At 42.0% G+C, this 66,159-nt stretch overlaps 2 protein-coding genes across 2 annotated transcripts; both read left to right on the top strand.

Annotated features, from left to right (window-relative positions):
• Positions 1 to 15,148: 15,148 nt before the first annotated feature.
• Positions 15,149 to 18,080, top strand: cldn15la (claudin 15-like a; the record flags this gene model as incomplete). Its single annotated transcript, XM_079529302.1, has 5 exons — positions 15,149 to 15,365; positions 16,502 to 16,666; positions 17,398 to 17,479; positions 17,619 to 17,732; positions 17,984 to 18,080. 5 exons carry the CDS (start codon positions 15,149 to 15,151, stop codon positions 18,078 to 18,080), a joined length of 675 nt encoding a protein of 224 aa, XP_079385428.1.
• Positions 18,081 to 23,723: 5,643 nt separating this feature from the next.
• Positions 23,724 to 43,061, top strand: saga (S-antigen; retina and pineal gland (arrestin) a). The gene is made up of 15 exons (XM_079488579.1): positions 23,724 to 23,933; positions 27,166 to 27,229; positions 30,062 to 30,122; positions 31,318 to 31,362; positions 32,177 to 32,376; positions 33,095 to 33,154; positions 34,590 to 34,657; positions 34,800 to 34,917; positions 37,029 to 37,113; positions 37,527 to 37,599; positions 38,004 to 38,141; positions 38,338 to 38,415; positions 38,861 to 38,881; positions 40,379 to 40,431; positions 42,790 to 43,061. The coding sequence occupies exons 2-15, from the start codon at positions 27,191 to 27,193 to the stop codon at positions 43,050 to 43,052; spliced, it is 1,302 nt and encodes a 433-aa protein (XP_079344705.1). The 5' UTR covers positions 23,724 to 23,933; positions 27,166 to 27,190; the 3' UTR covers positions 43,053 to 43,061.
• Positions 43,062 to 66,159: the final 23,098 nt, after the last annotated feature.

Below are 66,159 nucleotides of genomic sequence, written 5' to 3'. Positions count from 1 at the left end.
ACATAATATATTTAAATATTTGACCAGTCGTAAGACCTCAGAATGTCATTATTCTGCTACATTTTCGCTTGAGAATGATTCTGATGGACATCAAAGGCACTTGAGTGATATCCATTCAGGCGACAGATGTATAGATCTTCACATTTACATTACTTATATGCTGTTATCTCAGTCAGAAGTGTACATCTGTGTACGGTCTGAATTAGGGGTCTGAGTCTATTAATTGTATTGTATTTAGCATCTACTAAGTTAATGGAGACAGGATTTAAGAGAATATTGATTCACATTGATTCTGGACAATGTGTATTTGTATTAGTTTATTGGGGAATTGTTTATCTGACATCAATATTTAATTACCTGTATGACTGTGACAAATGGCAGAAAATAACACAATTGCCTTTGTGTCTCAGTGAATCTTTATAGTCTGGAGCATGGTTAGTAGACTTGGTAGACAATCCTATTTTCTGAAGATTTGTAGAGAGTTGATACAGTATGAACAGGCTAGGCAAGGCTTAACATAAACATGCTTCACACTGTCCCTCCTCTCTCTCGGGCTGTACGAGCTACAGGCACATTTTAGCCTTCTCTAGCTGCAGTCCCTACGGGCTCCCATAGCCCGAAGGGACAGGAGCTGGCAATCTCCAGCCCCAGGTGAAGGCTGGCTATGCGAGGATAGGGGATTCGAGTGGTTAACAAAAGTGGCTTTAGAGTTATACTATATTTCTTCGGCTTAGACTGTGATTGGTCGAGACAAAAACAGGTTTCCATTTCAGACTGAAACTAGAAAAAGTGCCCTTCTGGGCACAGGTCTCCACCAGGAGGATAGGAGTGTGTGTGATGTTTGGCAAAATGTTTAGGAGTGATATAAACATGTTTGTTTGTTTTTTGCAACAATTTTCTTCATTGGGTTGAGGAAATGCAGAGTCAGATCACTCATAGCATCTCTGAGGATAGAATTCTGGATGAGCAGGACATGTGCAGCATTTTGTACAAAACGGGCCACTCCTGAAGACTTTGGAAGGCAATCTTAGCCAATCAGTGTAGAATCTGAGAAATCAAAAAGACTCGTCTTGATCACATGACTACAGAGATCATGTATACCGATTTGCATGAGATTTGGATGAAATCTGTGCGACTAATATAAACAATGTGTTTTGCAGAAATCGGCCTCATGGTGGCGCTATAACCGGCAGATGTGGAGGGATGCAGGGAAAATGTTTTTCCATGCCTCTAGGGAGTGCGCATACAAAGTTGTACACAGAACAATGCAGTTATAGGTAAAAACAGGAATTGCCCTGTTATAGCACCACCATGAGGCTGGTTTGGAAAATAAATTGTGTCATGTCGTCCTCAGCCTAGTGGAAATGTGCGTGTATAATTTCACGGAAATTGCACACTGTGTTTGTGATTTGTGGCATTTTGTTCGAAACGGACCAATCATGTGAGCTTTGGAAACAAATCTTAGCCAATCAGGAAGGAAGATGGGAAATGGTGCAGATCCGTGTTGATCACATGACTATGGAGATAGTGTATACCGAATTTTGTGATGTATGGATAAAATGATACGAGTAATCTACAGAAATGTGTTTTGCCTAAATCGGCCTCATGGTGGCGCTATAACAGGCCGTTGAGGAATATTTGGGGCAGAGGTTTGTCGTTGGCATCCAGGGAGTGTGTGTGCAAAGTTTGGCATGGATCGGGCCAGCGGTGCCGGAGATTAGCTGGTAACAGACGGACGGAAGGAAGGAAGGACGGACGGACGCACACACACACACACACACACACACGGACGGAGTGCAAAACATACTCTCTCCCCATGCCTTCGGCCTGGTGGAGACAAAAATAAGTAAGTTACTGACAAAAGCTACACATTTGAATAGCTGCCAGACATGAACCAACACATAATTTAAAAAATCTGTTTGTTTTAATGAACAAAATATGCTTTACTAATGTAAATAATAATAATAATATAAGTGCAATAGTTTCTTTTTTCTCATTACATTTTTTATTTGTTTTCTGATCAAGCAAAAACAGCATAATCATTTTACAGTATACAAAATTGAACTCAAAACACTCACTCACACGCACGCGCGCACGCACGCACGCACGCACGCACGCACACGCGCACATGCACACACACACACACACACACACACACACACACACAAAACACTCCCTCCCTCCCCCCATCCTATTCACAGAATAATCAACTCACAACACATCCATTACATCACCGGGTCAGTAAGTCTTTCAGGTCTGATATTAGGTCTGTCCACATTGAAATTGTGCCCTCTTGGGCCTGATTAATCCTTGCCGACGACATTCCAGATAAGCAATGTCCAGAAAGCTTCGCAGCCAAAGTGTTTTTGAAACATCATGTGGGGGATTCCAGCGTTGGGCTATGATCTTTTTGGCTGCCGTAAGCCCAGCCAACCAGACCTTCCGTGTCTTTGCCGTAAGAGGTAACATAGAATCATCGTTTAACAGATGTACATATGGATCCATCGGAAATTGTACTCCCAACAGATCTGTCAAAGTCCTTGTAACCCCAAAATCCCCGGACATTCCCACACCATATGAACAAATGAGCCCAGGGTTCCTGGGGATAAGTGCAATAGTTTCAAAGTGAATAGATAACAAGGAACAGTTTACTCAGCAGCAGTGATCTGCAGTACCTCAATAAAGTTCTCAGCAACAACAAACATTATTTACTAATAACACATGTGTAATTAATGTACAGTAAAGCAAAACAATAAGCAAGCACCAGAAAAAAGGGGGTGGGGGGACTATCAAATACACATTCTAACCACCTCCAACAAACAGTAGCAACATGTAATATAATTACATCACAAGAAAAATAGCAAAGCTACCAAAATGATCTTCAAAAAACAGAGTTTTGGTTCCACTGTATTGAGTTCAGAGATCCAAAACATTTTACTTCACATTCTCACGTCACATTGTGCGCTTGTAGATCTGCTACACTAGATTCATGTTGAAGATGGAAAGGCTGCGTTTCGCTTTCTGAAGGCCTTTTCAGACGGGGAGTGAGTGACGCAAGGCATCGTCGCCTGGATCAGTCTGCTCATCTGGGGCACGGGACTCATAGCGTGGAAAAGAATCTCACCACAATCCAGGTCTAATCGCCCACTTACGTAATCGCCCCTCAACTTCTCTGCAGGTTCAAAATAAACGCACGCCTCTCATTGAAAATGAATTACTAAGGCATGTCAGTCGCTCCCCGTCTGAAAAGGCCTTTAGTCATTATTATAATTATTTTTGATGAAGACATCAACAACAACAGCCCCATCAAATCTAGTTTAACAGTTTGACTGCTGAACCCGACCGACTTTCCCGACTTTTGTTTTATTCGTTTTTTTCGCCAATTTTGATAACTTTTAAGACATACATGGTTTCCCTCAGACACAACGTGATACGTCACACATTTGGATCACATGACCGGAGGAAAGAATCCCAAAACAAATTCTCAGGACTTCTGGGAAATCAAGGTTCAATGCACAACGGTGAATCTTGACAGCCTCCATGTTGCTCTGGTCGCTTCTTTGTTTTGGATGGCGGTTTTGGAATATGTTACGTCCAGCCTCCTTTATGATGAATTCCTGTCCTGTTCTGTCCTTTGTCTATATAGAAGTGTCTATTTGTACGTCTCTAAATGTTTTTGATGATTTGAACATGGTGGACCCTATTGGAAACAAGTGTAATGCTTAATTGGGTCGTCCACTCACAGTTAACAGCCTTTGTATTGAGTTTGTGCTTGAAATGTACTGTAATTCTGCAAACTGTTAATACATTTTTCAATCAATCAATCAATCAAGCCTCTGCCCCTAAACTTAATTCCCCCTGCACCTCCCTGACTTCTTTCCTGCAGACAAAGCTAAAAATGTGTTTTGGGTAACATGGGTCTGATCTTTCCAGATGAGTTCATACTGGCTTCTTCAGTGAGCTCAGCTGTTTGTTGAGGAGGTTCAAAAGGAATGATCCTGTGGATGGGTTCGTAAAGCTCCTCCTCCACATGGTACACCAGTCTTTGCATGTGACAATCAGTTTGCTGCAGGAGGTAGATGAAGAGGCATTGCTGATTGCTGATTATTATGCTGATTATTATGCTGAACATACAGATACTGTACTGTACATACGTAATTTAATCTGGAAAGAAAGCACGGAGAGTCTCACCAGTGAGCTGGGCAGTGGCTCTTTTCTGAAATAAGACTGGCAGGCCTCCGGGTTACAGTGAACAAGTGACCAGAACACAGCCAACAGCAGACCTGCCATCAGCACCACTGTGACTGACACCGTTATGTGTGTCACCCATGATACACCAGGACCTGAGGGAGCAACAGCAAACATTACAGAGTATAATACAAATAGACCCTTCAGAAAAACGCATCCTTGATTATGCCGGTTAAGATCCTTGATTATATGCAGGCTAATATTCATACACTGTATATTTGTTCCCATCACCTTCACTGACATCCCTTTTGCTTTTCTTTCCATAATTTCAGTTCAACAGTTTCCATCTGATGATGAATGCATGTGCCTTGTGTGTGTTGTGTGCTTGCGCGTGTGCGTGCGTGCAATGCATGTGTGTGTGTGTGCGTTTCAGAACATGTGTGTGCAACTGTGCGTGCACGTACTAGTGATGGTGACACACTGCAGGTCATTGCTGCTGTGCTTTAAGTAAAGGTGGATGCTGGCTTGGATGCAGTACACAGCTCCCTCCTGTAGGGAGGCGATGTGGAGCGGGCTGTGGTTCACGGTGATGACCTGCGGTGCAGCTTCTGCTTCCTGTAGGAGGAGGTGATACATGGTCTGCGTATTTTCTACCTTTTAGTTAACCTTTTTATTTTTCATTTATCAAATATTCATTTTAATTTCAAATGGCCGAAAAATACAGGGACTGTACACTTCATCTGATCTGACTATCCTACAGACTATTTTATCCCATTGTAGCATCAAAAAAGGAAAGCTCAAATGATCATCTCTGTATAGCGTAACTCATGTCAAGGTTTGTCAAATACATACAAGTTCAATATTATGCAAGATACATGAAATCACTGTAAATCACAAATAGACTACTCTACAGAATTGAAGCTCCTCTCAGCAGCTCCTCTCTCCTGATTGGATGAAACCATGGTGACCCACCAGGAAATAAATATCTGTTTCTAATACACTTTTAGTGTAAAAAATATCACTTTACAGCACCATGTTCCAAAACATATACCGTGGCCGTTCATTCAGGTCATGTCTTAATTTATTTTGAAAACTTTCCATAGGAACTATGAACAAGATATCAAATGGCAATAGTGTATCTTTAGCATACAGAATTACACAAAAAAAAAATATGTGAACGTGTGGTATGATGTCTTGAATTGGTATCTTGTGGTGTTTGATCTTGGCCTGTTTTAAACTCTATACCACAGTCAAGGTCAACGCAAGGAATGCTTGGAATGTAAAATGTTGTGGGTCATTTAAGTCATTTAAGTAATTCCCTCGCCTAATACTGTTTGTTGTACACAATTTGTATGAGTTTTATGAGTTTTATAAAACTCATGGGGAAATTTGATATCCAAATGAAAAAGGTCTGTCTGTCTGTCCGTCCGTCCGTCCATCCGTCCGTCCGTCCGTCCGTCCGTCCGTCCGTCCATCCTGAGACATAGCAGAAAGGGCTTTAGCTCTCACCTGGAGCTTCCAGATGCTGATGCTCATGTTCAGTGCAACAAGATGGGGCAGCTCTGTGAAGCTCACCTGGAGGCCACCTCCCATCACTGTCACACTCATCTCTGGTACAGTCAGGGTCGCTGTGTCGCACGCACGCACGCACGCACGCACGCACGCACACACACACACACACACACACACACACAGAGAAGAGGGCAGTGCTGGTGAGCTTTAGCAGGAGTGCAAATCCAGCTAGGCCTGAAACTGTATGCCTCCCAACCTTCTTCCTTGCTGCGAGTTGTGTTCAAATTAAGGTTGGTGGGTCTCACCTCTTCAGACTCCACCGTAGCCCGTAAGACTTGCCGTAGCACTTGCCCTTTTATGCAAAGGCTAAATGTAATTTTGATTGGTTAGACATGGGTTAAGGTTAGGTTTAGGTGTGCTGCCCCGTGGGAGGTTAGGGTTAGGGTGAGGGTTTGAGATAGGTTGTAGTTGTAGGACTAATGACTGGTCTAACCAATGACTAGTCTAAACCAAGTACTGTCTAAACCAGGGGTTCTCAACGTTTTTGGCCGGGGACCCCCGGAAATGCTTTGGCAATGTCTCGGGACCCCCGCCCCGCCCCCTCCCGACCCCCAATATAAATTGACTGCTACAATAACCTTAAACCATTTTGGGCGGGAACCCCTTTTGGTGTTTTAAGCATTGTTATAATTTAGCTATTGAAAAATAGCAGATCTACAAGCTCATAGCGCGCCACCGAGTGGCGCGCTACGAGCTTGTAGGTCTGCTATTTTTGAAAAATCGTGAAAATAAAATTTTAAAAAAAATCTTTTTTTTTTTAAATAATTTGGGGACCCCCTAAAATAATTTGGCGACCCCCCGAGGGGTCGCGACCCACGGGTTGAGAACCCCTGGTCTAAACTATAAGTAGGCCTACTGCACCCATTTTGATAACATGTTATGTAGGCCTCCCTAGACAGATGCCAGGTCATTATTGACCTGGCATTGATAGTTTCATGTTATGTAGGCCTAGACAGATGCCAGGTCATTATTGACCTGGCATTGATAGTTTCAGTGTACAGATAATTGATTTTCTTTGGATATTCTATACTGTTAGATTGATGATAGGTTATTGCTTTACTTATGATACTAGATGACTATTTCTATGCATTTGATGTATTACCTTGTGTTGTCCTTGTTTACTATAAGTCGCTGTGGATTAAGAGCGTCTGCTAAATGCCTGAATTGTAAATTGTAGGCCTAATTGTAAACTATCGGTTGGTGGGTCTGCAGTACTGTGTAATGAAAATTCCCCTTGAAGAGTGATTTACATCCTGGCATAAAACAATACACGATTACACGTGTGTACTACAGTTTAATTAAAATGATAGAAAACTATACATCTTTGAAATGCTGAGGAAGGCCTATGTGCCAGTTAAACTTCAAGAGACCACACCTAAAGACTTTGGGTTGAGCGTGCCTTTCCCTAGAAGTGAGTTGCTTTCACAAAATGATACAGAAACATAATCTTACTGTCTCGTCTGTTGAAGGGCCCACTGACCGTGGCCCAGGGTGAGACCAGTCTTCCACAGTGTCCTCTGACACGGATGTTATAGTCTGCGTCTGAGCCCAGGTCGTGGGTGAGGTCACACTCAGTGCGTGGGATACGCTGGCATTCAGGCGCGTCTTCCCAACTCCCGTTCAAGAGCTCAAACTCCCTGGAGGACACGAAGGAGAAGGACAAGAGGACAGACAAGAAGAGAGGAAAGAGTATTTCTTTCATTTTTGAGGGGCGCTAGGCCCTCTATATTCAGCTATTAGTGTAGATTTTTGATTTACACAAACATTACATTCCCATTGACAATGATTGGAGAATTTTACGTCATAGTGTGAACAAATCTGCTTAGTGTCTTTTTTTGTCCTACACAATTAAAGATTACATTCCCATTGACAATTAATGGAGAATTTTACTAGTGTCCGAGCAAATAGTCACATTACATGACGTAACATGTCTATTTGCTCAGACACTATGATCGGATGATGTATGATGATAAGAGCGCCCCTCAATTCACACAGGTGTGATTTTTAGGATTCAAAATGCACCATGCATCATGGTGTCTTGTGAGATTGTGCATTGGCTAGTTTCACTACACATTAAGACATTTTTTGATTCATATTTATTTCATTTATGTTATGTTAAGTGCCTAAAATGACATTCCCAAAATAGGGATGCCAAATGTTAAGCACCCAATGGCGGCCCATGGTTTGTGGGGCGCCAAAACAAAAAGTGTATTTGTGGATACAAGTAGCACACAATATTAAAATATGTTACAATATTTTAATCGACTATTTTAACTACTCTTAAAAACCTTTAAAACATTTTAGAACATTCTAGGCTATTTACAGGGGTGACCTGAGCCAAAAACAGTTTGAGAACCAGTGATTGAAGTATATAGGCGCTTTATTTGAAAGTCCAATAGAGGAAGAAAGAGTAATATATATATATATGTATATATATATACATACACAGACTGGTACTGCACTACTACTAATCCCAAACCCATCACTCAGTAGTCAGTACTCACCCCTGAAACTGAATGGAGTAGAGGAGTGCTGTACTGCAGCGGGCCTGCAGAGGGCTCCATTTCACTATGTGTCTCATGTTCATAGAGTCAATGGAAAGTCCAATGGGTGATGGCAACAACCAGGCATCTAACAAAAATCACATCCGTGTGAACTAAGTGGTGCAAGGTCTTATATAGCCTGATCAGCTGTGGTCTGACGTAATGTCAGTGACCATAGCAACCATGCTCGTTCTTTTGGTACGAACAAACACGGGTACAAAGCCAGTTGTTGGAGTGGTTTGCACCACTCAAAAACAAAGAAACAGATACGCACGCGTTCATGGCCAATGTGCACGTGCTCTGAAGCTCTTATTCTGAGGAATAATAATGATTTGAATAGAATAATAATTGTCTGGATATACTGTATACTGATATGGTGTTTTATAGTTAATAGTAAAGCTTTGCAGGTAGTAGGCCTAGTGCAATATGATAGGTCTGCATATTTGTGTTTTGTCAATATTTTTTTTTCCAAAAACATATTTTTTTTTATTGAAAAACACGGCCCCTCACGCATTAAAAAGACAATAGCCTATCATACTTTGACCCTGATATTTATTTTAACACCCAAGTCACCAAAGTAGTCCAGTGCTGCTACTACTACCATAGGAACATCCCCAATTTTATTTTTGTCATATGCAGACCTGGAAACCCGAAACCATTATACACACTGTAACTCCCTATATTCAGGTATGAGCAAAAAGAATCGTCTCGATGGTGCAGAACTTACATGCTTAGCCTACTTACAAACACAAGGAAACATGAGCATATATACATCCACCCTGGCTAGCCTGTGCTCCTACTGTACTACAGTACTGTAGATCCTCCCACAACTTGCCTTGTCTCTGGAACAACATGCCCTTGGCTCTTATAGGCTAGCAGAGTCAGTATTTCAGCTTTTAAAAACACATTTGTATATGTCAAGTGTTTGTCCTAACTTTGTAATATGTTTGGAAAGGTGCTATATAAATAAGATTCATTCATTAATTTATTCATTAATTCAATATGGACGGGTGTTTTCAATGAATAGAGGGGGTCACGCACTAATATTTTAGAAATAGGTCAACAATACAAATGACGTTAGTTTTGTGGATTAATTTACTTTTACTGCGTGGCCCCAGTGCCCCCACAAAATGACCGGAACTACTTAATATTGACCAAAACCAGAGCAGAACTCCCACCACGGAACTCGGGCAATCAATTAATACAGTTGCAACCACTATATTAATGGCAAGTATTTCATACAGCTTAAGTAAAACAAATCTGAACTATCCCTTTAAAGGAGAATTTCGGACTAGAGGGCTTTCTTACCTTTATTTGTAGTTGTTACGTCCCCACCAAAGAGGTCCAGGTGTTATTTTGTTATTTTGCTTATTTCCATCGCTCAAAAATGCATTTTGTTTAATATATCCTCTCTTCATAATGTAAATAGTATCCCAAGTGGCACACTTGCTTATTTCGATGGAAATAAGTGAATTAGCACTAAAACCCAACGCCCCAATGAGGGCTTATGGTAGGGGAAATAGCCAATAATGGGCTTTTGTACAAAATAACACCTGGACCTCTTTGGTGGGGACATAACAACTACAAATAAAGGTAAGAAAGCCTTCTAGTCCGAAATTCTCAATGTTACAATGAGCTCAAATTATGTTTGAACGTGAAATATTCATTTAAGTAATTCTAGATATCCTAATAGAAGTGTGTAATAATGTACTTACAGTTAGTTAATATGATGAGGAACAGGAGAACAGTGTGGGAGGAAGATCTTCTCATAGCCTCAGGGTTGCACGCTGTGTGTGTGTGTGTGTGTGTGTGTGTGTGTGTGTGTGTGTGTGTGTGTGTGTGTGTGTGTGTGTGTGTGTGTGTGTGTGTGTGTGTGTGTGTGTGTGTGTGTGTGTGTGTGTGTCAGCACATACTGACAATGATATTTCATCTAAGCACAAATTGTCTGTTTTCAGCCCTCACATGACGATAAAACCTGGTTTCCCAGAGTCGCTGTCCCATTTGTTTCCACCGAACAGAAGTCCTCTCCAAAAAGACTATAAGGAACGGCACATTATCCGAAAGTGTATCCTTTCCTACCCGTCGTGCAATATTGCTAACCTATTGTTAACCTATCCTGTGTACGATGCTCAGCTTCTCCAGTTTCAGAATCATCTCACACTATGACTGTTATAGCTTTTAAACGAGAAAAAAACAAAGTATTATGAAGGATTGGTCCTCAGTACGCCTAGCTCTCCTGGAATGTGTGAATGAAGAGCTGTATGTGACATGCTGATGGCTTTAGGTTGCAAAGCCAGTAGGACCAGTAAACAAACATTTTCTGTACAGAAGCCCCCTAGGCTCAGGAACTGTCCTCCCCGGAGTCACTTTAGCTGTATCATATTTCTACTGGTTGTACGCAATAATTGCAGGCCTCGATCTGGTGAATAGAATATTATTGTATTTCATGCCCATGCAGATCACAACAAATATTTAGCAATGAAATGGAAATCAGATCTTCTACTGCTAATTGGATTGTGGCGTTCAGAGGTGAACAGCTCCATATACCCCTGGAAAAGATAAGCTATATAACCTACTTGTTTAGAAACAATATTATATGGCAGCCCTTTCTCACTCCCATCCCACATGATTGACTGAAATATCTGGTGTAACGAATTAGTGCCTTAACATTTTGTCAAGCTAAAACAATACTCACTCAAAACTTTATTTTCTCTTGAGAATAAATACACTGTTGCCATCGGCCCATCGCACTACCATCCTGACCCCGTGCTGTAACCCACTTATAACTGTAACCCACAGTTTGAAAACCACTGCTATGCCATTGAGCAAGCACTGACTTCCCAACGGATCAGATACAGCTCCCAGAATACTGTGGCTGTACTGGTCAGCTCCCATGCAGTGACCAACAAAGTTTTCAAATAATTGTATTAGTGTAAAAAGTACAATATTGGCTTCTGAGATGATCATAAATTGGAAGCACTCAAGTAAAAGTAACTCAAAATTGTGCTTGAGAAAATGTACCTCTTTCTACCGATGTGTATACACAGACTTATTTGCCTTTGATTATGATGGCAATAGACATATTTGATTCAGGTGAGTCAGTCATTGCATTGTTCTCGTTTGTATTATTTCTCATCAATCAGTGAAACCCCTAAAAAAAGCAGGTTTGCAGAAAAACAAGTCTAAAAATAATAATAATAAAATAATAAATAAAATAATAATAATAATAAAATAATAAATACATTAATTAATGAATTTTAAAAAATGGATCCAGGCCAGGACAACAAAAAGTGAAAACATTTACAACTTGAAAATGCAACTAAAAACTAATTAGAGAGGCAAAGTGTCAATCTCTCCTCATGGCAGCCTACACTAATGAGCTGTTCTAAAAAACTACAACATGATGTCACTGAGCTGCGGTTAAGAGCAAACCCCCACTCTCCCCAGCCCTTCTCTCTGTTTTTACTCACCACCAAAACGGTGGTCACCGCAACTCGTTCCAGGCAATGTGATTGGTCTAGAAGTTGGGTGGGCGGCCCCCATGGTTTTGTAAGCTCCCGACATAAAAACAGGTGACCTCTTCACCTAAAACTGGAGTCTGAATAGGCCTTTACTCTGCATACTCTAGGACCTGGCTAAGATATGTATGCGCTTCATTTAGCGGAGAATATCTCAACTGTTCTTGGCTAATATGACCGCTGCGAACAATGTGGGAACTGTGAAAAATTCTCTATCCGGGGGAAAATACCCTGAAATGACCACACCAGACAGCTACTTCAAACATGGCTCTATCTTCTAAACTGTTTGTGCGACATATTTCCTGAGATGCTCAAAATGTTCAGAATACTCATGTTTGAATACTCAATAGACCATATGCACACAGCGGTCATCTTTCCACAAGTTAATGGCAGGGTGGAAACTAGTCGCAATTTGCCAATGACTGCCCATACATCTAAACAGACAAAGTCCTATGTAATTGTATTAAATTATGTAAAAATTGCAGCTGTACGAAAAGCTTGAATGATGCTCTTTCTATCTGCAAAGTGTTTGTTAAATCCACCTTAGACATGTTATGAGGCAGATAATATACTGTTAATATACTAGTATACTGTTTAACAAATTCAAAATGTTAAAAATGACACTGCTTTGTCACAATTGCATTATACCACAACCACATGAACCCTATCGTTCCTACACTGGGCATGTCATAGGCGAGCATTCCAAAAGGTGAACATTTTATTGTATATATTTAAACTATTTGACAAGGTTTTCTTTATTTGTGCCTGTGTGAACTTAACTCCAAGTGGGGTTGCGAGGAGATAATGTTGGGAATCACGATTTCATTAGCTTACCATGCAATTGGCAACCACAGAACTGGTGTGTACTGTGCACGGGCACACAACACACACACACACACACACACACACACACACACACACACACACACACACACACACACACACACGCATGCACGCACACACACACACACACACACACACACACACACACACACACACGCATGCATGCACGCATGCGTGTATGCATCCACGCATGCATGCACGCACCCTTGTTTGTCTTCCATGCTTGTCATAAACGGGGAACACACAGGAGGAAGTGTTCTCCTTCTGCAATAGGCTACTGTTTCAACTAAGCCTATCCTTTTAAAATAATATTGTAATTGTATTCAACAGTGCTTTCAATAATGTGTAATTATAATTGCACTATAATTGCTCTCAATGTGTTGTGTAAAGCACTTTAATTTGAGTCGACTCATTGTTGAACTGTGCTAAATATTACACTTGCCAAAGGTTCATACTGCATGAGGATATGACATGTAGAGCAGAAATATGAACTGGATGAAGAAATATGATCATGTAAGCTTTACACGAGCACAATGTGTATTCACAGGCTGATAGATTGAATGTCAAGACTTCATCATTACATGTCATGTAAGAGCACTCCAATATCTGTAGATTCAACTGACAGTGTGGGTCATTCAAAAATAACATCTTATATTTTAATCTAATTTCTTTTACATTTTCCAACAGCGTTTCTTTTTGCAGTTCAGTGACGGTTTGTAATTGTTGTGTTTCGTGTGACTCCACATGAGACAGAAACTGGGCTAGTGGTGAAGTTGAACTTTAGACTTCCATGATCATCAACCATTAACTAGCCACACCATAAAGACATCAAGCCATAAAAAGTAACATTGACCCACTCACCATCTGTATACTGGTATCCTTTATTCCTTGTTTTACAAACCAGTCGAAGGGAAACGCACAAAATACACAAACACATTCAGACAGGAGACAAGCGCTGTACTCTATTTTGGACACAACATCCATTATAAGACAGTATAACGTGCATTATGTCAGTAGACTTACAACTATAGACTATACATTTGACATTCATTCAGAGATTCACTGGACAGTAACCTATAGTGTTGGATCTGGTAATCTGATATTATGTTGGACTCATTATTGTCATTAAATAGACACATGCATGCAGTACATGTATAATAATCCCCTGTGCAGTGTGATTCATATCTAGTTCTCTGTCTCATCGTCATAAAATCCTTATCTTGGTTTCACAGCAACTGCATATACTCCATTTCATTTTCGGTTTTCTGACATAGGCCTATATACATAGTGATCATTGTGTGTCCATTTTGTATTATTACTAATATGATTGCTCATTCATTTCCACTCATTTCCATACCCTGTGTTAGTCTTGCAGTGGTCAAACTGTAAAAACACACTATACCAGTAAGACGCCCTAAGGGCGAGGTCGCTTCTCGCCCTAAGGGCGAGAAGCGACCTCGCCCGACCTCGACCTCGGGCGAGAAGAAGAATCCGCCTGGGTGACGACAGACTGCATGCTGGGCGAGTGCTGGCGCTTTGGCATGGGGAGTCAGATCAACATATGGAATGAATTATGTACTGGCCATATATGGAGCCTGTCTTGAGTGTACAGGGTTTGCTGAGGTCAGATCAACATATGGAATGTCAGAACAGGAATTACGGGTGGGGAATGATCAACAAATGGAATGTCAGAACATATAGCTCCATATATGGACATCTAAGGGTTTGAGGTCAGATGTAGTGTTGCTGGCCGGCTCCATATATGTACATCTAGGTGATGATCCAGTCTAACCATGTATGGTTATCCAGGGTTAGATGAGGTCAGTGTTGTGATCTTCATATATGGAGATGGCCATATATGGTGGCGTGACGTGTCACGAGGCGTGACCTCCCCACCAACCTTCATGAAAATCATAACAATTACAAAACAAACTATCGCGTTGCCCCAATGTTATGGCTATTTGTATGTACTCGAAGCATTAATCATCATGTCTGTTCAACACCACAGGAGAAAACTCTGGGAAATTGCAAATGTGGTTGTACAATTACTACAATCTGACGCGAGTCGCGAGGAATCACGTATACTCCGTTGACTGGGGTCCCCCAGGGATCTGTTCTTGGCCTCTTTTTGCTGAATGTTCCAACAATTTCACCCACTTTTGACCTATTATTACATGCCCAGAATAGGTATATTATGGTTAAGGTGTGGCCATGAAATTCTTATGTCACTGCCACTGTCATCGTCATGGCAATCAATACTGGGACAGAGGGGTGTACGTAGGGAGCGGCTCCCAGCGTTTTATGGCCCTCGCAAGGTGTAAAGTCCTCAACACCGAACCATAAACCTCATTTACAAGATACAACGGCAGGGAAGAGACACACTTCTAATACTAAAGCCTAGCGTGTGCCTGTAGACGAGCAGTTTGGGATTTGTTGTGGACAGATATTTGAGCTGTTGACCCTTGGATTTGTTTGGGAGCCATCATGTCTACGGCCGTGGAAGCCACTGGGTTCTTCCTGGTAATCGCCAGCTGGCTGGTGACCGGGGCCTCGCTGTCCAACGACTACTGGAAGATGTCGACAGTGTCGGGCAGCGTCATCATCTCCCAAAGACAGTTTGAGAACCTCTGGCACTCCTGTGCCGAGAACAGCGGTGGTATCGCCGAGTGTCGGGACTTTGAGTCCATGCTTGCACTCCCAGGTGAGAAATACCGATTACCTCAAAGCTGAGCTCCTTGGTTTAATTCCTGTTACGCTGATGTGTCTTTGAGCAAGGCACTGATGATATGAGCTACTATATGACCACTGGCTGACAGTGCAGTTTCAACAGTGGCACTTGTTGAACTTGGTAATTGGCGACACATTTTCCAGTGATTGTGCTATAGGTCTCAGGCTTAATAATAACAATAATATGAATAATACCACGATCAGGACTTGTTTGAGGACCTGACCAGAAAGGGTAGACTACTACTGCATGTCATGGGTTTTCAATCAGATAAAGACACAGGTTTTATGACCAGTGTTTTCCCGCCTATGTTACTGGTTATTCTCTAACTTATATGGTACCAAAGATACAGCATGAATGTACAACTTTATATCCAACGTTATTATTAATGATGTCTCATGTTTTAATATTTTTAGTTTAACTTGAGCATTGTAGTTGAAAAGTTCAGATTTTGTGAACGTCACGATGTGTGATGTTGCTTAATTGTCTTAAATCCTGCATGGGCGCCATTTTGATTAATCCTCCTCTGACAACAAAATGGGGGAAAAGCTGAGCCATTTATAGAAGCCGTCCATTACTATAGTTTGACTAAAACAGGTCGATGACTTAAAGTATAAAATACTTATAGTATTAAATGTATTCAAAATTATAAGAAGACATTTTCAGGATGTGAAACATAATAAAATGCAATGATATAGTTTGACTTACAAATGTCCTTGATAACATCTGTCTTTTAGTATAATACATTGTTCCATAAACTGTTTTGCTGTAAAGCACTGTATAAACGTTTTTGGCTTTTGGGTGTGGCAGCTTTTGTGATAGCACTCTTCTTTACCATACAGCTTGAAATGTTTGTTTGATTGATTACTTTATTGACTATTATTAAAGTTGTATGCATTACATGCATTACACGCGCGCGTGCGCACACACACACACACACACACACACACACACACACACACACACACACACACACACACACACACACACACACACACACACACACACACACACACACACACACACACACACACACACACACACACACACACACACACACACACACACACACACACACTTGAGTAAAAGGTGATTTGTGTTGGTGTGTGTAGGTCATGTGCAGGCATGCAGGGCCCTGATGATCATCTCTCTACTGATGGGGTTGGCCTGTATGATCGTGTCCCTGCTGGGACTGAAGTGCATCAAGATCGGCTCCGCCACAGACCAGTCCAAGGCCAAGATCGCTGTGACCGGCGGCATCCTGGCCATTCTCTCTGGTGAGTTCGGACTGTTAACTAGGGTTTGCCCTAAAAATAACATTATCCCCACACTTCTGGAACCAGCATTCACACTACCGCTCACCACATAATCCAAGAAGCCAAAAGCTTTGTTCGCTCTACTGCTCACCACATAATCCAAGAAGACAAAAGCTTCCCCTGCCATTTACTGAGTTTGGATGACTGACTGACAGATTACGAGTCATTGGCGCAAATTTGGGAGCATTTATAAAATTAGCTACCTTTACAACATGTTTTGTTCAGCTTTTATTTTATCATACTAGAAATGTAGACACTTTTGCACGCCTATACTTACAAGGATATAGGACAGGAGACTAGCAGCCAACGTGGATAAAAACAGAAATGGCCCTGCAGTCTCTTCACTTACAAAAATGCATTTATTGATAAACAATATCCCCCTCCCCCCCATCATGTTCACAGACAAACGTTTTGAGAATATTCACTGATAGGTCACCCGTTGGAAACCCAGCACAGACAACATGGTCCAGGAAATTACATGAGAAACACACTCCCTTCTTACTGCCTTGCTCAAAAGCACCAACTGCTGAGGTCTCCTAGCAATGTACTTGATCCATAATGTCTCCAAGGGGCTTGTAATAAAACCGAACAAACCAACGGAAAATGTATGAATGAATAGGAATATCTCTGTGACAATGATGACACAATAATATTTGTCTTTTAAACACTTTAAACGTATATGTCTCCTGCAGGTCTGTGTACGATGATAGCAGTGTCCTGGTACGCCTTCCAAGTGGTGGAGGATTTCAACAACCCTTTCTATGCTGGTGTGAAGTAAGTCAAGAACACTGAGAAACAATAGTTTTATGGCATGTATTATATGCTGGAGGGCTTTTAGTTTGATGTTTGAAACAATAAATACAGGAAGTGGACTTTTTTATTACCCACTCTATGTCAAATTTTCTGTCTGCAGGTTTGAACTGGGCACTGGTTTGTATTTAGGATGGGGCGGGGCTTGTATGGCATTTCTGGGTGGAAGTATGCTGTGCTGTGCCTGCAAGAGAGTGTCCAGTGGACAGAAGAAAGGGTAAGTGACTATATCTGACCACCTGCATCACACGGCAGCACGTTTTAGTTCAAATGATGTATGTAAACACAGTTCTGATAATATTACAGTTACTCTGCCGTTCCAAGGTGGAGGTTTTAGGAATACAAACAGTTACCTAGTTCTAGTAGCCAGGGTCATTGTAGTAGTTGTAAAAGTTACCTCAGCTGCAGTACAATACCAGTAGTATTAGTCACAGTATATCCGCTGACCTATGCCACCTCTTTCTCCAGGGGTTACTATGGTGGCAATGGCAACCAGTCACATAAAATCTACACGGCAACATCCAGGTCAGAGCCTGAAACAACCAAGAGCCAGGCCTACGTCTGATTCCCATGACGTCTGTTTCCCACTTCCTCCTTCCTGCCAGGGACACCACCGTCCGCCTAGCCAGACAACTATTCCACGATCTCCGAATGCTATATAGAGTCTGAAAATACACATCCCGAAAGCTGAGAAAGGCAGCTGTCATCTGATCGTCGATTCAGTTCAAGAAAATGTATTTTGAAAATATCTTTATATTTTATTTTTGAATTTCCATTTCAGATAAGCAGCATATAGGCTTCGGCCATTTGTCATTTATATTGGGACAAAACGGAAGCGCTTTATCCCCGGATCATTTTCAGAGCTTCTGTTGCTCCAGACTGTATGACGGAAGCATTTCAAAATTGTGGGAGCCAACAGTCTGGCTTGTGAGACTACTGTCTATATTCCCTTCCTCTGCATTGTTTTTTTTAGAAAGTATTAGAAAGTATTGTTCATTTCTTTTTAGGTTTTCATGTTTAATGCTGAATCAAAAATAATTATAGAAATATATAAAATGATATTTGTAATTGCAATAATTGGAAGTGTAAACCAGATTAGATGCAGTACAGTATGCAAACTTTGTTTTCTAAATAAAACTGTTTTCCTATGAGGGCACATGTATTGTTGTTCAACACATGCATTGCATTGCTCCACAATCTTTTCATATTAAGATCACTTTGCTTAATAATACATAGAATGTATTCATATAATAATATGTTTACACATAATTCAACACATAATTTGAAAGTAGGCATATAGTATCTTCCTCCATAATACTGAATTAGTACATGACAATGGCACATTATGTGTCATATAGCTGATTATGACTGTAGAAAGTATGTATTAGCATACATTTACATCAGTATTGTCTGTGAACATTTTCAATACATTATGTATAACATAAAAGCTTATAGAATACTTGCGTAAGGGTGGGTGAGACTGGGTAGGTCGTCTTTATGCACTCGGCTGGCTGAATGGTAAAGTATCTGCCCACCACAACAGAGTTTAGGGGAGCCTGCTTTGTACCTGAACCAAAATGAGTTCTCCCTATTAGCAAGAGAGTTATTTGTCTGTTCTCATAGACTCTATAATAGTGTGGCGTGCAACGAACCATGTACAACCATAATAGAGTGCAACGAACCATGTACAACCCAGATTCGGCACAAACAAGGGACTAAATTATTTTCGCTCCTATGCCACCAAAATGTGGAACGCCCTACCAACAGTCATTAAGACATGCGAATCCCTTGACTCCTTCAAAACCGCTCTCAAAGGGCACCTACGGATGGCTGCAATTTGAAACTGGCCCCCGTAAAATCTGAATCCCCCCCCACCGCCCCCCTTTCCCCTCACTGTATATGTTTCTTTTCCCTTTTTACCTCCATTATGATGAATTCCTGTTCTGTTCTTTGTCTATATAGAAGTGTCTATTTGTACGTCTCTAAATGTTTTGATGAATTGAACATGGTGGACCCTGTTGTAAACAAGTGTAATGCTTAATTGGGTCGTCCACTCACAGTTAACAGCCTTTGTATTGAGTTTGTGCTTGAAATGTAATGTAATTCTGCAAACTGTTAATACATTTTTCAATCAATCAATCAATGTCACCTATGCCGCCATCGTTTCATTCTCTCTCTGTTGAGCATGTGTTGTTTACACTGAATGGTCTGAGCTTGTAATAAATCTACCTAAAAGGAATATTGTATTAATCATATTAATTCATGAGATTCTTAACATATATTCATGTTTCTTTCAGTGGTTTGGAGAATGCAGAATAGAAGTGCTATGTTTAACCACCCTCCAGTATTTATTGTGGAGTTTTTTTGTATTAATATCTTTACATTGATTCCACAGACATTCTTTGTGTGCACAGTTGTGTGATTTTTTTATTTGAAAATACAAGGGGTGGCACTCACCTCTAAACTAGTGGGAATAAACAAAGTTACTAAACTACCTTATTCCCTGTGCCAACAGATAGAAGGCTTAATGACAAAAGTGAAAGGTTTTACTTAAACAGAGTGCAGCAGGTCTGTCTCAGAACCTCTGTGAAGGCATGGCATGGGAGTAATGACAAAATGGCTGTATAAAGGTGACTTATATAGGGTGATTGCTGAAGGTGATTGGTTGGAACGATGATGGGAGGCCCAACCATTAGTGAGAGGCGGAGTTGAATGAAGATTATACCACAGGTCGTTTCGAGGAAGCAATCTGATTGGTTGAAACAGCCTTCTAGCCGTGGGTTAAACCAGCACCATTCACCACCTAATCAAAACAAAGAATTCAGCTGCTCTGTTCTCCCAGAGCAAACTCGGTGGCTAGGCTAGCTAGTTTCTTGGGACATTTGTGGTCGTAGTGACTACATCTGTCATTAAAAAATATATTTTTTTCAGCGATTCTCTTAGTTTTAAGGGTTCCTTCCTTACCGCATCCCTGTCGTGGCAATAATCACGTTAACCCACACCCTCGAGTGTAATATTGCTTAATTGAATCAGACCTGCATGGGCAGGTCTAATTCAAGGCCCCATTTACACTGGCAGCCAAATCCAGCCTGGATCAGATCTGAGCCGCACCCAGATTGGAATCTGATTTGTTTAAATGAGTCATGTGACCATTTAAACCAATCAGATTTCAATCTTGATGTGGCACAGATCTGATTCAGGCTAGATTTGTCTGCCAGTGTAAATGGGGCCTTAGACAGGGAGGCAGAAAACAGCAAACAAGTGTATGCCTGAATGGCAGTACACGTAACATTCCTCCATCCATCTTCAACCACTTATCCGGAGTCGGGTCGTGGGGGCAACAGTTCCAGCACAGAGAGCTCCAGACTTCCCTCTCCAGAGCAACATTAGTAACTTCATCCTGGGGTATCCCAAGGCGTTCCAAGGCCAGTTTGGAGATACAATCCCACCATCTGATTTATTGGTCTGCCCGGGGGTCTCCTTCCAGTGGGACGTGCAACGAGGACCTCCCTAGGGAGACACTTGGGAGGCTTAGATCCCCGAACCACCTAAGCTTGCTGTTTTCCAAGCAAAGAAGCAGCGGGTCTACTCCGGGTGACTGAACTTCTCACGCTATCTCTAAGGCAGCCACCCGTCTGAGAAAACTAATTTCAGCCGCGACCTTATTCTTTCAGTCATGACCCACACTTCATGACCATAGTAGTCTCGCGTAGCCAGACAACTATTCGACAATCTCCGAATGCTAGAGAGAGAGAGAGAGAGAGAGAGAGAGAGAGAGAGAGAGAGAGAGAGAGAGAGAGAGAGAGAGAGAGAGAGAGAGAGAGAGAGAGAGAGAGAGAGAGAGAGAGAGAGAGAGAGAGAGAGAGAGACTTTACTTTTTGATGCCAATACCTTTTGTACTTTTACTCAAGCACATTTTGAATTCCTTTTACTTGCATGCAACAGAGTATTTCTATATTGCAGCAGTCGTCTACTTAAGTGAAACATTTGAGAATATGTTTTCCACCACCGATAGGCATGCACGTACAGTAGCATGCTGTGAAGACTTTTGAGTTGAGCAGATGCCAGTTCCCTGTCTGAGTGTAATCCAAATCTATCACCATGGATACCTCAGCCTCTGTCTGCTGACTGTGGAGAATGAGGGATTTAAGTCTGCCCACTAATCACTTCACATGCACAGGACCAGTGGACCGGTGTTCAACAAGTCTGCCCACTAATCACTTCACATGCACAGGACAACTCGTCGACTGAAACTATGACGAAAAATGTTCGCCGACTGCCTTCTTTCACTGATGAAAACTAAATAAAAACAAAGCTATGGTGACTAAAAGTATATGACTAAATATTAAATAAATTAAAACCAGACAATGTTAGGGAGGGAAGAGTGGAGAAGACATCCAGTAGAACTATAAGACAGTTGGACTCTGAAAATAGCAGATCTATACAACACATCGTCTGACGTCAGTAGAGTCAGTGAGCTTTGTAGAGCTGCTATTTTCATCATGTAACCATGTTTATAAATGAGCTATTACGATGTCATATCAAGGCCTGTCAAAATGCATTTTTGTCAACAAAGTCAACTGTAGATTTAGTTGACTAAAACTAGACAAACTAAATCATTTCACATGACTAAAACTGAAGTGCTCAATCACAGTACAGCAAATTTCAATTTAGTTTCATTCAGTCATAGTCTTTTGAATACAATTCTATTTAGTTTGAGTCATATTTTAGTAGTCTGAAATGTTTTAGTTTTAGTCCCGTTTTAGTCACTAATAAAATATCAGAAGGTTAATTTTAATCAACTAAATCTACAGTTGATTTAGTCAACTAACATTTATTATGGCGGGCCGTGATGGTGTCATAATACCTGAGTGAGTTACACTTGACTGCATGCTGAAAATAGCCAATCTACAAGCTTGGCTATTTTCGGAGCACGACGTATGTGGACAACCAATCATAACATGCCTTGTCTTCGTCCCTCCCTAACATGTTTATCTAGTTTTTATTTGTAATTTTTTTTAGTAATAGTTTGTCATATATGCTATAGTCTATTACATTTTTATTTAGTTTTCGGCAGTGAAAAAGTAGCCTAGTTTTTGTCGACGAAATTAACACTTGACTCAAGTGAAAGTTGCACCGTCACATTTATACTTGAGTTAAAGTACTTGCGTACTTGCTTTCAAAAATACTTACGTATGAAGTGCATGTGGGACCGACTAGTCACTACCCAGGGCAAGGAAGGACACAACACAGGGCAGCTTTCTTAAGTACTGGTTTATTCCTCTCAGTTCAGGAAATAATTCACAATAATATTACTTTACAGTGGGGCGACGGTGGCTCAGGGGTAGAGTGGCTGGATGGTAACCGTAAGGTTGCCAGTTCGAACACGGGCTCCCGCAGAGTTACTGTCGAAGTGTCCTTGAGCAAGACACTGAACCCTTATTGCTCCCGATGTGCTAGTTGGTGCCTTGCATGGTTTCTGCTGCCATCAGTGTATGAATGGGTGAATGTAATGCACAATCTCTGTAAAGCGCCTTGGATAAAGGCGCTATATAAATTTACCATTTACAGTACACAGGAGAGCAGATGGCTCTCCACTGTCCGGACAGAAGCTCTCTCCTGAGTGTTTGTGGAGATGACTGATTTAACCTGTTGTGCCTTGATCAAGTCCATGCACAACAGGTGCGCAGCCACACCCAGCTCGAGTCCAGTTCTAGTTTAACTCAGGCCAGGTGTGACTGCTTAAATCAGTCATCCTCCAGCTCACAGCATGCTTTTAAAAAGACGAGTGAGTGTGCAAATGATAAAGTACAATTTATTTTGAATATCAGTGCGTGGCTGTATTAAATGTCCGACTTAAAATAAAATAAAATTGAAGATTTTCCCCACCTTTTTATTTAATTCTATTTGATATTGCTATTAGTGAAGATAGCAGATCTATAAATTACGGCGATATCACTATATTTGAATTAGGGCTTAAGTGGTTAATTTGCAATGTACTGTACTTTTCCCTTCCTTGAAACCACAGGAGGTTTCAAGGAAGGGAAAAGTACAGTTGCGTGTGGTCTCTGTATCTCTCTCTCTCTGATCTCTCTCTCTCTCTCTCTCTCTCTCTCTCTCTCTCTCTCTCTCTCTCTCTCTCTCTCTCTCCATGTTAAATCCTATGCTGTGCTGAGCTAGGGGGAACCAGTCCCAATCCTCTCAGCCTCAAGAAGTCTACATGTGAGCCAACTCCTGCTGTCTGTCTGTTTATCTCTCTGGATGCCATTTTGGTTGAGAAGTGGAGAGGCCGGAGTCGAAAGTTTACACCAGGCTCACCTGATTGGCTAACAGTGCTAACGGACCGTAGGTACATATAGAGGTATCCATCCTGACCATCCCTCTGCTTCCATTCTGTATACACCAACTACTACAACAGGTCAGTGAGTGTCTACAGGTGCGTGTGTGCATGTATGCTGTGTGTGTGTGTGTGTGTGTGTGTGTGTGTGTGTGTGTGTGTGTGTGTGTGTGTGTGTGTGTGCGTGTGCGTGTGCGTGTGCGTGTGCGTGTGTGTGTGTGACTCAGTGGTAAGATACTGTAGATGTATCAAGTAGAAAGTGGTAGTGTTATGTATTGGTAGCGACAGTTTTGTTAGCGCTTCGATTGATTGAATACTTTATAAGACAGGAATGTAAACTGCACAGACGTACAGTAAAACATTTGGGCTAAATGGATAGTCCTGCATGGGGACTTGTTTCCATTGTGGTCCTATGAATGCAATTCACCAACAGAGCACTACAGTATACAGAGGAGGGGGGGGGGGATAAAAGGAATAACGGCAGCTGTTCATTTCAATGGGATTTAATGTCCATCTCCACTCCAGGTGGAGGTGCTTGTTCAGGCCAGTGTTTCACATCCTTGAATGCACTGCATTGTGGGTCGCAGACACATTTCTTATGGGTCCCTTAATTTTTTGTTATTTTCTTTTTCATTATTATTATTTCAAAATATTTTCAAATTGTATTCCCAAAAAAGTTACATTTTTCATGAATTAACAACAAATTCATTGAAGAAATAAAATAAATTCTAAGCAATTCCATAAATTAGAAAATAAATGTTTAGGAAGTAGTGAAAATAGTTAATCTGCAAGCTCACTACGTGGCCCAAAACGACGCATTGTTAGCTTGTAGATCGGCTATTTTCACTGCTGAAAGGTTGAAAGGTTTGGAAACCACTGCTTTTGTCCTTTAATGGATGATGTCAGGGCATTCCACATTACTGTGACAGCTCAGTAGATTATTTCAGTGTTTACGTGTTGTGATTGAATGTGTTAATTGTAGAACTTATGTTGGTACATTTAGCAGAGGTGCTAAAAATGTTGCAAAGGCAAAGTGCAGTTTAAGTATCCCAAGAATCTAACTATTAAAAAAAAAAAGTGTTTAAATTGTGTGTTCAGAAGGAAATGGTTAATCCCCCCCCAAAAAAATCATGGAGGCTGATTTGACCTTTCAGGCAAATAAATAAGTAAAGAAATATGTCCAAAACAATCTAATAATGCACTTTCGCTTTGTAGGACACTGGGCAGTATCCGAATAATCATTGCTCTATAGTGTTTGTTCAGTAACAGGGGGTCTGTCCGTTTCTTCTGCTTGTTAGTAAAACATCGATCAAAGATACTCTAGACGGGCCTGCCCCAAAGTTATTGGTGCAGCCATGCCCGGCAGCTGGAAAGTTCTCAACAGACCCGAAAATGAAGGCCCGGCCCTACCTGGGCCCTCATCAAACCCTGTACACTCAAGTACAGAATTAATTCGGGCTCTAATTACAAACGTCATGTGTTGACAGTATATTACAATTAGAGGTGTCCCAATACTCGGTATCGGAAAAGTATCGGTATCTGCCCATATTTGTCATATCGGGTCATATCGGTATCGGCGAATATGAAAATAAAATGTTGGGGCATGTGGAGTTTGCTTTCGAGTTGCCCAAACTGCAAGTGCACATACAGTATGAGTGAGGAGTCTGCTATTAACACAACACGAGATAGCTATAAACACAACACAAGATCACAACACTGGTATCGGTATTCAGTATCGGTATCGGCAAACACAGAAATTGTGGTATATTCGGGAACGAAAAAGTGTATCGGGACATTCCTAATTACAATGTGTTGATTTTGCAAAAGCAGGACATGATGTTAAAGAGCCAAAATGCCTGCGGACTCTGCATGGCAGGGGTGTCCTCCTCCCTGAACCAGGCTTGCACCTGACCAGTGACCACATACCTAGTAATGGAAGAATTTAGCACTGTGCTTCTATGATGTTGAGACAGCTGGACAGACACATCATCACCAGAGTTGTTGTGTGGGCTCCTAGACTTTCACCAACGTTTTGCTGACTTATAGAACCACAATGTCTCTATAGGCTCAGAAGTGTATTATGGCATCCCCGAAACACCTCCCTCTGCATCTGTCTTGCTTCCATATTTGGGAGACCAGCTGGGGTCATTCCTTTTCAGCCTCTTGATGTTTCCTTGATGGCCTGGCATATAGGACTTGCCCCGGATGCCCAGGTATTTTAATAGCCTCACGTTTGAACTTGCCACAAAGCCCCGGCATCCAACTTTTGCTGCATGGACAGACCTTTGCTCCATCCCCACTGTTCTGCCTCCGCTGCAAGATATTAGCATTGTGTGCTTTCAAAGGCTTCTTGTACACTACATTATACAGCACATTATACAGTTTGTGGGTCAGGAGTCAGGACCCATTTGTGGGTTGCGGACACATTTTTATGGGTCACAAATGTCCCTTTACTTTTTGTTTCCTACATTTTGTTTTTAGTTACTAGATCTAGTTTTACATCTGCTATTTTCACTAGTTTGGGTCCCGGGCAAAATCTCATTTCTCTTTTGGGTCTCGTCTCGAGATAACACGTTTTGGGGACCACTGCTGTACAACATTCTCCAAAGGGACTGTGAGCTCTACAAAGTACAACTTGAGTCGGACGACAGGACTCATCAGGGTCATCTCCACTCTCACTTTGTTGCATTCGAACTCCTCTGCGAGGCCAGAGAGGGACCGCTACTCATAGCTCCCTGACCATGCAGGGCGACGCTGCTTACAGGCATCGAGGAATTTCTCACATGAGAGCTAATCATTATTATCATCCTCTCCATCTTCTCAATTCCTGTGAATGTGATGTCATTCTTGGTTAGTGGCCACCTAAGACGAGGTAGTAATCCGATCCGCAGGCACCAGCTTTTCAGCTTGCCGGGCAGCAGCATGGATTTGTCAATGACCTGACCTTTAATGAGTTTGTGCCTGAGTCTTTCAGCTTTGAGTCATACCATCTTCCTAGGAATTTGATCGGCTTTTCTGTCACGGTTGGGATAGTATTGGTTCTTGATCGATGAAGAAACTGTGTTCAATCAGTTTGCCTTTGACTATAGAGGTGCTGACAGTATATATGCCTGAAGAAGGCAGTTAGCTGCCGAAACATTGTTTTTCATTACTCTGCGTCCAGAATAAAATATTCAAATTGTCTCTTGAAAACGATCAATATTATGTGTTGACACTGATGTCAACACATAATATTGACTGTACAATGCAACATTGTTAGAATGTGTATCTCTAACTCTCTGTGTCTATCTCCCTCCCCTCTTCTCTCATCCAGATATAACTGACACAAACCAAAGAAGATGGCCAGGGTTTTCAAGAAGATTTCCAAGGACAAGTCTGTGAGTCTGGTCATGAATAAAGATCAAACTAGAAAGATGCAATCCTGCGGAATTGCGAGTGTGGTTGCCTATCTCTATAGGAAATGGAATATTGTTCAATTAGAAGAGTTGAGTTGTGTATGTCACTGTACTGTCCAATCAGATGAGGGCAAAGCGCACAAATGCCTTGGGAAGAGTTCCGAATCGCTAGTCAATCGGAGGGGAGAGTAGAGAGTTATGTAAACGTTTCTGAGGGGTGCTAGCCCCTCCTATGTCCAGCTTTGAGGGTTTGTGCACACACAAACATTGTGTTAACACAAACATTGAATGCCATTGACAATGAATGGCCAGCTTTGAGTGTTCACAAACATTGTGTACCACCCGAATCCAGATGCACTACATTGCATCCACGCAACTGTCCCATTTACTGTACAAATATTGTTTATGATCACACCACCATCCAACTGCCCAGCTTGCTGTGACGTCAAAATCGTCACAACTTTCCACAACACCTTCCCCAAAGACTCCACCAGCACAGAGCACAGCCATCCGAGGGTCCCTCCTCCTTTCACCCCTTGCTTATTACGGTGCTGCTGTGTGACACACACACACACACACACACACACACACACACACACACACACACACACACACACACACACACACACACACACACACACACACACACACACACAATGCAATCGCCCACTCCACAAACAAGACACATACAACAACGACCCATGCTTGCCACCGACAAGTAGATGGGAATACTCCGACATCACCTCCAAAAACACACATCAAGCCACGCAGACAACGCGCTTCACTTTGATGATACACGTGCCGCCAATTAAGCATCAGTGTTTCACTCGCGCAACAGCAACCGGTAATCATGTTGCATGCGGGTGCTTCTGCAAACTTCTGTCTGTGCGTGCTTGCGGGTGCTTCTGCAAACTCTAAAACATGCCACTTCATGTGAAAACTATTGCAGACCCCTGCGCTACAGTATAGTATAGTATGGTATGGTATGGTATGGTATGGCATGGCATGGCATGGCATGGCATGGCAGGGTAGGGTACAGTACAGTACAGTACAGTACAGTACAGTACAGTACAGTACAGTACAGTACAGTACAGTACAGTACAGTACAGTACAGTACAGTACAGTACAGTACAGTATGGCGTGGTGTGGCGCTAGGGCCGGTCGAGTTCTAGTTATTATTATTATGCCAACATTTTTTTTAGCAATCTGTAAAATAAATGCTTACTAATACATTTCTTTTAATTCTAAATTTTATCCCACGATTTTGCAACCCAGCGCCCACAGCGTCCCCAGCGGGAATCGAACCCAGGACCTTCTAGCTAGACTGTGCCACCGTGCCCCGTACTAATACATTTCTTCACCAATGTGTTCATAAAGGTGTCTACTGTCTACTGCACCTCTCAATTAGTCCAATCCAACTCTGAGAAAGTTTCCATGTGGGAGCCAATCAAAGTTAGGGCAGGCTATACCCATGAGGGTCTGGGCCAAATACTGGAAAAATACTGCAATTGGCCAATATGAGCTTGTGGGATGTCTAATTAGGGGGGTTGTGGGTATGCTGAATCCATTCCAGTCCAACTATTAATTTTAGTAACAATGACTCCCTCCATGTAATCGGCCACACACGCATACTTTTCAGACAGACTCTTTGTAGTGGCCATAATTTTTGAGGGGCCCTCCTATGTCCAGCTTTTAGTGTGTGTGTAAACATAAACTTACACAAGCATTAAATGCCATTGATAATGAATGGCCACTTATACGTCATAGTGTAAACACAAACATTAAAAGCTGGACATAGGATGTGCTTGGTCCGAATGAGATGTTGTAGGCCTACATGTATGATAATGTATGATGATAAGAGCGCCCCTCACTTCACACGGGTGAATCCATCTATTACCATTATGTTGCAGTCATGCAACCTTTCCTCGGTAGCATACATTATGCAAACAATACTTTTTGAGTGGTGTAAACCACTCCTACAACTGGCTTTGTTAGTCTGTCTGTCTGTCTGTCTGTCTGTCTGTCTGTCTGTCTGTCTGTCTGTCTGTGCAGACAAAATGAGCATGGTTGCTACGGTCACCAAGTTCACCCAGGTGTGATTTCATTACGTCAGACCACAGCTGATCAGGCTATATAAGACCTTACACCACTCAGTTCACACGGGTGTGATTTTTTTTTCTTCAAACACCTACAGTACTTCATTGTTCTTTTCGGCAGTGATGAGAAAAGATCCAGAGGCAGAATACCTAAAAGAGCACAGGTTGAAACAGTATCAATCAGTATGCGGAAACAAAGGCCCAAAAACTCATCATCTCAGAGTAATTAATTTTATTAGATGTCAAGATGTTTGTCTCCTGTAACAGGTTAAGCAAGTTATTTTTGGACACACTTTCACATTTAGAAGGAAATGCTGACAGAAAATTGACAGAAGGCAGGAGAGATATGTACTGTAGCAGACGTTATCATCCAAACATTTGTCATGGTAGTTGGTAGTAGTTATTCCCACAGCACCTGAGTGACATGTTTTCGTAAACTGTTTTTAGGACCCTGGGGTGCGTTCGGAAATGCGCACTGGGAATGTGCTCAGTTTATTGAGTGCACTGGGTGGTCACGTCATAGACTAGACCGTACTGAGTGTGGCTTATTTACGAACGACCAGTTAAAACAACACACCTTCCTGTAATTCAAAAGTAATTCATAACATTAGCCTACCTGCTGTTGGTCTACATGTTATATGCGTAGGTAATAAATTAATAATAAAGCTCAAATGACCAATTTGTACCGTATGCTGATCTATTGTTTTTTCTCTTTCAGGTTGGAGTCTACATGGGGGGAAGAGACTTTGTTGACCATGTGACTCATGTGGACCCAGTGGGTGAGTAAATTAAATGAAAAATGCATACAACATAATTGTTGTTGCTGAAAAATATATGCTCTTAATTAGCCTACAAAATGGTGATGTTTCGCCCCACATCTGATTGAGACAGAGATAAGAGACAGACTACACAGATGGATCACACACAGGTACAGACTACACAGATGGATCACACACAGGTACAGACTACACAGATGGATCACACACAGGTACAGACTACACAGATGGATCACACACAGGTACAGACTACACAGATGGATCACACACAGGTACAGACTACACAGATGGATCACACACAGGTACAGACTACACAGATGGATCACACACAGGTACAGACTACACAGATGGATCACACACAGGTACAGACTACACAGATGGATCACACACAGGTACAGACTACACAGATGGATCACACACAGGTACAGACTACACAGATGGATCACACACAGGTACAGACTACACAGATGGATCACACACAGGTACAGACTACACAGATGGATCACACACAGGTACAGACTACACAGATGGATCACACACAGGTACAGACTACACAGATGGATCACACACAGGTACAGACTACACAGATGGATCACACACAGGTACAGACTACATAGATGGATCACACACAGGTACAGACTACACAGATGGATCACACACAGGTACAGACTACACAGATGGATCACACACAGGTACAGACTACATAGATGGATCACACACAGGTACAGACTACACAGATGGATCACACACAGGTACAGACTACACAGATGGATCACACACAGGTACAGACTACACAGATGGATCACACACAGGTACAGACTACATAGATGGATCACACACAGGTATAACAACGTTGGCAATCAGCATACAGATTGATTGCAGTGATAACCATCAATAACCATCATCACAAGGGAGACAATAAGGCAGGAAGAGAGGAATACAGTATATGAACGTTTAATCGATAAATCGAAATTCCAAAAATATGGCATGGGTAAAAGCCCTTAATTTAATTCAGCTTATCAACATTTTATTTTAATTTGTTTTTGGGGGAATGCAGTTCTTATATGACACGAAGCTAAGAAGACCATATGGTTCTTTGTTACTCTACTCATTATAAGTTGGGGGTCCTGAGCTGTGCTTATTTCCATTCCTGTTTCCTCATGAGTGAGTTTTGACCTGTACCTCTCCTCACCACTAGATGGCATCGTCCTGGTTGACCCTGAAGCCCTGAAGGGAAGAAAAGGTCAGTAGGTTGCGACTCACGACCCCTGCGATTTAGCAGAGAGAACCAAAGATACTGTATACTTATAATGCTTTTTTAAACGTTTCATTTCATTTTGAGTTGTTTTGATACTCCTCATTGCATAGCCTATACTATTTTGATTGATTGATTGATTGATTGATTGATTGATTGATTGATTGGTTGATTGATTGATTGATTGATTGATTGATTGATTGATTGATGGATGGATGGATGGATGGATGGATGGATGGATGGATATACAATACAATACAATACAATACAATACAATACAATACAATACAATACAATACAATACAATACAATACAATACAAGTAGCAGCAAATGTACAGGTAGGCCTATATTTGGTGCAGCCAGGAGGGTGTTCAAATGCATTTTAAGGTGATCCATTCTTTTCGTTTAGTGTCGAGTTTTGTCAGGGAGTCGATATGTTTAATGGCTAGGGTAAGGTATTCTAATTTTGGCAGCAAAATAGAATGCATTTTTCCCCATATGTTATTGTGGGAACGAGGTCAGATGAGCTCCCTGGTGTTATGCCCATGGGCATCACTCACTCTAGAGAGCAATGTTGTTTCCCCAAAAAGTGGGTCGAGACTCAGGCGACCCATGTTTATAACTTTTGTTTTGAGTTGTGGAAATTGCAGATCTCACTATAGTTTGGGTCCCGGCAAACGTTTACTTTCTCTTTTGGGTCTTGAGCTAAAAGTTATGAGGGAGAAGTAGTTTGACAGGTAGGCCTATGAGCATTGAGCAGTGAGAGAACTGATCCTCTGGTGTCTCTTTGCTGCCATCTAGCGTGGGTCAGGATTTCCTGCACTTTCAAGTACGGCAGGGACGATGAGGATGTGTTGGGCATCGCCTTTCGCAGGGAGCTGTACCTGGTCACCCGCCAGGTGTATCCGCCGCTAATGGACAGAGAAAAGGGCATCCACACCAGCATGCAGCAGAGGCTGCTCAACAAGCTGGGAGACAACGCTTACGGCTTCTTCTTTGAGGTGAGAGCCAGTGATATTGATTGATTGACATTTGTATTTCACAGTAGGCCTATGCAGAATGGGACATAGGCCTACATTTCAAACGAAAGCATTGAAGTCAGTACAAAAACAATTACTTCGTGGACGAACCATGATTAAGCACTAACACTTGTTTACAACAGGGACAGGGTCCACCATGTATACCCATGTATACATTAAGTAAGTATTTTGACAGGTATACATGAGTATTTAGGACGCTTGCTGGGTGATCAGACCACTCCCCCCCTCTAGTGGTGTAAACTGCCAAGCACTTCCGGCCTACCTGTCAAAATACTATGTCAACGAAGTCCAAGAGTTCCACAAACCACATTCAACCCAGATTCGGCTCAAACAATTAAGGGGTTAAACTAATTTGGCTTCTATGGCACTAAAATGTGGAACGCCCTACCAACAGCCGTTAAGAAATGTGAATCCCTATAGACTCCTTCAAAACTGCTCTCAAAGGGCTGCAAATCGAAACTGGCTCTTGTAAAAAAAGTTAAAGTCCCCACCCCCCCAATCAATCAATCAATCAATCAAGCAATCAATCAATCAATGTGAAGGCGGAAGTGACAAACTGCCTATAACACAGTATGGCATGCCCTAGTATCCCCCTTCACGCCCAGTGTCCATACTGTACACATACAGTAAAAAACAAGTATTGTATTCTTTATAAGACATGGTTTCTTTTTCAATTCAGCTCCCAGACAACCTGCCTTGCTCAGTGGGTCTCCAGCCTGCACCAAATGATGTCGGCAAGGTAAGACTCTTCTGGCTGAGGAATCAATCTTACGACCTTTAAAAAGATCCCTGGCTAATAAGACAAATATGTCTTAAAACATTATACTTGCCCTCTATCACGTCATATGCTCATATGTCTATATGTATATGTCTATATGTATGTATATATAATTTCTGAGTTGATTAGTGGTATAATGTGGTATAATAGTGGTATAATGTGGTTACTCGGGTGGTTTGATGCGTATGTCCCTTTAATCCACCCGACACTGAAACATTACGTTCGTAAACCAATTATACCCTGGTATTGGTACATATCTTCATCACGTCATGGGACATACGCTTCGTAGCATGACGGAAAACATACCTGCTTCCGTATGTCCCGTGCCAGCATATGACGTCATATCATATGCTGCTAAGGGACATTGGTACATATCTTCATCACGTCATGGGAACGTAATACGTCCTAAAGTTAATATGAGCATCAAAGCAATCTTTAAAATATTTTTGAGTGGTGCAAACCACTCCAACAACCAGCTTTGTCTGTTTGTGTCTATGTATGTATGTGTACCTGTACGTGTGTGTACCTGTACGTGGGACCCAAAAAAATGAGCATGGTTACTATGGTCACTGACATTACGTCAGACCACAGCTGATCAGGCTATATAAGACCTTGCACCACTCAGTTCACATGGGTGTGATTTTTTTATTAGCATGTGCATTCCATAATTCCATAGAGCTGGACCACACATGAACATATGACATCATCAACTTGCGACAGGAGCAGTCCCTATTGAGTGAAATATTCTCTATTTATGAAAGAAATAAAATATTTTGTATTTATTTTAATTTTTGAGTGGTGTAAACCACTCCTACAACTGGCTTTTGTGTGCAGAAAAAAATGAGCATGGTTGCTATGTTCAAAATAATTTCTGACGTAATTAAATCACACCCGGGTGAACTGGATGACCGTAGCAACCATGCTCATTTTTCTGCACAAAAAAAGCCAGTTGTGAAATCACATCCGGGTGTGATTTCATTACGTCAGATCAGAGCTGATCAGGCTATATAATACCTTACCTTATATAATACCTCACATCGGACAAAAACTCCAGCTGAATCAACTTCATGGTCACAAATCATCACATCAGAAGACGACCCTACCTAGCCAAAGATCTTTAAAGATCTTTGGCTAGGGTGTGATTTCATTACGTCAGACATTACGTCAGACCACAGCTGATCATGCTATATAAAACCTTACACCACTCAGTTCACACGGGTGTGATTTTTTTAGTAATAGAGGGCAATTATAATGTTTTAAAACATATTTGTCGTATTAGCCAGGGATCCAGGGTTGCAAATGTAGCCTAATGGTTGCTGTCATAAAAAATATATAATATATATATATATATATATATACTGTATATATATACTGTATATGTGTCATGTGTCTGCAGCATTGTTGCGTGGAGTTTGAGATCAAAGCTTACGCTGCTGAGACCCCAAATGAAAAAGTACGCAAACGGTGAGTAGGATATAATTATCTTCTCACATTAAACACAGCATTACTAGTATTTGCTTGATGTCAACATAAAGGTTACAGAATGTCGGTGGATGGATGACATGACCATTTTAAAGAGCTTATAATTCATGTTTCTGTCCGTCAGGAGCACAGTGAGACTTATCATCCGGAAGATCCAATATGCCAGTGAGGTTGAGGGTCCGGCGCCCTCTCTTGAGAACACCAAGAACAACGTGACCCTTCTGGCCAGCCTGGACAAGCAGGTATAGGATATCATGCCATCTCAGGCACAGACATAGAAAAGTAGACGCCTCTTCCGGCTCTGGGGCGTTTGCTCTCAAGTGAGGGCAAGCTTCCTTGGTTGGTGCTATAGTCTCGCATATCCAGACAACTATGCGAGAGGCAACAGTCTGGCAACGCAAGACTAGTAGCCTCGAAAGACTAGTGCTTCACAGAAGCTTCCAATGAACTGCAGCGACCAATGAGGCATCTATTTGTGAGGGGCGCTAGCCCCTCCTATACAGGTTTAATGCGTGTTTTACATCACCATTACATCACCTAATCAACACGAGTTAGACTTTAATGTATTACCGCCCCTCACTTCACACTGGTGTGATCTATGATCTCAGGGACCTATAGTAGGCCTACAGCATTGGGCGTAGGCATTTCCTATCAATTACACACCCCGTGAAGCCTTGAATGGATACTTTTTACCAGCTGCTATGAAATAGCAAGCTGAGTCTATCATCGATAGTCTAGGCTAAACTTCCACTCGCTCGAGCCATTGAGTTATAATTACTCTATGCTATTATATGACGTACGGTGTGACTGAAAAGTGAAAAAACTGATTTCCGAGTTAACAATGCAGCACACTGGGACAAGTGACTGTCATACACTTGGTGGCAGCAGCGGTGGCCGAGTGGATAGCGGAGCGGTCTTGATACCGGAAGGTCGCCAGTTCGAATCAGCGGTCCGACACGTTAAAATGACCACCGCTGAAGTGCCCTTGAACAAGGCATTGAACCACTACGATGAAATGTGTTCTATGAGCAGGGCCTGGCTGGAAACAAGTTCTTGAGCTTAGCCCAGATACCCTGGGTAAATATAGTAATCATTGTCTCCACCAGGCCGAAGGCATGGGGAGGGAGTATGTTTTGCACTCCGTCCGTCCGTCCGTGTGTCCGTCCGTCCGTCCGTCCGTGTGTCCGTCCGTGTGTCCGTCCGTCCGTCTGTGAACAGCTAATCTCTGGCACCGTTGGCTTGATCGCAGCCATACTCTGCACACACACTCCCTGGATGCCAGAGCTGAACCTCTGCTCCAAAGTTTTCACATTGGCCTGTTATAGCGCCACCAGGAGGCTGCTTTGTGCAAAACAAATGTTTTGACAGTACACCTACAGATTTTGTCCAAACATTACGCAAATTGGTACACAGTCTCTCTAGAGCCATTCAACGAAACGGGTCTTTCAGATTTTTCAGACTCCATCCTGATTGGCTACGATTGGCTTCCAAAGTTCGCAGGAGTGCTCCGTTTCAAACAAAATGCTGCAAATCATGAACACATCGTGTGATTTCCGTGAAATATTGCACGCACATTCCCACTAGGCCGAGGAAGAAATGCCACTTGAATATTTTCAACTCAGCCTCATGGTGGCGCTATAACTGTCCGATTTGTGTTTTTACCTATAACTGCACCGATCTGTGTAAAACCATGTATGCACACTCCCTAGAGGCCAAGGAAAAACCTTTGCCTGGAATTTTTCACATCTGCTCTTTATAGCGCCACCAGGAGGCCGACATATGTAAAACACATTTTCTAATATTACTCCTTCAGATTTTATCCAAATTTCATGCAAATCGGTACACATGCTCTCCATAGTCATGTGATCATGTAATTTGTTTGATTTCTCATAATTATCCATCCTGATTGGCTACGATTGGCTTCTAAAGTTTTCAGGAGTAGCCCGTTTTGTACCCGTTTTGTACAAATCGCCACAACTCCTCAACGCAGCATCCGATTGTGGTGAAACTGTGCATGCCTATTCCCACTACTAGGCTGAGGAAGAAATGCCACATGACAGTTTTCAAATCAGCCTCATGGTGGCGCTACAACAGGCCAAGTTGCGTCACACACACACAAAACCCCAAATAAATAAAATGTTTATATTACTCCTAAACATTTTTCCAAACATCACACACACTCCTATCCTCCTGGTGGAGACCTGTGCCCAGAAGGGCACTTTTTCTAGTTTCATTTCATTTCATACTACGGTATAAATAGGCTTAACCACATTAACGTGGTTTAACATGTCCTTAGCCTATAGGTGAACATGCCCAAAGTCCAAAAACATAAAACTCCAATTCCTTTTTCCAGACCTACTACCATGGGGAGACAATGACTGTGCACGTGAAAGTCACAAACGGCTCCGGCAAGAACGTGAAGAACATCATACTAACTGGTGAGGACACAGTTCTCCAGGTACTCTGGTACTACTCTGGTAATCTGATCTGACTGTTATAACTCTGGTGGTTCTAGTAGTACCCTTAGTACGGCTGCTGGTTTTCTATCCTATACCAGGACCCTATAGTCATTCTGCATACTAACACCCCAATAATACTGAATTTAGATTATGACGGAAATTGGATTCTACACGTTTGCATAGCATGTAGTAGGCCTAGTAGTAGTAGTAGTAACAGTAGTGCAATTTTAGAAATAAATTCAGTAAATTAATTGTAAATGCAGCTGTGAATGTTCGCCCCAATGCATAGAGAAGGGACGCTTAGTAGGGAGTCGGGACTGGTTAGCGAACTGTTCTCAGACTCACATTTCATCTTTGTCTGTCCACCTGTCCCCATCTCCTGTCTCTCCAAGTGGACCAGGTGGCCACTGTGGTGTTGTACACCAATGACAGCTACGCCAAATGTGTCGCCATCGAAGATACTGGGTAATGGTCTGCGACATTTTCATCTTCATCTTGTACACTTTTGTTGGTGACAGTTATACTTGTAACGGAGGGCCATGCAGGTATTCCAGCGGTTCCCAAACCTTTTTGGCCATGCACCCCCTGTTAACTCCTGACCTAGCTGACGCACCCCCCCACATGGAAATATAAATTGCATAAGCTTATAGATATATTTCCTATATATATATACACATATATACACACATACTTCAATTACTTTTGGACATATGAGGTTTCCACCCATGCACAGCAACAATATGTGTACATAATAACTAGATGTAGTGTTTCCCATTGGGATTCTAAAAATAAGATTCTCATGTTTGAAGGCTTACGGTAGCCTACATGGTAATGAAAGGGTTTCTGATTGTGGATTCCTATTGGTTCAGAGAGACGGTGGCCGCAGGAGAAAGCCTGGAGAAGGACTTCACCATCCTTGCGCTATTGGCCTACAACACAGAGAGGCGGGGCATAGCGCTTGATGGACAGCTGAAGCACGAAGACACCAACCTGGCTTCATCCAGCGTGTGAGTATATAATTATGCTGTCCCCAGTCCCCACAAAGAAACATAAAAACAAGCAACAATAGAGTACATTACATTACACAGGGAAAGTGTATAATCTCTGAGCAAAAAACTGTCAAAATCTTAAACCATTATCTCCTATTATTTGAATATAGAAATGTTGGATGATAAACAGGTATGTATTGTTTGTGTGTTCCAGTATAAAGGAGGGTGTAGAGAAGGAAGTGATGGGACTCATGGTTTCATACAAACTGGGAGTCAAACTTGTTGTGGGCGGGTAAGTTATGTGTGTGTGTGTGTGTGTGTGTGTGTGTGTGTGTGTGTGTGTGTGTGTGTGTGTGTGCGTGCGTGCGTGCGTGCGTGCGTGCGTGCGTGCGTGCGTGCGTGCGTGCGTGCGTGCGTGCGTGCGTGCGTGCGTGCGTGCGTGCGTGCGTGCGTGCGTGCGTGCGTGCGTGCGTGCGTGCGTGCGTGCGTGCGTGCGTGCGTGCGTGCGTGCGTGCGTGCGTGTCTTTTAAGACCAAACCAAACCAAAGGGTTGGGTTGGGACAAAACGTTTTTTAATGTAGACCACACCAATGCAACTCATTGCAACTCAATTAATTGCATTGGCGTGGTTTACCTTAAAACACGTTTTGTCCCAACCCGACCCTTTGGTGTGGTTTGGGCTTTACACTGTAATCCTAATCTTTCTGTTCCTAACGGTCATCCTAATCTCTTCACAGGCTGATGGGAATGGGAGCCAGGTAGGGCTCATCCATGTCATACATCTATGATTACATACATACATGACTGTATAGTGTATTTTGTTTATTATTTGTTGTTTGTATTTGCTTATTATATCGTTGCTGTCGGGCAGAAACCAGCAATCGCCAGTGCTATTACACCCTTTGTGTGTGGGTTTTACAAATATTGAACCAATTAAAAATGATTAAAAAGCGCTTCTGGCTAAACATCCTAACTCCATTTGGAGTGGTTGTCGTCCAACTTGTGGAGTTAGGTTGTTGTTGTGCATCATTGATTCATTAGAATGACACACAGGAAAAAAAATACTTATTCACATTTATGGTCAAAAACCTCTTAACTCCACTTCCTCCACTTCCTCTTAACGCCACCATAGAAAATTTGATGAGACAATGTTGTTTTGTTCAAAAAGCATGTTTTCTGAAAAGTTAGTATTTTGCACATAGCTGGTTTCTGTCCGACAACAGAGATATGTACAGTATCTACAATGCCATGCTAAACCCCTTATCCCTATAAACTACTTTTTTACTATTTTGAAAAACAATTTTGAATATTTAAAGTAGACAATAAGTAATACACTGTCCGGATGTCATCTTGAATGAGATTAAAAACGGAGTAGTTCTTTAATCAAAACCAGCTGTGGACAATGAATGGGAATGATGGGAATCAAACTGGTGGGAATCAAACTGGTGAGCTTCATTTTTATTGGCTTTTATTGATGTGTATCTCTACACGTCATCACGCAGCACGTTTTCATTTTCAAGAAGTAATTTAAAAAATATTTTATGGATTTTTGATATAAAAACACAAAAATTAGAGTTTGCCCATTTTTTGGCATCCATTGTTTGGTATGCCCACATGATGACCACGGATATGGTCTAAAAGTATGAAAAACGTATTTTTCATTTCACTACACCTACCCTGTAAGACCCAACGATGCTTCTCGGTAACATTTTTATTTTAATTAATTACTTAATTATTCTTTTTCTGTTCTTTTTTCACCTAAACATCATCATTGATGTTCATTGTTTAGTCTTGCAATGCCATTGGTCATGATATTTGCATATAAATACCCCCCACAGAGGCACAAATTTACACAACTTCAAAATCTCTGGACATTGTTTTAATCAAAATTGACCTATGACCTTTAATCTTTAACCCTGATAAAAGTAACTAAAATGCATGTAATACATATATTTGTGTGATCATTAGAATGTCTAGAAAGATATCCACCGAATGTAAATTATTAATTTATTATTATTATTTTAATAATTATTATAAATGTGCATACAATCTTCATAAAACTTTTCTTTTTTTTAACATATTTTTTCAACATAAGTCCTAGTAGTACAAAGTAGTAGTACGGTTTTAAGGGGTTTGGCATGGACGAAAATAGAGCCCTTAGTTCCTTTGCATTGCTATTTCACTCTGTGTCCGTGCATGCGTGCGTGTGAAGGGACCTTTGACCTTATTCTTCATTCTTTATTGGTTTGTTCCAGTGAGGTTTGTGTGGAGCTTCCATTTAGATTGATGAACCCAAAACCAAAACCAGGTAGGCCTACTTGCTGCTTGTTATATGCTCTCTTTTTGCAGGCTAATCAATACTTTCATATTTGTAGCTGATTTTATTGTGAAATATGTCATTGTTGTCAGCCAACAGTGTTGACAAATACACTTACCGGTAAATAATAACAGCTTAAGCTGAATTTTTGTCTTGAGATTGGGCTAAATTAAGAACATTTTTGATGATGTTCATGATGTGTTGTTCCACATGAGTTTTGGAATTACACACAGTAAAGTAAAAAAAAATATGGCAGCTTTAGGTGGACAGTATAGCTCATAGCTGCTATAGTTCTTGCTCAAATGTTAATCTGGATATTCCTTCACAATAATTGAGATCACGACTTCTCATTTTTTCCCTATTATTTATATTATTATTATTATTTATTAAACAAAGAGTAAGAGTAACAAAATGAATTAGACAGCCAACTAGTGCTGCACGATTCTTCACAAAATTAGATTGCATAGGTGTCTGAATCTAGATCTCAATCTTTTTTCGATTAATTGTGCAGCATAGTAGCTCAGCAGGCAGAGCTGTCTGAGAAGGTCCCTAGTTCAATCCTCTGCTTCTCCAGGCTTCATTTACCTGCTTAAGTGCCCCTTAGCCTCGGAGACCGCAGGCGTTTGTAGAAAGAAAAAAGCCTGGGAGAACTCCTCAGGAAACGTGGCATAGGAGCGCTAACCAATATGTGCAGAGGGGCGTCGCTCCAAATTTGGTGACGTCAGTGTTCTCCGCTGTGTTCTACAGGGGAGGGGACGGGGGAGGGGAGGCAGGCACATAGGTTGGTGAACCAATAGGGAGCCAGCGTCCGTTTCCAGCGCTAGTTTGTTCCGCCCCTCTATGCCCTTGCAGGCTAAGTGCCCTTGAGCAAGACAATGTACCTGTAACTGCTCCCCTGGCCGTTCATAGAGTGCTCACTCTGAGCAATTGCCAGTCAAGTCAGACAATTATCATTTCCCTTCTGGGTTAATGAGTTTTTATGAAAAATGTGTGGAAGGATGTGGTCATTGTAGTGTATGTGGGATGCGCCCATTTCCCAAATTAGAACATTGTGACAATGCTTTCTACTTCCTTGGCTTTAAGACTACAAACTGTAACAAACTATATATAACTCACATATCTTTCTTTTATCTATTTCTCTACCGCCTCTGCGGAGAAAGCGAGGTAAGCCTGTGTCATTCTGCCTGTTCATCTACCTGACAGGAACACATTATTATCTATTCCACCAACCCGCCTTACCTGTGTCTGATTAGCTCCCTGACGACGAGGTTAGGGTTCAAGTTAGGTTTAGGCATTCTTTCACTGAGGTTAGGTTTCTGTGTTAAGGACTTTTAGGGTAAAGATTCCATTTAGACATAGTTGCAAAAACGATAACTGTCAATCACAGCGACTCCCCCCCCCCAAACTGTCTGCTTCAACTTCACTTCAACTTCAACTATTTTTCCTTTCGGAAACTTATTTTGTGCAGTGGTAAAAGACAACAAGAAATCACAATACATACATACACACACAGTTACTACTGCTAAAGCAGCTAACTCCTCCACCTCTCCCCTTCTCATGCAAGTAGTTGACAATGAAGAGGCATATATACTTGAGGCCGTTTTGCAGTGTTTTAGAAAATATACAGTTTTCTTCCTGAAAATGTAATATTTTATTATATTTCCTGAAAAATTAACATTTTGGATTTTGCCCGACAGCAGAGATATAGGTAGTGCTTACAGTAATGCAGTAATGTATTATTTACCTGACAGGGGCATGCACTATATTAATCCTGGGTTATTTGTAGGACCATGAAGGACATGAGAATTGTGTTCTCAGAATGTCTTGAATTCTGTCTCTTCTTTTGTCCCACATCTTTCATTCCTTTTGTTTGTATCTGACATTGTCCCCTTATAACAGGTCACCCTCTAGCTATTTCTTTACCGTGTACCCTTTCATTCTTGTATAGATGAATACTAGATTATCTTGTATTTCTTCTTCTTTTTTTTTGCTTTTACAACCGTCTCGCTCGTGTCGCTTGGTGTCCACCTGCCTATCTTAATGTCCACCTGTCTCTCTGTCTCTCTGTCCGTCTGTCCATCCACCTGTTGTCTGTCTGTCTGTCTGTCTGTCTGTCTGTCTGTCTGTCTGTCTGTCTGTCTGTCTGTCTGTCTGTCTGTCTGTCTGTCTGTCTGTCTGTCTGTCTGTCTGTCTGTCTGTCTGTGTAACTATGTATGCGTGCGCGTGTGTGTGTGTGTGTGTGTGTGTGTGTGTGTGTGTGTGTGTGTGTGTGTGTGTGTGTGTGTGTGTGTGTGTGTGTGTGTGTGTATGCGTCTGTGTGTCCGCCTGTGCGTTCATCTATGTGTGTAGTGAACAGGAGGAGGAGATGGTGTTTGAGGATTTCCAACGCAGCGCCGCAAAGGGGCAGACTGCTGCTGATGATGAGGATGGAAATGTATCCGGGGGTGAAGACATGGCGCCCAAAGAGGGGTAGTAAAGGAAAGAAAGACGCAAGTAAAGAAAGACGCATCACACAACAGCACTTCAACGTTTTTCATTGTTCCTTTACCTCACGGAAATCAACGGCCACAACAACAAAAAAGCTAAAATGTGTAATCTGGGTAAATGTGTAATTTGAGCAAGGCTATACAATCTGAGTCAATATTTTATCTGAACATGATGTGAGTAAAACTGTAATCTATCTAAGGGTGTAACGTGAGCATGGTTTTAATCTGAGAGAAATAATAGGTTGTAATCTTGACTAAAGTTGTAATCTCAACATTGAGAGGCCCTGGCTGGATGTCTGTGTTGTGACATGGGTGTTTTTGGGTGATGTCATGTCACTTTCCAACAAGATTGAGTACCTCAACCTAACAGTTCACAGTAACTGTGAATACTGTGAATACTGTGAGTGCTGCGTGCATGTAGACGTACCTAATGACACTTAGGTGTCCAAGTCACCTCAACGTAAAACCAAAGAAGTTGATGGGAGAGTATTAGAGAAGCAATGATAATTGTTCAATTTAACTAGTGAGGATAGTAATAGGTGAAGATGGGGCAGGTTAGGGTTTTCTTTTTTTTTCGTAATCGCCAGCTCCACTATTCAGACCACATGAAAATCCATTACGTAGGCCTAATAAAGCTCTGCTTATTTATTTCTATAACTACAATAGAATATCATTTGTGAATATTTTATAACATAGGCTCTTAATCAGCAATTGTATCCAGTCAGAAGAGAGAACACCACATTTTTAGTGTTACAGGTACATTTTTGTCATTTTTTGTTTTGCTTCATCACTTCCAATTTCACTTGTTTATCCTGTAACGCTCTTTAACACTTTTTTATTTGATTCTTTTTTAAATATTGAGATATTAAAATGTCTTCCATTCAGATTTTCGAATATGGTTATATGTGTTATTGAGTAGTGGTGCTGTTGAGATCATTGTAATATGAATGTATGTTGTATGTATTTAAACACACTAGACCTGCATTGGATTTCAATTTGCTGAATGTGTTTTTGTGTAAATGACATTAAAGGCACATGTCTCCAATAATGTGTGTGATGTGCAATTAAAATGGCAGATCGTGCTACGAATCCAAAGAACAAAATTACACAGAATTAAAATGGCAGTTTTCAGGAGTAGTTGATGTTAAAATGAAATTTAATTTATATTTTTAGACAGAATTCACAAATTCAAGTATATAAGGGCTGAGGACGTAATGCCTGTTAAACAAATCTATTTGGCCTTCAAGTGCATTTTTGTGTGGCTGTGCATGCTGTTTTGTGTGCACACGCTTGCACATAATGATCATAGGACTATAGCGGTCATGCAAAGGACCGACACACAACCTCTCAGTCTCAGTTCTCAGCTCCGCAGCTTCGACCTTCTGTTTGTCTCTACATCCACCTTCCACAAAACCAAACAGAACCCAAACATCCCGCCCTTCAGGCATATAAGCCTACAATGCGACAGGGAAATGACATCAAAATCCCTAAGCCCCACACTGTCAGCCAATCCAGCCTGAATCAGATCTGTGCCACATCCAGATTGGAATCTGTTTTGTTTAAATAAGTCTAAACACAAACGAGTCACATGGAATCCAATTTTTACAAATGTGACTCCACATTCAGAGGTGGTTTCAAATCTGATTCAAGTCTGATTTCAGGAGATCTGTCTCAGTCTGAACACATTAACCTGATCTAAACTAGTTTGTGTTTAGACTTATTTAAACAAATCAGATTGAGATCCGATCTATTGCAAAAAGATCAGATTTGAGAAATAAATCAGACTTTTCCCTTTCACACAACTTCCCATAATGTCCTCCTGCTCAGACTCCTTCCCTTATCCCATCTCCGTCTGTCTGTCTGTCCACCCACTGTCATCCTCACGATGACAGTTTAAAGGGCCATTACACCCAAAACATGTCTATACTTCATACGTGTATCAACTGGTTTCACGGAGGCTACATCAACATTTCTATTTTCAGAGTTTATTCCCCTTTGGCATTTCTCTATGCTTAACATATTTCGCTTCTTGGGAATGCAATCAACAAAACATCTCACTTTAAACACTGAAACTAATAGTCTATACTAGTACTATACTTTAAAGACATTATTGTGCATAACTACACGTGTAAAGTGACAGAAGTGAGCTTGAAGTAAAAAAGAAAGACAGTGACTCCAAAATAGGCTCGCCATGGTTGTTGACAGATACAAAAGCCACCTTGATTTAAAATCACTTTAATGGGTTTATTCATCAAATACAATAATTTGCTGCAATAATTGCTGTAGACATATAAGCAAAACATTCTGTTCTGGTTCAAACAAACAAAGCACCACAGTTTACACCTGGGCCAACGGTGAGACCAGAATAAAGAATAAAGAAAAAGAAAAGAAAAAAACCTCCCTGCTTCTGTCACACCATGTTTTATTTTACATCTAAATTCAGGAAAACTTCACGCAGCTCTCCCCTTGGGTCTAAACTGACAGAAGTCTTGATTATAGCTGGGAAGCCACATGCCCAAAAGCTCAAGGAATAGAGATTAACCTGTGATGTCATGACATACTTTTTATTTGTGTTTTTTCTATTCACTTGGTCCACAGAATGACAGGTCTGCTCTGCCGGAAACATTGCGAAAAAAAGGTTATGGACATTTTTGTATACCACACCATAGACAACCAATAGAAGGCAACATTTTCCAAATTGAATCATACTTTAAGTAGCATGTGACATTTCAAACTAGGAGGTTTTCATGATTCTGAATCCAAGCATTAGTTTTGCACGGAAAGCCCGTTGTGGTCCAGGCGCATGCACATAGGCTCACAGTTGACAGCGCGGCGAGTGTTCGAGTCCCGTTCATTGACGACTTTTGCTGCATGTCTCTCCCCATCTCTCTCTCTCTCTTTCCTGACAGTCTTCACTTGATAATATCAATAAAGGCAGAAATGCCAAAAACAAATGTACTGACGCATTTGTGATGACGGCTATGGCCGTTTTTAGGCCAATGAGTGTTTTCCGTGCAAAACTAATGCTTGGAAAGGATTCAGAATCATGAAAACCCCCATAGTCACATAATTAAAGCATGATGACATTTGGATATTGTTGCCTTATATTGGTTGTCTATGGTGTGGTATACAAAAATGGCCATAACATTTTTTTATGTTTCCGGCAGAGCAGACCTGTCATTCTGTGGACCTTAATGACCAAATGAATAGAACAAACATAAATAAAAAGTATGTCATGACATCACAGGTCCTCTCAAGCCTTGATTTGGTTATTATTGGTGACTGGCTATTCAACATCAATTGCTGCCAATTCCTTATTATTATTATTTTTTTCATTATTCTTCCTCGCAACAACATTCGTCTGCTTCCAGTGGTCATCAAGTACTTTTAAGAGATAAATACACTAACTAAGTAGTACAGTATTTGTGAGGTTCATTGTGAAACTGAGAGCTTTTCTCTGAGGATCCAAGGTGGAGTTCAGACCGATTCTGAGCGATTCATTAGATTCATTAGAATCGGTCTGAGCAGATGGACCTGCTTTGGCTAAGAGGATGGCTATCACAAATAAGAGTGGATATAGGTACCAAGCTGGCAATCACAAGCATACATGTATTACAAAAATATTGGGATGTCTAACATAATTATATTTCCTGCATTTCTATTTGTATGTGTGAGTCAGTGAGTGTGCGTGTGCGTGCATGCGTGCGTGCGTGTGTGACTGTGCATGTGTGTGCGTGCATATTCAATTAAGTTAATTCATTCATTTCACTCGGTGGTAGTCTGTGGTTGGGCCGTGGTGGACGGTGGCGGTGGCCCGTCCCAGCTGAACACCATTCCCGCCTCTGGTGAATCTGGAGTCTCAAAGTCTAACACATTGTCACCGTCACGGCCGATTGAGATGTCACTGCAGGAGTCGGGGTAAAGCAGGAAACCAGAGAATGTGCTGCTCATTTCGGGGCTCGTGTACATGCCGTTGGAGACATCGTCCTTCACCTGCAGCCACACCCGGTCTCTGGCGTTGAGGTGGAGGGTCACCTGTCCGCTGGCCGTCGCATTGTTGCTGGTTTCGGTGGTCTTGAGGATGACTGCGAAGTTCCGGAAGAGCCCGACCTTCAGCACCCTCCCCTGGACGGACAGGTGGTAGCTGAACACGTAGGTCCCGTTGACGGGCGCGATGTACATGCCCATCCTCGGATTGAAGTGCATCATACCGTGATCACAGCAGAGGACGTATGGGAACGGGATTGGGTAGTTGGGCCGTGGGTACGAAACGACCGCCCTTACCGTGAAGCCGGACTGGATCCGTGGGGTGCACATACCCGGCGGCCCCATCATGCCCAGTGGTCCTAGATCACCCTTTGGTCCGTCCAGGCCCCGGTCGCCCATGGGGCCAACGGATCCCAGCTCTCCCTTGCCGCCTGGGGGCCCCGCCTGGCCAGGGGAACCAGCTGCGCCGTCCTCGCAGTCACAGATGCCCTGCTCGCCCTGGTCTCCCTTGGGGCCGTCCTGCCCTTCGGAGCCAGGCCTGCCCATGTCACCCATGTCACCCATAACGCCTTTAGGACCTGCGACTCCATTGATCCCAGGGATGCCTCTGGCTCCAGGGCGGCCCGGCAGCCCCGCCATGCCTGGAGGACCCTGGATGGTCTCGCATGACGCGGGGCAGGTCCCATCCTCGCCCTGTGGACCTATCATACCTGGGGGCCCCGCCACACCATAGTCGCCTTTGTCCCCTGGAAATAAAGGTGCACACACACACACACACACACACACACACACACACACACACACATGCACACGCAAACACACACGTGCACAAACTTTATATAATGTGTGTGTGTGTGTGTGTGTGTGTGTGTGTGTGTGTGTGTGTGTGTGTGTGCGTGCGTGCGTGCGTGCGTGCGTGCGTGCGTGCGTGCGTGCGTGCGTGCGTGCGTGCGTGCGTGCGTGCGTGCGTGCGTGCGTGCGTGCGTGCGTGCGTGCGTGCGTGCGTGCGTGCGTGCGTGCGTGCGTGCGTGCGTGCGTGCGTGCGTGCGTGCGTGCAAACTAACCTTTGAAGCCTCGGCCACCCTTTGATCCTTGCATGCCCTTAATGCCCATCGACCCCTTTTCCCCCTCATCTCCCTTCTGACCTGTATAGGACAAACAAGGACAGTCATACAGAGGGACAAGCGACATCAGTGACAGTATGTGTATGTGTGTATGTACAGTATATATATATATATATATATATATATATGGTATAAACTGTATAAATAACCAAATCAAGGCTACAGTATGGATAAACAAACAAGACTAATGGCAGTATATTTTTATGGCAGAGGAAGGTCATTGACATATTCAGATGTATCCGATTATCTTATCTCGACTGCGGTCGATGGATGACGATGGTTGATGATGATTGATGGTAAAAAAAAAAAAACATTTTACCATCAATATTCATATTCATATCAACCACTACATTTTTGTGGTTGATATTGGGGAGCCACACTCACCCTTTACCGTCCATGACTCAACACATATATCCAAAAGCATTGCTAGATTTCTCACTCTATTTATGTTGATGTATTTGTTGACTATAGGGTTCATTCAATTTCTTGTTTTAAATCTGGATAACCTGGACAAGAGCGTCTGCTAAATGGCTGAATTGTAATTGCTGTAATTGTAGTATGTTACCGGAGCAACAATCTTATATATAATAACAATGTAACTGAACACTAGCTAATTCATATAGTTATTCGAGTATTGGCAATTATTCAGTCCAAAGCCTAGTTCAGACCAAAGATTTGCAACAAGGAAATGGTTTTAAGCCTGATTTCTACTTCGTCATGCGTCTACTGTGTCACACCAACAATAGCAGATCTACGAGCTTGAGAGTCAATGTAAGCATTAGAATGCTGCCAAGGAAAATGGCAGTGGTCAGAATGAATGATACAGAACAGTTAGAGCTCGCCGGGCCTCTGGAGATAAAACCTACCTTTCATTCCTCCTCTGCCAGTAAAACCGGGACGACCTCTATATCCCATAAGTCCTCTCCTGCCCGGACTCCCTGGTCTACCTGCATGCATGGGGACAAAAATGAATGCCACCTTCACATCAATTTGCGAGGCAGGGTATAGGAGCTCCCTGCTGGGTATAGGAGGCAGGGTATAGGAGCTCCCTGCTGGGTATAGGAGGCAGGGTATAGGAGCTCCCTGCTGGGTATAGGAGGCAGGGTATAGGAGCTCCCTGCTGGGTATAGGAGGCAGGGTATAGGAGCTCCCTGCTTCATATCACAGTTGCACACATTCTCATATCTTCTAATGGTGGGCACTGCATGGGAGCAAATCCACACTGGTACAATGACCCCTTAAAACATTGTCAATGTTACACGGTGCTCTACATCCTGTTGACCAAGGTTGAACACATTCAAACCGGGAAAGCATTCGTGTCATTTTAGACATACAGAGCATATACAGTTATACACATACATACATACATACCTAACTAAAAATACATCGCATGGATGCACATACATACATACATACATACATACATACATACATACATACATACACACACACACACACACACACACACACACACACACACACACACACACACACACACACACACACACACACACACACACACATACATACATACATACATACATACATACATACATACATACATACATACATACATACATACATACATACATACATACATACATACATACATACATACATATTCATACAGTACATGTATACACACACATGTACACACGCACACGTAGTAGAATTATTACATACCTAGCAAACCTCGGTCTCCTCTTTCTCCCTTGGGCCCATACTGTCCCTTACAGTGGGAGCAGACGCAGAACCAGGGCACCTGGTTGAAGGGAGGTGGTTCTGATGACTGCAGCAGCATGTCGCAGATGGTCGCCCCCGGCGGGGGCAGGGGCGGGGGCATGCCGATCATGCCCCCGGGGTGAGGATATGACTCGTTGGGGTGGGACCCAACGAGGTCGGGGTCGAACATGCGCGACCCCGGCGGGGAGTCGAGGAGCAGCAGCTCCTCATCCAGCATGTCATTCCCCGACTCGTCAGAGGACCAGGGGATGTCCGGGTGGGAAGACATGGCGAGGGGCAGGGCGATCAGGAGTCTGATCAACATCTGGAGGACGTGAGGAGGAAGTAGAATAGAAATCATTTTCAGGATTTTTATTCAGCATAGGCCTATAGTTAGTAGTAGAGCAGTTATAGGCTCAAAACACGTCACAATTGATCTTGTAGACCTATATCTGCAATTTTTTGCTATTTATTAATTTGAATTCCAAAAAGTAATTGTTTTGGACACATGAGGTTTCCACCTGACTACAACGATGTAGTTTGAGGAGCCTTGTGCAGCAATGGCTGTGGGGTAGAAACCTTGTATCTCCATATTTGTCTCACAAAGCTTGAAGATTTTCAAAACATTTTCAAAACATTAAGCTATAACAAAGTCTGTGTGTTTTTTTTTATATATATATGAAAAGTATTAACAAGAACACAACTGATTCAATTATAACTACAGTGGATCCATTATCAAAGTTTCTATTTTTGAATTTCCTGAAGGTATAGGTATCACTTGTGGACAAACAACGTTTCTGCCCGTTAGCAATATAATATAAAGTTGCCTTCATTTTACTCTTTGCACGATCTGGGCAGAAGAATGCAGTCGATGAAGATGACCATGCAGACCAGACCACTTCTCTGTCTGCCATTTCACTAGTGTTACAGACACACCATGTTCACTTGTAGATCGGCTATTCGTTTGCCAAATGTTCGCCCCCAGAAAAAGGACGCAGGGGTTTGCTAGTGGTTAACTGTCTAGCAAACATTAAAACTGGTGGTCAACAAAACTTCTCATATTCTCATATTCAGTCATCACTTGGTCCTTCGTCCACCAATTTCAAGACCCAACTTCCTCAAGGGCCAAAAACTTTTTTGTATTTTTTTATATCCTTTTTCTCTTTCTTTATGAATGTTTTAATTCATAAAGAAAGAGAAAAAGGATATAATTAGTTTTTTCTTTTGCATACATCGCTAACAAAAACAAGCCTATAATCTATTTGATTGAACCAGACTGAACTAAACCTGTATCAGGTTTGTGCTGACCTCTACTACAGTAAGACACTCAAACCTGCAGCATCCATATTCCAGAAAATATTCTCCTGCGAAGATGTTTAACGCAGAGCGAAAACAGTATAGAGCCCTGAGGGACTCCGCTCGGCGACGTATATCAGAACGCAGCCGCCACACTCACCATTCGTGTCGAGCGGCGCTCCATCTCCTGGACGATGACAAGATGTTTTGTGGGATGATCAGTCGGCTCGCAGCCTTGATCAGCTTATAAACCTTACCCCGCACGGTGTTCCTCACACCCGGTTGGTCAAAAGGCAAGAGAGGGACAGGGAGGGGAGAGGGGAGGAGGAGTGGGAAGAGGCCTTCATTGTAGAAAAAAAGGATAAACTAGGCCTCGTGCATACCTAAGACATGACCCCGTTAAACACAGACTGGATGAGATGTGTTACTAATAGGTCTTTTGTCCCCCTCTCTCCGTCCCTCCCGCCTCTCTCATCCATCCTTCAGAATGAAACGTTACCTATTCTCCTCATTTGTTTACTCTGTTGTATAGGATAAACTCTAGGACACAGGAGTATTTGTTCTGCATATTGTCTAGCTGCCTTTGACCACTGCACTGTACTACAGTATAGGCTACAATACGTACGTCCTACATAGTAGGAATGTGTTGTTTATTCTGCGGTTGCACTCATTGCACATATGGGTTGCACCCAATCAGCGATACAAACACTTGTTTGTGAAGCTCCACCGTCAAAAATAAATAAATAAATAAATAGACTGATGACGTGTCGTGGATTCACTTGTTGTGAGTGAACCACATCGTCATCAGTCTGGAAATGCCAGGCTATGGGTCCACATATTCCAGTAAGAACTTATACGACCTTTATAAAACCAAATAAAAAAATGTATAATAATAATAATAATTGAGTTGACTAACTTTATTTATGAATTGATATTGGATTTGATGTATTATTGCAAACAAACTTGCATCCCGCAAGTTTTTTTTCAAGTTTTCAAGATGTGTCTCAGACAGGTAGCCTATAGCCTCTCTCTCTCTCTCTCTCTCTCTCTCTCTCTCTCTCTCTACTTTCTCTTCTCAGTTCTCTTGTTCATCCTCTTCCCTGCTATCATCTTTCTCCTCTCACTTTCTCACTTTCGCTCCATATACCTGTACTGTCCATCCTCCTCCCTCTCTCTCCATCTCCAATTCTTTCTCAAGCTCTCTTTTTCACTTTTCTTTCTTTCTGTCCTTCTTTCTTTGTATTTTGTTGGACCCGGCAGAGCATGTGTGCTAGTGAGCTGAGACTGTATGCAGATCTATTTCAGACAGGGTGTTTTCACCGACGGCACTCTTGGGATCTGGACTTGACATGGCTGGCCTAGTTAACACATTAATACCCGAGACCGATTCGAAAAACGCATGTTGCTATATCAGAAGTTCTCAAATGGAGAACCCGGAAAGTGATATGTATTTGGCTACGGACCCCCATCTCAAAATATATTTGTTTCACGGACCCCCCCAGAAGCAAAGATTTTTAGTTAAAATGTGCACTTTAAAAATATATTTTCAAAGATTTGCACACATTTTCACAGTTAGCTAATATAGCAGATCTACTGTACAAGCTCACTTCGTGCTGTGCTGAAAGCTGTAAATCTGCTATTTTTGAATAGCCAAAGAAAATAGTCCGACATGGATGCTTTTCCGGTTTCAATGAGTTAAAACCAGCGGCTCCATTTCTGGACCTTTCTCGATGTTAGAGTTATAGGTGCACTTTCTGAAGGAGATCATTACACTACATGAACATGCCATGAATCCTGCTGGTTTCATGCTTAGCCAATGCGTGTCTTGAGTGAGCCTCTCACTTTTCATTAAAGTGAAGGTGATGGTGACTAATGGTCCTGAGGGAGTCCCGGTCAATAAACAGTACAATAGAAGGGGAAACGATTGGAATGGACAACAAAACTAAAGACAAACAAAAAAGTCTGAATGAGGCGCTTTGTGACTTTGAGGAAGAAAACAAAACAAATTGATTTTGATTACGTTTAGCTGTGTTTCCCCAGACTCACTTGCTGTAAAAATGTATGTTGTCTTATAGAACAGATTGGCATGTGCAAAGTCTGGCCCAGCTATAGGGGCCAATCATGGCATCAGGGCCTACGGCTTCTTTCCAAAATGTATAAGACCTATTTATGACCCGCCTGTGTAGGCATACATTGTATGTGAGCACTGGGCAGATATTTCTCTGTAGAATCTGTAAGGATTTCAAACAGCTTGTGCATCATTCTCAAGATGTGAAAGAAATGCATCTTTTTTTTAAGAGATGTTTTCACACCAGGTTACTTTTGGCTATACTCTGCCATTTGAACAGATGAATTGGACTGTAAATATAATATGCAATGCAGCGCATGCAAGGCTGAAACACTGAATTGTTTTTGTTCATATGACTTCTGCCATAGTCTGAAAACCCACCTCTTCAGACTCTTATAGCCCGTAGCACTTGCCGTCCAGTTGTTGCCGTACAACAACCATACAGGCGTATGCATAGGCTCAACTTATGTAACTTAGATAGCATTTTATGTAGACATAGCACTCTATAGTGTATACGCGTAGTTTCATTAAATAGATATTCCACTGTTTTCTATACATTTGTAATGCCAGTCTAAGTATTGCATTCATGCATTGTGAGTTTGAGCTGACAGGAAAACTTTTATCCCACGATTTTGTAACCCATTTTTCACCCCTGTGTCAATTATCTAATGTGATCCTGGGCTCTACACACCCTCTACCCACCCGCCAACCTTGTCCCCATATATGGGGGACATGGGGAGAGCAACTGACTTGAACTCATGCTTCCTTCATGCCTGAGTGTCCAAGTTGTTCCTTTACACCTGACAGGGGGGAGTTTCACTGGTTGGATACTGGTGTAATACTGTATGGTGTTGTCCATAACAGTTTTGTATTGCGTTGTGCTTGAAATGTACTGTAATTCTCCAATCTGTTAATAAATGCATCAATCAATCAATCAATCAATCAATCAATCAAAGGTAGAGGTATTAGGGGGATGCCATACTGTGTGTCGTAGGCTCAATATGTCAGTTTGTCACATTCACATTTGTGGCCACATATAATTGCTTGGCTCCCAGTAAGACTATAGTAAATAATTAAAAAAAAACTCACCATATTTCTGGGGAAAAAATACATATTTAGGACCATGTTTGAATGCCCCAGGCCCCCTGCTCATCTTTTACTTTCTCTAACAACCTAAAACATGAACCTTGGTTGAAAAAAAACTAAAGTTGTCCTTTAATTCAGGTGGCAGATACCAAAAATATATATTTTTTAAATTATATATTTTTAGGGCATGTCTTGCGGTGTCACCTGCTGTATATACTGCCAACAAAAGATGATAATGAACTGCAAAGTAGTTCAATCAAAAAATGTTGTAATGCGATGAATTTGAATGTATAACTTTGTACTATGGCCAAAAGGGTACAATATGACAGGAGATGGCAGTTGGGGGTAGGCAACCTTATAGGCACGGGTGCCATCATTGGGGAGGGTAATCACAGCACACTGGCTTAAGTGAAAGAGAGGTTTCTTTTTTGTTTAAAATAAAATATATTTAAAAAGGTAGTCATTCACATCTGTATGCAAATTACACCTTACACAATTCTTCTACATTCACTCAAACTCTGAACTCTGACTGGGGAGGGAGTCTGTGGTTATTGCAGTCTAGTCTAATGATCATGACAATGTCCTGATGAGTGAAAATGAGTGAAAACAGAAGGTTGTTATTATTATATAGTTAAAAAAGGTTGCTATATTTATGGACAATCAAAATATGTTGGAAATATTTTGATTGATGTGGTGTCATAATCAAACAATGTATTGTACACTAACAATCAGGAAAATAAAAAACATAGCAAAAAGGTTGCTGACCCCTAAGGTATTTTAATATTTTCAAATATGGCCCCCTTTGAAAAAAGGGGGCCCCCTTTGAAAATTCAGCGGTTTGGACACCACTGAATTAGAAGAAGCAGCTTAATTTCTGTAGTGGACAAAGGCATTGTGTCGCCAGGGAGCTTACGGTATTTGCAGTATGACAGAGACATGCATAATCAATTCCAATCAGAGCCATGACTAAAGTGTCTCGGCAACAATGGTTGACAGTCACCTTTTGTCTGCTTGTGGAACACGACTAGATATTTGATCACCATCCTAAAGTCTCTCCATCTTTTGTCCACGTTGTCACTGTCAAAATTATGCTGACTAATTGTGACCTAATGACCAAATACGTGTCATGATTTGACACTTTTTTATAATCTGACAGGGTTGTGTATAGGCCTACTGTATGATTCAAAAGGGTCTGTCAGTCACTGATACAGAGCAAAATTGAATGCAATAAAATAAGAAATAAGATTATAAACAAAGACCAAATACATTTGGCAATAGTACAGGTGAAGCAAGACAGCTTTAGCAGCAATAGGCAAATGTAGAATATTGGGGGAGAATGATTTATTTGTTGCATTTACAGTAGCCTAGGATGTGCAATAAAAGGTATGAATATATACTATTGGTGCTGTATGTGTTCAATTACCATAATGGGCATTTACATATACTGTATATTCGCCACTTTATTATAGGTCAATATAATATGTCAGGTATGAATATTAACAATAGTAAAATAATAAATATAGCTGCACCATCCTGAGCTCACTAGCAGTTGGTCTGTCCAACAGATCAGCCCTGTCTCTTTACAACATTGCTGCTTTACATTTTTTGGTATAATACTGAGTGTAGAAGCACGTGATCAGACTGATTTCTAGTAGAAATCAGTCTGATCACGTGCATGGCCAGATCGATCCCATGTGTTTTCACTAAGATTGTACTGGACTACACAAAACATTCAACCATCCACGTCACACGAACACTCTCTGACCTGCGCGCACACGCACGCACGCACGCACGCACGCACACACACACACACACACACACACACACACACACACACTTACAGTAAAGAAATATGTTCTTGTGTCCGTGTAACCAGAGGAGACTACTGGGAGTTTTTGCTCGTTGTTTTTTTTAACTATGAATCACAAACAGTTAGACAGCACAATGGGAAACTGGAGACCGGGACTCGGCATACAAAGAGAATCAAAGCAGAATAAAGGCAGATGAAGGCTTAACCCTAATAACTGGCCTCGTTTCCACAGTTCCAGACACAGGCAGACACAGAGAGACCATGGATCCTGGCCCAGTGCTCTGTCCCCCTTTGTTCCACTTTGGACTGTATAAACAGTATAGCAAGGTGGGAAACAGGGGCTCTGCCGCTCGTTTATTGTGAAATTGTGTTCGTGCATGCTTGTGCGTGCGTGTGTGCGCGTGTGCGTGTGTGTGTGTGTGTGTGTGTGTGTGTGTGTGTGTGTGTGACTGTCGCACGCCCACACATGCGCATGTGCAATGTGACAATCGTATTAAGTTGTTCCCAGAGTTCATGTACACTGACCCTCACCGGAGTCCTTTTGAATGCTTTCCAACACCTTTCCTCTGAGAACATCAAATGGATGTGTGTCATGTCATGTCATTGTGTGTACAGTATATGTAATCTAAACAACAACCACAACAACATGCCATTCCGAGTCGACTGCAGGGACCGGTCTGCACAATGTGAGCCCAGGGTGGAGAACACAGTATGACCCATTGAACCACAATGTAAATGATTAGCACACCTGGCAAGGGATGGTATACCTCTCTCTCTCTCACACACACACACACACACACACACACACACACACACAGGCACGCACACACAGGCACGCACACACAGGCACGCACGCACGCACGCACGCACGCTACAATAACCTTAATAATTGAGAAAATACATCATAAATAAATACTGAAACTGCATGCACTATGTGTACTATGTAAACTCTAAACGTCCATTTTCCAGCCATTCAGTTGCAAAAAACCCCCCAAAAAACGTAATAATTTCAGGACCCCCCGAGGGGTCGCGACCCCCAGGTTGAGAACCTCTGAGCACCTTTTGAGCACTTTAAACAAACATTTCCAGGCCCTCACTTCACACGAGTGTGATCTTTTCACATGGAAATCCCCCTTTAATGTGTGCAGAGATTCATGCTGACACGTATTGATTGATTGATTGAAAATTTTATTAACAGTTTGCAGAATTACAGTACATTTCAAGCACAAACTCAATACAAAGGCTGTTAACTGTGAGTGGACGACCCAATTAAGCATTACACTTGTTTACAACAGGGTCCACCATGTTCAATTCATCAAAACATTTAGAGACGTACAAATAGACACTTCTATATAGACAAAGAACAGAACAGGAATTCATCATAATGGAGGTAAAAAGGGAAAAGAAACATATACAGTGAGGGGAAAAGGGGGGGATTCAGATTTTACGGGTATCTACAATGTTCCTTCCTTATGACTCCCTGCCAGGTTCCCATCGTGAACACTGTCGACTGTATTCATTCCCAGCTGCGGTACCTCTGCCAAATGTTTTTTAAAGCGTAAGTAGAGCATTCTTCCGGGTCCTTCAAACGCCACTGAGCAACTTCCATTGAAATTAATATACAGTATAGCTTATATATAACTCTATGCCTGTAGAGACTATATTCAGACAGTGGCCATGTTGTCATTTTGCATTGAAAAAGCAGGGTGGCAACCATAGATATAAAAACAAATAGATGCCTCATTGGCTGCTGCAGTTCGTTGGAGCGATGTGTCTCCAATGAAGGCAGAAGTCAAGCGGAAGTGCGGAAGGTCATGCGCCCATGCGGAAGGCACGCTGCGTCGCTGCCACTCAAGTGACTACTGGCCAATCACAGTGCGTCTTTTCCTGGACTTATTAATTCAATAGAAAGGAGCTTTTTTGGCATCAGAGTGCATGGAAAACAAACATGCCTCTGATTGGCCTAACGAACGTCTGCTTCTGTGACGCACATGGAAGCATGGCAAGCTTCCACTCATGCTTCCACTCATGCTTCCACTCATGCTTCCGCTCATGCTTCCGCCATGCTTCGGCTATGCTTCGGCTTCGCAAGGAATCTCGGGTTGCCTCCATGTGTTGCCTGGAAGAGGCGTTTTTATGACTCACAATAGAGTATGCACTAGTATGCAGTGCAAGTTCTTGACGGAAAGTAGCTATCATAACATGTGTTTTTATGAAACAAAAACTTTGCAGAAAGAAAGTGAATAATTTATTCAAGCTTTCCGTAGGCTACATCTGCAATGTTGGTGAGTTTAACGCCATTTAATACAATGCATGTGACCCACGTGTGTTCTTGTCTGCAACCATATGTCCATTAATCACTTAGGCATTAGGCATACTGTAGGCGTTACTATTTTTGGCGTGTCATATAGGAGAACATTTTCAAACAAATATCTTTATTTATAGATTTGTTTCCAAAAATCTAACCTCTGGAAACCCCATGTGGAAGAACAAAGCATTTTATAGCATTCGGTCACATAATAATTCCAGAAGATGCTTTCATGTCAGGGATTTTAAAACATTAAACACCACCAATGAAACAATACACACAGTTAAAAGAACTTACAGGAAATTGTTCACTGCACAGAGAATCCAAAACAGAGTAATAATGAGAATGTTTTAACAACCCATTTTAACACCGTAATTCTCCTTCCAGAATATGAAAACATTGCTGATGACAAGCATCAGAATTATAATCTAAAGATTAAAAGCAACTTGTCCAATGAACCATCCTATTGAATTATTTGATGAAATAAATGATAGGATCGACTCCACAGCTATAACAAATATATCTTATGCTGGACTTGCTATATAATTATACTAGTATCTGTTCTAAAATGGCACATACAAAATGTATTTTAGGTCAAGTTTAGAGTTTGTCTTTTCCTGGGCAAAATATAATCTCATCCAATACCCCACTTCTATACGATCTGCCAGTTGCCAACAGCCACAGGACAAGTGCTATCTGTGTGGTTTGCACAAACATACAATGACATGTTTTTCTCTGGCCAGCAGGCTGCAGTAGTAGCCTGTAAAATGCAGTGGTTCTGAAACATACCACAGACCCCTATTTGAAAAGATTTTGAGCCAATTATTACAAAACAAAAAAATAAAACATCATCTCAGTCATGGGCATGAGGTCACTTGTCAATATTGGTAGTTGCGGGTTGTGTTTTCTTGTTCTTTCTTTCTTTTTTTTTCTTTTCTTTTTTTTGGGGGGGGTGTTTAAGTGTAGTATTAGGCTAGTGTATTATTGTATAGTGTATTATTATTTGGGCTTCCTATCTTGTTTAAATCAGTGGTTCACAAACATTTTCATACCAATTGGACGGTGGACCCAGATTTACTTCTCAGTGGATGGAACAGATTCATATTTCACCCGTGAAATGCGGTCTTTGTAAATGGCCACCGCACAGATCATGCCAATAGCTGCTAGAAGACATCCAGCGATGAAGACCAGATTCAAGTTGAGGTTCAGGCTGGTAGCTGAAGAAATGAGAGAGAGAGAAATAATCAAAACATTGATTCAGCCTAGAATTGCCATCTCAAAAGTCTGCTTTAGATAATTCGTTGTACAGTATGTATGCATGTGACTGATGCATGTGACTGATGCATGTGTGTGTGTGTGTGTGTGTGTGTGTGTGTGTGTGTGTGTGTGTGTGTGTGTGTGTGTGTGTGTGTGTGTGTGTGTGTGTGTGTGTGTGTGTGTGTGTGTGTGTGTGTGTACTTTACGTATGCTACTATGTCTGCAAAATTGTCCTCCAGAGGGCACTAAGATGCCAAAATAAACTGGGCTGAAACACAGTACCATACCAGACACCCCCAAAAGAAAGGCGATGAGCCACGCATTTAAAAGTTTAGGCAGGGATGCACCAATATCGGCCACATATCGGTATCGGCCGATATTTGCCATTATCGGTCAATATCGGTATCGGCAAATAAAACTGACATTAACCGATTGCAGTAGCCGATATTTATCTGTTGTTAAGCATACATTTTGCATTGGCTATGTTGGTGTGTTGGTTATCTGCAGCCTACCAAGCTGTAGATTCAGAACAAATATTTCTTGTATTGAAGATGTATTTGTTTCCCTGGCACAAAGGGGGAAATAAAAACAACAAAATCTAAAAACATATCAGTATTGGCTATCGGCTAAATTGTAATTTAACGGACAAGAATCTGTGCATCCCTTTTCTTTATTTAGATAGTGAAGAGAGACAGAAAGCAGAGGGTTGAAATGGGAAATTATTGCAATGTCGTCACTGGTCACCCAATAAGCCTATCTCACAGAATTTCCCCGCCCCCTTAATACGCCCCCTTTCGGGGTTAGTGGTGATAGCGTGACGTCACTCCATAGACGCTACATGTTAACAGAGGTAATTTAAGAAGTCTACAACTTTTGTTTTCTCAAGGTAAGGTTTGTTCTATCTGTTCGAGCTGATTTACCATCTTGTTTGCTTCATAATAATATTGGTCTGTCACATTTTTACATTAGAAAATGTACTTAGATTCTCCAGAGAAAAAAACGTGTAAATGCTAATGTTAAATGACACCACTATTTACCGGAAGTGGGCGTGGAAAGCGGGCTGTGAAATAGGCCTATTCACCAGACACTTGAGAAAAGTTTGAGTAGAGTTACCTGTGATTTGGGCTGCCCTTCTCAGGCGCAGGGGACCCTGGGAAATGTAGTGTGTCGGAGTTTGAATTATCGTTTCCCTCTTGTGTCTCTGAGGACCAGTCTTGGTGCAACCCTGGGAGCACCTTGTGTTGGAGTTCCCAGCTTCACACAGGATAACAGAACAGCTGATATACACCTGAAAACAAATGGAGAAGTTGCAAATCAGTGTAAGCCAGTGGTTCTCAAACTTTGTCATCTCAAGGACCTCCAAATATGAAAATAGTTTGTGCCAGGGACTACCAAACAACAAGATTTGCAATATTAACACATTTTGCCAAGAACCCCCTGGAACCTTCCCAAGGAGCCCCCTGGGGTTCCCCGGACCCCACTTTGATAACCACTGTTCAAAACCACCATCAATCCAATAAGAATATAGCATTTTAAACCTTGTTGGTTATCTTTAAGGAAATCAAAGCTTCATGAATTAATTAATTTCATTAAGCACTGCTTGATATAAAAAACATTGTTGCAGATTTCTTTTTTGCTGTTGCTTTATTCCATTGTTTTTAAACCCTGTAGCTCTTTGCTATAGCTAAATATTTTCATGTTTACCTGATCGTGCATTCCTATGAATTTGAAGGCCTCCATTGACAATTTGAACTCATTCCCATGGGGTGGTGAAATTATTTCAACAGTTGGATCCACATTACACCTGGTTGAAACAAAGAAGAAAAGTTTATTTACACACAACACAAATAAAATAATTCAATGAAATATCTTCTTATGTGGTTTATTACAATACACCTTTTTTACAATGAGAACAATGAGAATACAATTATAATAATGTCAACAATACTGTTAAAATGGGGGCGCATGTGTGGCGCAGAGGCAAAGTAGCTGCCGCCACCGCGTAGTCTAGATTAGAGGGGTTCGAATCCACTGTAGTGGCTTTGTCGTAGCCTGGCTAATAAGCCAGACCGAATCAGCCTCAATTGTACGCCCATTTCCTACACCAGAGAACTGGTGTGGCCAATCGGGACACGGTATGCAATATGGGCGGGCTTTGGTACAGTGACGTTCAATGCTTGAGACCTTTGACTGACAGTAGCTCTGACCAATTGCGTCAAAGAGAAAATGTTTGAACTCGCCCCCCGGGAAACAAGATCCATACACAGCATCTCCAGACTCAAATACCACACGACAGTGTGATTTGAGTCTGGCTTATTAGCCAGGCTAGCTTTGTCGAGCGTCTATATGAACACATTTAGGGGAGGGGAAGCTGGGCGATTTGTCACTACATGTAGTCCTGCAGGCTGCATGGGCCGGCACCTGTCAGCAGGGAGTGTTGGGCGGGAGCCGGGAGGACAAGGGCAATGACCACCCGGTGGGGGCTCCTCATTGGCAGGTAAGCCAGTAGTATAGGATACAACAGCAATGTGTGCAGGAAGGAAAAGCTAAATTAATATTAGAGGTATAGGGTGACTGCACTCACCCATTTTCTATGATGGGGTAGGTTGCACGGTAGCTGGGGTTATCGTAGGGTGAAGCTTTGCAGGACTCCACAAACAGCTCAGTGTTGTTGACCGAAGACGAGGCCACTATAGCCATGTAGATCTGGTCCCCTACGTCGTACTCCAGCGGGTAGGAGCGGGGATCGATCATCTGGTCGAAGCGCAAGCTGTGGAAGAACTCAAACTGGTAGGTGAAGGTACCGAAGCCCTTCTCCTTCACCGTGACGTTGCTCCTGTGCGCGGTGAAGCTCAGGGTCACGTTGCTGCGCTTGGGGTACTGGCAGTAGAACTCGGCCTGCAGACGGTGCTTCCGGGTGATGATGTTGGTGATGTCGTCGACGGTGATGATCGCGTTTTTGAAGATGAGGTTATCGTCATCCTCCTGTAGAAGAGAAGAGAAGCGTGTGTCTAACATAGTCTAACTGCTAGTGCAATGGTTGCATTGCATAAAACTAAGTTTAATTTTTTCGATTGATATTTTATTTTATTTAGAGTAGCCAATTATTTTTGACCCTCACATTTTCTCCCCAATTCAGCCCCACACATACATTCTGTGTTGTCAGTGCTGTTGTATCCCACTCACTCACATCATGTCACATGTGAGGAGCCCCCACCGGGAGGACGTATGGCCTTCATCCCACTCTTCCCACCTAACAGCCCCAGCCCATAAAGTATGTGCAATGACCAATATCACCTTCCTCCCTGCCCGGCTTCCCTCTCCCGAACACGGGCCAATTGTGTTCGCATAGACGCCCGACAAAGCCGGATGCAGCACGGTGGGTTTGAACCCACAACCTTTCTGGTGGTGGGCATGTACTTTATCACCAGCGAAATACATTATTTATGACAGACAGACAGATGCATGGCCACATGTAAGACAAATCACACTTCATACTTCTCTAGAAAAATGACACTGACAACTCTCTAGTTGTCAAATATTACCAACTTTACCTCAATCTCAGTACCACAGCCATTGAGGGGGATTACTGCAATGATATGAGTAGCGTTGTGTTGGTTGTCAAGGCTACAGGATACGTCGCTCTGTTCATTTAGTCGTAGATGATCTGCAAGTCCCTCAAATGAGTCTTTTTCCACCTCTACTGTCATGGAGGTTTCATTGCAAATCACATTGGCTATCACTGAAATAAGATGTTTGTACGTTAGTAGCTATCAACTAACAACAAGTTATTGACTTGTATCTCATAAAGCATGTCTAGTTACAACCACTTTGGAGTCTGTTTTCATCTGCTATAGCTGTCCATTTTGCATGGACCCCACGCTTTCTACTGTTGAGCTATAATGCAATGCCACGTGTCAACTAGTGGCCCCACCCATGACCACGGGATCTACTTTTCTCAACAGATTGGCTAAGTGGTTGACAAAAGTGGCATTTAAAGGTTTAAACACATCTTGATTGTCGCGATAATAATAATAATAATAATCGCCATTATTTTTGCCACATTAATTGTGACGTGTCATTTTCATATCGTCCCATCCTTAAACGAGAGTGAATACCAACAGAAGATTACTGCAGGGGATTTTGGCACATTTCTGGGAGCCACTATACCACACTGCTGTGTAAAAAAACTAAACGAAATACACTTTTGTTCTGTAGTCCCGTTCTAACCGTATACCGTCTTTTAAATGACTCCCAACATTATGTTTTTAATTGTGTAACTGTCATAATAACAATAAGACTCACCTCCTTTCCGGCCCACCTCTACAACCACACATCTGAGCTCAGACTGATAGAACATTACAGGCCTGAAATGATTGGCAAAGATCAGTCATTTCATTTACATTTCTACCATTTCGCTGAGTATTAATATTTACAATAATGTTACTGTGTTGTCTTAGTTGCATGCAATTATTGATTTACAGTACTTGTATTTTTATGACCTAAACATCAAATATTATCAAAGATTTTATTTCAACTGTAGTAACTCAAAGGACCCCTTATATTAGAGGTCCCTGACCTCATGTTAAAGACCATGTTTAAAGGAATGAATGTGAGGTTTACCCATTGCTAATTGGTCTGCCTTGTGCCTCAACGATAAAGCAAAGCGGAAACTTTTGTCCAAGGTCTTTTTGAACAGGAGTCCATCTGATGACAAACTCGTCACGCGTGGTCCTGCGTTTAGTGACGTTCAGGGGTCCACTGAAGACCATATCATAGATTCTGTAATAAAAAACAAAATTCACCGATTTCATCTTGCATGCTTAAATGGGAAAAAGAAAATGTGTTAAATAACATTGTTTCTTTTGTGTTTTGCCTTACTTGGAGCGTGTGGCTTGTGCTTTGACTGTGATCTCTGACTCTTTGTTGACTTCACCGTGGAGATGCTCACCATCTCTGGGTGTTGGATGCACAAACCTAGGTAAATATTCTCCCTCTTGGCAAGATGGAGCAGGTGGATCGACTGGAATTCAAATTACAGTAATGTGATGAGGGCCAAATTGATATGGCACAGCCAATGGAACCTATACTTGGCAGCAATACACACATTGAAGTTGTAAAGATATTGTGTGACTTTTGTTATACAATCATCTCAGAACATGTCATGTCTGCGAACAATCTCATATGAGGCCAGAACCCCCGGCAGCAGATGACTTTTGTGAGTTGACAGTCTAAACACAGCTTCATAAGCTTTTCAGATTTTTTTTAACTGGCCAATGACATGGGAGAAGAAGCAGTCTCCAAAACATTTAACTTTATTCCCTCTCTGGCACCAAATGCCCTTTTTCCATCGGTGTCTAATGTAGACACATACGGGGAGTTATTATCTGATGCATTCGTTCACAAGTCACGTTGTAAAGTGTAACCATGGCATTCAATTGCTGATCACAATGTCATACATTGTACATCATCCATTAGTGGCATGTATGTATTGACTTACCTTGTAGCATGAAATGCAAAGGAATTCTGCTGAGAGGAGAACCGGAGGGAATATGTTGTGTGGAGTAAGTTGAACCTGTGGTAGTGGTGATCGTCACTTGTGTGGTTGTAGTACTGGGCCCGGGGGTTGTGGGTGGCCAGCTTGGTGGACCTGGTGGTCTAGGTGGACCTGGTGGACCTGGTGGACGTGGTGGTCTAGTAGGTGGTCTAGTAGGTGGACCTGGTGGACCTGGTGGACGTGGTGGTCTAGTAGGTGGTCTAGTAGGTGGACCTGGTGGACCTGGTGGACCTGGTGGTCTAGTAGGTGGTCTAGTAGGTAAATGTGTGATGGTCGTCATTGGAGCTTGACTTCCACTAGGTACAAGTGGGGTGCTCATCACTGGACCTGGAGGAATGCTTTGAGTTCTAGTAGGTAAATGTGGGATGGTCGTCATTGGAGCTTGACTTCCACTAGGTACAAGTGGGGTGCTCATCACTGGACCTGGAGGAATGCTTTGAGTTCTAGTAGGTAAATGTGGGATGGTCGTCATTGGAGCTTGACTTCCACTAGGTACAAGTGGGGTGCTCATCACTGGACCTGGAGGAATGCTTTGAGTTCTAGTAGGTAAATGTGGGATGGTCGTCATTGGAACTTGACTTCCACTAGGTACAAGTGGGGTGCTCATCACTGGACCTGGAGGAATGCTTTGAGTTCTAGTAGGTAAATGTGGGATGGTCGTCATTGGAGCTTGACTTCCACTAGGTACAAGTGGGGTGCTCATCACTGGACCTGGAGGAATGCTTTGAGTTCTAGTAGGTAAATGTGGGATGGTCGTCATTGGAACTTGACTTCCACTAGGTACAAGTGGGGTGCTCATCACTGGACCTGGAGGAATGGTTTGAGTTCCATTTGGTGACCCAGGCCACCATGAGGGTAAGAGAATAGAAGTGGGGATAGAAGTGGGAATCACAGACCGTCTTTGTCTCCCTGGCCCGTGTTCCAGTCGATCCCTACGGATGGACTGGGTTCCATCCGTATAGGACAAAGTAACTGGCCTGGTGGGGAAATCCTCAATCACCAGCTCCATTACACGGAG

The sequence above is a fragment of the Electrona antarctica genome (genome assembly GCF_951216825.1).
Source record: "Electrona antarctica genome assembly, chromosome: 19".
Lineage (NCBI taxonomy): Eukaryota > Metazoa > Chordata > Actinopteri > Myctophiformes > Myctophidae > Electrona > Electrona antarctica.
The sequence above is the reverse complement of the archived record's forward strand: the minus strand, read 5'-3'. Positions and strand labels throughout refer to the sequence as shown.

What these genes read in the sequence shown, in the direction of transcription:
- saga (XM_079488579.1), top strand. Translation starts at nt 27,191, where the DNA reads ATGGCCAGGGTTTTCAAGAAGATTTCCAAGGACAAGTCT. An exon ending in AATGAAAAAGTACGCAAACG is followed by an intron (nt 34,658 to 34,799) that starts GTGAGTAGGATA and finishes TCTGTCCGTCAG; the next exon opens with GAGCACAGTGAGACTTATCA. An exon ending in GTCAAACTTGTTGTGGGCGG is followed by an intron (nt 38,416 to 38,860) that starts GTAAGTTATGTG and finishes ATCTCTTCACAG; the next exon opens with GCTGATGGGAATGGGAGCCA.